Genomic DNA, 60,948 nt, shown 5'->3' with positions numbered 1-60,948 from the left:
TTTGTTTCTGATTGAAGCGCAGCAACGGCTTGCTAATTCCACTCTGCATAAGAAGTATCTTTTTCCCCTCGTTCTGATACTGCTTTAAATTGCATAATAAACGTTGTGCAGGGGAGAATACGTTAAGGAGTTATAAATTAATTAATGTATATACTAGATAAATAAATTTTGGAAAAAACTTATAAAAACATTTGTGTTCAAAAAAATTTGCATGTGTTTTATCGTATTTCGAACATGGGTCAACGCCCGCTATTTTTTTGCTTTATTATAAAGCAAAATTTTCTCTTACACGTAACATGGAAATAGCATTTAACTTCCTATATGTACCAGTCAAAGTTAAATTTAAAACTTCGGCCTCGGTCACAATTCGTTAATTCAATTAATATGAAAAATTTCGTTAAAATCGGTAGAATCGTTAATTATCACAACGTGTTTCTCTATTTGTTAATTTAAGTGGCTGCCACAAGAATGCTTGCCCGTTTCATTCTCATACGAATATGATATTCCATATAAATAACAAGATGCACTGCTTCACAATAACATATGAAGACTAATAATAAATATATCGTTATAAAGACACTGTAATGTAAATGAAACGAGAATATTAAGAATAAAAATTTCTTTGAAAACTGGCAGAATTCGCTGAAATTTTGTAGCGGTTTGAATGTTCGGATTTGAAGAAATTAAAATCCCTATGATTTATTACTACTTTATTTACGTCAAATGCGCATAATTGTGATGTTAGAAAATAAAGAAAGTAAAAACCAATTAACTGACAAGTCAGTTACAAATTTTACTAAAGTGCATCCAAATGTTTGGTATTCAACAAAGGCCAATATTTATTACAAGTCCAACAGTATGTGCCGATCATCTGCTTATCGTGATAATGAAAAATCTTCGTACGAGATCTATTAAATAGACAACTCTCAGACAACAATTCGTGCTGCTGCCATTGCACTAATGACTATTTCATATCTGTCAGTGAAAAAAACAAGCCTAAAGAAAGAGAATGGTGACTGGTAACAATTAAACAATACTAAAATATAATGACAAACGAAAATCTGAATACAGTATCGCAAAAATAGCTAATTGCACAACATACTACATAGAGAAATTCAACTACAGAGTTAAACCATTAACCAAATAAAAAATAAACTATATTTAAAAATAAAATACGGTTTCTAGTTTGAATAAATCTAAAATTCTGTTCCATTTCATGAAACCAACAGAAAAATTAATATATCAGAAAAAAATTTTCGTATTTTCAAGTATGAAAACACGTCTCAAATCTCTATACAATAAAAATTGCTTTTAATCCTAAGAAAACAAACCTAATATTATTAATACTTTAAAAAATAAGAATATATGAAATACTTTTATGCAGATAATTCTCAGATGCATTGGAATTACTAAAATAAAATGGTAAATTAAGCATTAGAAATTCGAACCGAACATTAAAACTCATGCAACCAGTTGCTTAACTTTTCTAGCAACATTAAAAACTTCATTTGGCGCCATCTTTTATGATATAAAACGTTTTATAAAAAATAACATATCTTTAATTATTATTAAATGGCAAAAAGCTTTCTATGAAGGTAGAGATATGTTTCTTAAAAAAATTTGAAATGTTAACGAATAAAACCTTCATTAAGTTCGACCATAAAGTCCATTATGCCAGATATGACAAACGACGTTCTATCTCTTCGTACACTCGACCTGTAACCACCTAAATTTAACAGCATAAATTCACCAAACACAAACCAAACCAAAATTTCAGAAATTTTTGATAAAAACACTGGAGTTATTAAGCTTCAAATCTAATGAGCAAAATTCCACCCAGACACGCACACACACTAAAGTCCGAACATACGAAAAACGAACCGAAATGTTTTTGCATTTATCGATGCTTCAATGAGCGCCGAGTCGAAAAGTGTAAAAATCTTGTAAAGTCAATTTTTGACTCCACATAGATGTTATATATAATAGAGCTGGGAAAGTAAAAGTAAATTTCCGTTATAAGCAAAAATTGTTTATAAACAAAATTCGTTTTTTTTGTTTTTTTTTTAATATTGTCGATTGTTATTCAATTAAAATTTTGTTAATTGAATTTTGTTATAAAATCTGTTTTTAAAAGAAATTTCTTCTTAAAGTAATAATTTCTTAAAAAATAATAATGAAAACTTTCAAACATTTACTTACTTCTAGACAAAAATGAAGTCTTTCGATCCGATATTAAACTCGAATCATTTTCTTGTTTTCTGTTTCTCCATTTCTTCACTAGTGTATAAATCAACACAAGACAAACAATAACTAAACATAAAAAAAATTGAAAAGTTGACAGAAACATGATTAATATACGTTGTGCCCAGCACTTTTCAAAATGGTACGTAACAATTCTCTATATATTACTATAAAAAGAATAGGCATGGACAAATGCCAATAAGACACAGAGTTTTATAGCACGTGATCTATAGACTGCCAGTCAAAGAATGGAAATATCAGACCACAGCAACCGGGAGTGACACTATTATTTTTATCGATTTTCGAAGATTTATTCGAGAATTTTAAGTACTTAGAGTACATTTTGATTCTATTAACGCTCTTAGTGCACACCACTGGCCGAGTGGATGAAATGATTAAACACGCTAAGTAAAACAGTAACGTTATTGTCTGATTATATGCCAGTACTACTACCACGTGATTGACAGAAAATAGCTCAAATTATTAATACCTCCATCATACTTAAATACATCCGAAACTTTATACGATATTATTAAGACGATATTTAATAAATATTAACCTGTTTCAAAGTCACCAAAGTTCAATAATAACCTTCACTTTATTATTTTTCCTTGTTCGTATTGATCGTTGTATGAAATAATAAAACTAAAGGAATCGCAATACGTCACGTGACATGCGACATAACCAGTTCTGTTACTGAGTGATGGTATTTTACTTTAAATTTTATTTCTTTTTTACTTTTAAAATCATTTTGTAATTTAAAAATTTTTACGTTTTAGAAATTTTCTGTTTTAAATAGTCGTTTAATAAAATTTCACAAAATAAAAAAATTTTCCTACAATTCAATTGTATCAGAACCACGAAAGTGAAAGTGATTCTCCCATTCTCATTAAGTCGGTGAGGAAAATACATCGTTAACCACGCTTATAGTTTAGTTTTTATAAAAATGTATTATTTGAAATGGCAAAATAATTTCATGCTTTTGTCTACGACCTTTACTTTTGTCAAGATGAAGTCATATAATGATTCATTGTATGACTTGATTTCATTCAAGTCATATGATGATTCATATACAGTAGAGCGTCGATAAGTGAAACGTCGGTAAGTGGAATGGCCGGAAAGTGGAACGATTTTCAGTCGGACTGTGTCGTGCTAAATCGAATGTTTTTGATACTAAATTTACTTCTAAAGTATAATTTTCATGTTTTTTATATTCTTTAATATATTTATTTTGTTTGTACAAAATGCAGAAATAATTTTTAACGATACGATAGCCTCGATGATTATTATAAAAATTTTCGTTAGGCTTAAAATCGACGAAAATTCAACACGAAGCGACACGCAACGGAAAAAAATTCAACAGGAAGCGATACGCAACGGAGAAAAATTCAACAGGAAGCGACACGCAACGGAGAAAAATTTGAACATCGGACAGGTTAATGTATTTTTTCGTACAAAGTCGGAAACTGGAACAAATCATTAACTGGAAAAACCCCAGTCCCCAATTGGTTCCACTTATCGACGCTCTACTGTAAAAGTAAATTTTACTGAAATGCGTTTATATTGCAATTCTATGCCAATGTTTAAGTATAATAAGACAAATTTCTGGTAAAATACATGTGCAATGAGGAAATTGGTAAGAATAAAAGTCATTTATTGTCGCGTATTATTTTTAAATTCATTTTCTACCCAGCAATTTAGAAAAATAGTTTTGGTGAATGGAAATTTCCTCTATTATTGATTGATTGTTCGTACTCATTCAAGTAGAATTTCAAATGACAATTGGCAATAAATAAAGACGAGGTCATTACTAAACATCAAAGAAAAATAAGAAACTGATAAGGAATCAATTGCAAGTTAATTACTTTTACTTTCCAATCTTTTCTTGATTGTTTTGACAATTTCTACTTCGCAAACAAGTATCCTATTAAATTGAAAATCCTTATTTCACCTTTACTTTCGTAAAAGTAAAATTTATTTTTTTAACTTTCCTCGTAATAAGTCTGAATTTTATTTTCAAACAATACAATAATTTCTGTAAATATTCAATCCTTCTCACACTCAAAGCAAATTCAAACAAAATATGTTTCGAAAATAATCGAAATATAATCAATTATTTAGTTTGAGTATATTTAATTTTAAAATTTATATCACTTTTAATGAGCAAGTTTTTTAATTATTACTTTAAATAAATTATTTTTTACATATTAGAATGAACTTTTTTAATATTTAAAGGAGGTTTCTTTTACTCTATGAAACTATGAGGTCGTAAGTTCTTAAAAAATGACGTTTCTGTACCTGAAATATACGAACAAACATAAACACAATCGCCTTAAAAATCATTAATTGTTCTTACAACTCAAAGTAAATATGAAAAATAGTAATTTTAAGACACTCACCTAGAACAAACGAGCGCTATAAAAGAAAGTTGTTTAATGAATATAAAAAATTGTACATTCATAAATTCCCACTGTCGACCATCTGGCTGTCGTTCCGTAATCTCGAGATCGTGATTAGAACATAAACGTCAAGAGAACATATAGAAGCCGAAGAACAATAAATGAACTTTCGAATCAAACCAGAAGTTACGTTATTTCGATTCAAACCTTTTTCCCTGAATGCAATTAATAGATGACTGGTACGACTCTACTGTCAAAGCAAAAGTATGATGTACAAGGACAAGCCACTACTGAGTTGACGTGGAGACTGTATATTTTAAATTAATATGATTAAAAATTGTAGCCCGGCGGCATTGTGACGACGTCACGATAAATAATTGCTCGTTCCTTATAAACTACTTCTAATTATTTATTTTATTCGAATATTTAATAACTTTACCGGTTGAGTTTTTATCGAGTAATCCGGAAGAATAACTGAAAATACTTCCAGTTACAATGTGAAAGTAACATTTACATTTATTTTCAGTGCATTATCTACTTGTAATTACTTTCGTTTTTTCTGGAATGTCTGAAAGTTTTCAAATACAGTCAAACCTGTTTTTATGCGGGGATAGGGACCGCATTAAAAAAACGCATAAAAAAATCGCACGAAACTTCACGAGGGGCTATAAAAAATAGTTTTCGCAACACAATTTAAAAAATATTTTTTTTATGCGGTGAATAGGGACCGCATAAAAAAAGTCTCACGTAGAAAATAACTCGAAACCGTACGAAATAGAATTTATTGAAAACAGATGTCAGAACTTGACTGCATCGTCTGATCTATTGTCTGTTTTACATATTTTTGTCCAGGTGGTGTTTTGTTGACATAAAAAGTAAATAATTTCATTTTTCGCATATTCATGCAATAATATTACTATAATAAGTGCATTTATGCTATAATAAGTTTATTTAGCTATGATAAGTCAACGTGAGACATGACGAATCGCACGAGACTAGTCGCTAACTATACCGCACAAATAAAAAATCGCACAAAAAAAACCGCACAAATTAAAAATTCGCATTAAAAAATCGCACAAATAAAAATCGCACATAAAAAGAGCGCATAAAAACAGGTTTGACTGTATCGTTGAAATTTAAGAGGGTCAATTAAACTTTTACTTTTTTTGCTGTTATGCTTACGTAACAAGGAAACGTAATGGAGTCTTGTCAAATTTATCCTTTTAAGTTTTATGCAAATCTCCACGTTTCGAGCGAATTTGCTCTGTAGGCAAAAAGGTAAAAAAAAAACCGCAAAAAATTCCGTGGATAGGTATGTGTGTTTGTTGACGTTTATTTCCTTCAATATCTCCGGAATAAAGAAACGAAATTTGGCACGGTAGCCAGTATATAAGGCGTTGATGCTGTTAAATTTTAGTTGTAAAAAGTCAAAGGGATGAAAAGTTACACAGTAATCAAGTGATATCTCACAAGGAGTTAGACTTAATAAAGATTTTACTTGTTGTTACCATGTACAATATTTTATAAAACTCATCTCGGCCCTCAAAATTAAGTCTTTTGCTATTTTATAATCAAAAATATGAAAATTTTGTTATAACAAATTCTCATAACAGATTGAACCACATATAATTTTAGTTATTTATTTTGATTAATAAAATAAATATTTTTAAAATGAACCCTTATAAAAGCCGAAATTCTATTGCATTTTACATTCGATTTGAATTTAAATTTCAAATATTTTTGCACTTACGAATTTAAATTTATCTAATTAAATTTTACAATTAATGTATTCTATTTAATTTTTATTTCAACATCCCATGAGTTAATTGAAGTTATTATAATAATCTTTTATCGGGGTAATCGTAAATAGTTTCTAAGCATACTATACATATTCCGAATCTCTTATGTTAAAACACTCTCTCTTCAAGGCTGTCTTATGTATGTCTAACAACTCTTCTTTCGTATAAACACTTTTTAATTAGTGTTGCTTGCTCCAATTTAGCTTCAATTCCTGGCTACGAAACACATATGAATAGCACTGTTGTTTGTTTTTCTTTCAGCATCATATTTGTGTTCTGTACTTCTGCTTCTAGGAGATCTATTTGTGGCTCCAATGTAAATTAAACCTTTTCAAATCTTTCATCTTTTACTGATGTGATATAAACTTCTGGTGCTCTGGTGCTATCTATGATATCTTCATCATTTAGCAGCATTTGATATATAGTACTGTCTCTTTTGTATGCCAGCTCCTTTTTTCCATTGCGTGTAATTTCTTCGTATTTTGATTTCAGCTTCTTGCCATACTCCACCACTATGTTTTTAGTCTTAATTGCGGTATGTTTTCTGCCTTGAGGTGGTATCTTGTTGTTTATATAATTCTGAGTAATGACTTTAAAATGTTCTATCGATTACCCATTGGCTATTGCTATTTTCTTTATTTGACTAAGTTCTATAATCAAATTCTTCATACTAGTGCAATGGGTAAATGCTCACCTAACTAACAATGTAAAGGCAGTACAGTTAAGCTGTCGGAAAAATTCGTCGTTCTTAAGGTATTGCTTGAAATAAAATTATGGACTAAGGTTAATGAAGTAATTTATAGCTATAATAAGGCAAGTTTTTGTATTGGATGATCGAAAAGCCGTAGAAGAAATGATGGAGAAAGAAAGAAAAGCTCTTGGCAAGACTAATGAGACACAACAGGAAAATGGTTGCTAATTGCAAGAACAAAGCGAAATATTTTTATCTGTTATAATCACATTACATAAGTGTAACATTTTTTTTTATATAAAGGCACTGTTATAGTCATCTGTATTTACTCTATTACAGTATCTATATGAGTTATTTTTCTGATGGGAATCTAAAAAGTTAAATAAAAAATACTTACTAGTTTTACTTTAAGTTACTTAAATTAAATGTTTGATCTGCAATTTGGTATTATTAAATTTCAAATTCAATTTTAAACGTAATTGAAGGAAAGGTTTGGAATTGCTATTCTGTACTTTTATTTCGAATCTACTTTTAAAGTATGTTTAAAAGCAGTTTCGAAATAGCTTAGATATAAAATCAGAAACCTTTTATTACTTAGCAAACATACTGATCTGAGGACCTGAAATTGAATCTAGGCGGTTCAAAAACCTGGAATTTCTAACGGCGATCAATCTGGATAAGTTAGGCTACATTCCTCTCCACCCAGCCAACCCATTGCGAGCCTAGCTAAACCCATAACGGGCTTGCTAAAATGACTTTTTTAGTGTCCATAGGAGAGTGTGTGTCAGGTGGATATTAAAATCAAAAGTTAAACTGATTGTTTATTTGAGAAAAGCATTCTATTCAGTAGTTCTATTCATTTTATTTTCTGTAATCTATATAGTGTCTTCTACATAATGTTCTGTATTTATCCTTTTTTAGTAAGTATTCCATATAAATTAAAATATATATAAAAATTCTATGTTGTATTTCTGCTTGTATTTTTCGTATAAAATATCAAATATGACCTTTGCAAAAGTACTTTGTTTTATACAGTTTTTATACTGGGCCTTAAAAAATTCAGCAGACCAGTAAGGGAGATCCAGGAAAAAGCTGCCGAGACTTCAATAAACACTTAAAGTAGCATTCCCAATAGCAACAAAACTATGCCATTTTAGACATGTAATTAACTAGATTAGATCATTGATAAAATAAAAATTTTAATACGTGATTAAAAAGATATAAAGATTTCTGGTTTATTGTTAACTCCGAAGATGCAAAGTGATGCATCACAATTTGTAACTGTTACAGATCGGCCTTCTCCATATTCTGATGCTGCAATTATAAAAATACTATTAAATTTTCATATAGCAAGTAAAAAGTTTTTATCAATTTTATGTACAGAATTTTTATGTATTACGCTGTTTTTACCATTATATTAAAATTTAACATAAATATTTTCACTTTATTTATGCTTTTATCTTTTAATTCTTTTTCTACCAAGTACGATCAACTATCCGAAAAGACTAAAAATTTATCTTTATCATAACATTTTCTATTACAATAAAACGAGCCGTAAATTTATGTAACTGATTAAATGAAAATTACAAAAAGTAAATTATAAATTAATAGTCGCATGCCTAGTGATTTGAAACACAGACTAAAAAGCTAATAGAAATACGGGTATTTCATACAACACGGTTTCGCTTTAACGCAATTTGAAAATTCCGGCAGCACAAGTCTCGGTTTCGCTCTAACACGGTATATTAAATTCTACATACAAAGTTTCATAATTTTTACATGTAAACATCAATATTGAATACTTATTATTAAAATAAATCCGTGTGTCGTCTAAAATTTGCCCATTTATTTTAGAATATTGAAATTTTCAAATTATTTTGTGTTTTCGTCAGCTTTATTTTAATATAAGCCTGAGGAGGGCAATAAAATAATTGCCTTAACTTTTCAATCAACCAGATGTCGTCCTCGCTTTCAGACTGTAGCCCTTAAGATTGTGACTGTGCTTTCTTTTTATAGATTAAATAAACTTTACTAAATTTTAAGAAAGATGCAGTTAAAAATATTAATAGCATGTGAGTAATCATTTGTAAAATGACCAGCGAAATACTTTTGGATCTCGATATTTAAACACAAACGGCAGAATAAAGTCTGTGGGTACGCAACTGAACAAACCTAGCACGCTAGAACAAATTTTCGGTTAATAACACACATTTATTTCCGTCGTCCATAAGAATTTTTTACGAAAAAGGTAAAAAATATGAAACTGTTGCCGATGTTTCTGATAGAGATGAACAGAAACGCTGAAAGGACGATAATTCTTTGTAATAAGAAAACGCCCTAACTTAACTAACATTAATATTATCGCATAATTCACTACCTTTAATTGTGGTTGTTTATTGAAGTTGATTGGATATAAATTATCAATCGCTCTATTGAATACATTACTCTTATTAACGAAAAGGAATTGTATGCTTTTGCTAACTTCTGGAACGTAAACTATATCTTACAGTAGTCCTTTGTTTCGTATAGCAGAATTCGCATTACACGTCACTTTTTCGGAACGTAACTACCGTAATACATTAAGGATATCTATATAGGGCTGCAAGATTTAAACTACAGACCGATAAATTGCCGCTGTCGTCTACCTGTCTGTCTATTTATTTCCTGTTCTGTTTTTCGTTAATCTCGAGAAGAGAGTTTATTAATAGATGAAAATCAAGACAACATATGAAAAGCTTAAGGGCGAAATAAATCGATTAAGTATACAGGAAATTTTCATGTGGACCAAGAGTCACGTGATTTTTCAAATATTAAAAATAATTAAAAACTGCAGGCATTGTGACGATTTTCGTTTTATAATCAACCATCGTTATCTCACCTATCACAAAATTTTTTAAAAATTTAAAGATGTTTTGGGATGTAATTGAAAATGATTGTGAATCTATAAATTCCCACAATGGTATGTTTGTTTGACTGTCTTATAAAATTACCAAACTTACCATAAACGAAAATATTATTTGACTAAAATTATGTAAAGTGAAATATTATAAGTCAAAAAAACTTAACTAACGAGCTCATTTCTAAATTCGCGAATAATTTAAACTACTAACTTTATATTTTAAAAATATATATTTTTTAGTTCTACATCGAAATATCTATCAGACACGCATAATGAAATTTAATTTTAGATCATCAAAAATTAGGACGAAGAATGTTTCAAAGTATCAGACAAAAAAGAATTAATAATTTTTAAAAATTTCCTCGATTGAAATAAGACAGCAAAGTTTCGGTGTTTTTTGTTCAAGTGCAGGTTGTTTGTTCAGAGAGCTTGACGAAAGTAGTCGATTTCCGTACACAGATACTGTTCTACGGAATATCACTGAAATACGGTTCATCAATCGAAGAGATAATGGCAAATTCAGACAAAATGAAATGAAACCGTAATGAACTTAAATGCCTAACATGGGCAACTATGAAAATGATGATTACATTCTTTTCATTTCTTCCAGAAATTATTTTTATCTCAGTTAAGACATTTCACCCCATAAAACAATATAAACAATTTGAAAATAAAACAAGTTCCCTGCTTTCAATTTCACTTCGTTACATCAAAGTTTTTATTTTTGTTTTCACTGTGGCTTATAGTTTTCAACTACAAAATATGAAATCTGTTTATACATTTGATGTTCCGAAAGGGTTTATATGAAAGGCGAGTAGGGTTTATCGAACTTTCTGCCATATAATCATAGTGTCTGTGTTAATAAGAGGTGCATGATATTCAAATATTTTAAATATCTTTATTAAATTTGGATTCGTATAATTTTTTATTCTATAGCATATCAGAAAGCATTAAAATGAAATAAAATATTTTGTATTCAAAACATCATTAAGTGAATCGTCTATTTTCGGCCCATTTCATACAATACAGGTAAATACGAACAACAGATCGTTAACAACAGTTTAATTTACGTAAAATTAAATATGAAAGACGATCAATGTGATAAATAAAACGCAACAAACAGCAAAAAATAGAATTATTGTAAAGCAGATTTAATAACAATAATCAAAATACACTTTATTCTCATCGTTTTTATCTATAAAAATGTGAATAACAATTTATAAGTAATGTTCAGTAATTGGTAGAATTATTTCGATACAGTTTATAAATGTACGAATCTAGATTATATGATATAAGCCTATGTTTATATATATTTGTAATAAAAATTATCCCAACGTTCATGTTATTTCGTATCTTACAGCATATATCTTTTTTCTACAAACATTCTTATACCTGATATTGGGGTCGAAAGAGCTTCCATAGAAGTAACAATCTTATCTTGAGAGTCCAAAGAGTAAACTTTAAAATTTCGAAGAACATTTGCCAAAACAATTTTCATTGTCATCATGGCAAATTTATATCCTATAAATAAATCATTTTAATAAAATAATTCTTTTGTGTTTGTACTTATTCACTAATGACTTACCGATGCAATTTCGTGGACCGGCAGAAAATGCCAGAAATGCATAAGGATGAAGGTTTTTATAGTTTTCAGGTAGGAAACGGTCTGGATCGAACACTTTCGGATTTTCGTAAACAGAAGGATTATGATGGATGCCACAGATACTTATGACAAGAGTCGAATGTGCAGGCAACACGTAATTACCTATTTCAATAACAACGATTTAATGCTTCAAGTCAATAATAAATATAAAATATTATTATTTGAAAACAAATTACAAGATATAAAAAATTTACCTATTTTCATTTCCGAAGGATTTTTTCTTGCAATAACAGGAAAAGGAGGATAGATTCTCATCGACTCCTGAAAATTGTAATATATAAAACTAACCTTTGTGCGTATTTAAAGAAATTGAAAAGTTACCTTAATTACGCATTCTAAGTACGTCATTTTCTTCAGGTCATCGACAGTAATATCCCTGTTCAAATCATCTTTGAAAATTTCTTGCAATTCTTGATACATCTTTTCTTGTATTTCGTGGCATCTTCCCAGGAAATAAAGAGTCCATGACATAGCGTGGGCGGTTGAGTCGTAACCCTGATATTAAATACGTTGAAAAGAAATGTAAAATTACTTTCTGTATAGTTTACATTTGCAGTAAAATAAATACTGTATAATAAACTTGTAAAATTAGCATATGGCATGCATAAATACTGCTCCTCTTTCATATTGATGTCATTCGACTTTACAATTTACAACCACATTCCTTGCAGCAAGTTATTGCGAAGCATCTACCGAGTAAATTTAAAAAACAAGTTTTAAGCTTCCAAACTGGATACAAAGTTACACAATGACAAAAAACATCCCGACTTACAAATTCTATATTTTCGTTTCAAAAAGTTGCTTATATTAAGATAAAAGTGGATTATCATCAATGTAAAAATAAATACTAGCCCCGGCTTAACGAAACTGTTTCGGTTATTCAGTCATTACGGACTTGAATTATTCTGATTACAAAATTTTTCGGTCATCATCTCAGATATTACTTGCTTCGAGTTTGGGTCAATCGTGTTTATAAAAGGAGTTCAATTAACTAATACTCTAAAAAATAATTTGATAGCAGATAATAACACACAGAACAGAGTTACAAATTTACAAAGTACTATTTTTCATAATCAACAGCAAAAACCGCATTCGATATGGACGAGATATGAAGTCGAAAAAGTGAGGTACGACTATTATTTTTCACCTCCGATTTCCTGTTAATTAAGGCAGGAAATCGGGGGTGAAAAATAATAGTCGTGCCTTACTTAATTGTACATAATAATCTGCTTCTCAATGTTTAAAAATTTATGGTAGATAAAGATTTTTAATTTTTTTAAATTATATCTTTCCCGCATGAATATAAATAGAGAAAATATACAGTAATTAATAAACCTTTTGTGTTATATACCAATTTTCTTCCTATGATATTTCACACAATAAAAATATAAAAGAATAAAATTTATATTTTAAAACTACAAATTTTTAGATATTAAAAAATTATAAATTAGTCCGAAATTACAAATACTATTTACTATAATAATTAATTATAAATGAAATGTGATAATTTCACGAACATTTTAATTTAAATATAATTTATAATTACAAGAAAGTGATTATTATTATTTTTGAAATATGTTCTACGCAATACTTTAATTATAATTTTTTCTTGCCGAGTTAACTGTTTGTGGAATTACTCATATTTTAGTACGTTGTATACAAAAATATTACTTCAGAATAATACAAATAATATCATTAAAATGCATGATTTTTCCTGATAAGACCTTCAGTAAATTATGTTTACCGCTAAAATAGTGCCTCCCATATCTTTGATGACGTCGTCTTCCGACATTAAACCTTGTTTGACATGAAGATCCAACAGTGAATCGATAAGACGCTGTTTTGTCTTTGGTTCCTGTTCATGTCGTGCATCTTTTTCTAAGGAATGTTGCTCTTGCATTTTCTTCACGTAATTTCCTTTTTTTCTCTTGAAGACCTACGCATTAAATTAATTTATTAATTACTTAAATCAAATTACCATTCACAATTGAGTTTACCTTTTCGTTGAAACGATGAATTATTTCAATGTCCCTCTTGTAATTTTTTCCCATTTTACTCATGAAAAAAATTGGGGAAAACCAGTACATTGGATTCAGTAGCCATTCGGGAAAATATTTCAAAATTCTAAATTTTAATATAAATTTTTATATCAAAAAATAATTAATGCAAATTTAGAGCTTAAATAAGAAATAAAGTACTGTCAACTATTAAATGCATATAAAATTTAACACATTATATTTCGTGTGAAAATTGAAATATTTCTTAAACGATATAAAATTTACTTTAAGTCATAAATTTTGTGTAAAAGTTCTTTTCTTATTTCTGTGTTCAAAAATGCGAGAAAACTTTGCAGTTATTTCATATTGAAATTAGTTTATTTTAGAAAAATACTATGCTTGATCGGTTAACGGACAAATCGCGATAACGAACGCGAAAGATTTTTATGTTCGATCAACGAACATCTCAACGAACAAACACAAAAAGAAGCGACGTAAAATAATGAATACCGATTGGTTTTTCGTCGTCTTTATGCAACAATTTGAAACTTTTTCGGAGCGCGGGAGACGTTGACATTGACGCTCAACTGATCGGATAATATTCCTTCCAACTTTGAAATTCTCCCTTGTAATTCCAACCTTTTATTTTTCTGACAAAAAAATTCTTTTACAGTATTCGCGAGGCTATCAGGCGGGCACTCGTTAAGTTTCGCGTGAGTTTTTTTTTCCGAAAGGTGAGAGTATAATAGCAAAGGTAGAGAGTGGGCGGATGTTTGATGTTGCTGGGCAGTATGACTCGAACGGGTTTACACTAAGGCGCAGTTCAATTTTATGAAACATAGAGTATAATTAAGAAGACTCAAGCATCTAAAAAAATAACAAAAATCACATCTGAAATAAAAAAAAAAACATTAATGAGTGATAATCGAACCTGAAATGTATCTGACGAAAGAAGAACGCCAAGGACTTTTTAATAAAGATAACCAAAAATCTCGGCAAGATATGATTTCTTCTGAAAAAGGGGATTAATGCAATTTCTACTATTAAAGATCTTTTGAAAGAGTGGAAGAATATCAGAACAGCGGTCTTAGAATGGCATCCGAACCAGGTTAATGTTAATAGGCTTAGTGATCTCTGCAACGACAATGCCATTAATCAATTGTGAAAAATCCTAAAGAAAAGAGAAAAGCAATTGACATTAGACAGATTGTTTAATCATCAGAAACGGAAAAATCATGACTGATAAAAATGCAAGATTGTGTATATATGAATTTTTATTATTACATATAAATATACGTAGTAAGAAAGTATGTAATTTCCAGAACGTCTCCCGAACGATTTAATCAAATGCTCATAATAATCTATGGTAAATCGATAATCGGATATCAAACAATTCGTATAGCGAACAAAGTCTTGGAACGTATTATGTTCGTTAACCGATCACCCACTGTATTTGAGATAGGTTGCAGGACTGTATAGTTTAGTATTTTAATTGGATATTTAAACGTTAAGTTTTCGCTTTCGTAAAGACTTCTCCTCCTTGAGAAAACGGAAGAAAAACACAAAAATGGATAAATACTAATTTTTAAAAATAAAAAGTCTAAAAAAATACTTAAAATTCTCTTTTAAACTAAAGAGTTAAAGTTACTCATTTTTGACGTGTGTAGTTTCTTCGAAGTCGATCAACAACTTCGAAGAAACTACACAGAAATGAAAAACATTAAAGTTAATAGTCACTTTTTATATAAACTTTTCAAAATACAATCAGATAAAAACTAACATTATATTATTTAATATAGATTTTTCATTGAAAAGTGTTATCTGAAAAATAAAAGAATATATCTGGATCTAAATTTTCCATACCTGTGTAATGCAGACACATATTCTTGATCGTTCTTAGTCTGAGAATGTAGAGAAACTCCTACTGCTATGTCTACATATAAATAAATTAATATTTATATATTTTATATAAATAATAAAGTCGTTTGAAAATGATATTTTGTTTCGGGAAGGCACAGCAGAACAGAGTAATTTCACTAAATGAAAACAGTACTAGATGTAATAGAAAAGTAATCAGTTTGGTCGTGCAAAATTCGCTAACAAAGTCCTAACAATTGCCACGTGACGGGGACAGAGTTAATAAACATTGCAGCTACACCAGAAAAAAAGTCGTCCAGTGTGTCAGAATTTCACTCGACTAAGCCCGTAATTTCTGTGAAACGTGTGTTTTGAAAAGACTGTTTGAATTCCTGCTCCCATCGATTCTTAGTTTCGTTCAGGAAAGTTCAGTACCTTACTTTTCTTGCAGTGACATATATATCGAAATAAATTTTAAAAAATAATATATATATATATATATATATTATTATATTAGTTCATTTATAATATAGTTCTGTGCGATTAGCAATAAGTGAAAAAAATAAATATTTTATTTAACGTTTATGTATGAACAAATTGATATTTATAATCCTTAATTAACTATTTTACATTAGAGAATAATACCTGCAATTATATCGAGTGTGCAATATTTAATCCATTCCAAGACATTGAATATTTCATTTTCCTGCAATTGTTTGAGTTTTTCAACTAAGACGTTTGAATGCTCCATAAATACATATTGATCATCTTTCAGATTCCAGACATGTCCATGTGGAGCTAAATATTTTCTTCTTCTTCTCCAATTATCGTCAGAACTTTATTTAATTAAATTCAGAAAACTGTAAACAACGATATTTTAATCAAATATCAATAATATATTACCTGAGAAAAAAACTGTTGTCTCCGAGAAGTGGCTTAAAGAAATCATAAGTAGAATCCCTATTGATTAAACTGTTGCTTTTTAACACTTCCTGCAAAACGTAATGCTGTATATTTCAACTTGTAATGTATATATTACATAATTAGGCATGTTTAATTACCTTTGCAGATTCTGGATGTAAGAAAATAAATAATTTATATCCAAGTATGTTCATACAGGCAACTTTCTTGTTTGGAAAGAGCATAAAGAGTCCAGTCATTAAATTTAAAATAACTGAAAAGATATGAAAACTATTTATGTATTTATAAACGGTCAAATTACCGAATAATGTATTAATGACTTACATATTCCGATGTGTGAATTGTGGTATTGCTTGTCCCGTTGGGAAAATACAATGTTCCACAAAACTGGTAGAAAAGACATAGATGGAAGATTCATTTCCAACTCCGGCCCATTGTCATTATTTTCTGGAAAATTGATATCTGTTATAAAAATTAAAGTTGATAACGAGCAATTTATTATTGCGACATCGTCAGAATGCCGAGCAAAAATTTTTAATCATATTTTTAATTTATTTCATTTAAAATGTATTTCCTCAACTCAAATTAGTAGTTGCTTTCCCCTGTACATCATAGTTTGTATTTTAATATTACAGTCGTGCCGGTTATCAATTTAATACATTTCAGATAAAAATATTTGAATTGAAATAACATGAGTTCCAATTTTCAACAAAGGTTTTTGTATAGTTATTCAGGGCCGACCGTATCAAAGGTTTTCATGACTTGTCTCGTTGTTCGTATCTCTTATTCTTTTCTCGTAATTAAGGAATGACAGTCAGACATCAACCGACAGTAGGAATTTATAGGCCTACAGTTATTTCGAATTTCTGCCCAATAACTATGTATCGTATATCACAAAACTATTTTGTTTTTATTTTGTTATATTTGATTTATTCATACAAGCTTTAAAAGTATTGTATAGCACTTGTACAAATAAGTTTCGTTAACCATGTTGAAATATGCAAAATGTATATTTTTGAATAATTATCGGATATTTTATAAGTTGTAAAATATATTTTAATTGCTAAATTCTGTTTGCTTCTATTGTAATACTTCAGTAAACTAGAAGCACGTTGTTTTTGATTGATTCGAAGCAACGGCTTGCGAACCCGTTTTACATCATAACGGATGAGAAAAATTTCAGCGACTTGAAGTAGTGTCATTTTACCTTTGTTCTAAAATTGCTTTAAATTACATAATAAACGATGTTCAGGAAATAATGCGTTAAGGTGTTGCAGGTTAATTGATGTATATGTTAATGACCAAGTGATTAATACGGGCGTTATTGATAATTATGAATAATCACTAACAAAATCGGGCATTGTAAAAAATTTCATGATTTAATATAATTTATCAAATTGGCCGGTTATTGTTAATCCTGCTATCACCTCGTTGGACAAAGTGGTAACAATATGTTGAGGAATGATCATTTAACATACACTAGTCAATCAGCACTCGCATCTTAGTTGCGCGTGCGTATTACCTTCAATACCAAATTTTAAATTTATGTGACCAATAGTTAATCTCGTGCGACATTTTAACTTTACTGGATTGAATATTTTGAGCGATGTCAAGTTTTATATTAGGTGATCGAGTTAAGCCTAACACATGATTCTTCTTCTTCTTCTTCTTCTCTCTGGCCCTCATAGTCCTTGCAGGACCTTAGCCTCATCCAGGATTTTCACCCATTCCCCTCTATTTTGAGCCTTCCTTCTCGAGCAGCTCACACCCATTATTCTCAAATGATCTTCTACATCCTTATTCTGTCTTTTTCGTGGTCTCCCTCTCCAACTTTTTTCCTCTGGTCTTTCTCTATACACTTGAGACACATTTCTTTCCGGATCCATTTTTTTCAGAGGCCCAATCTATCGAAATCTCCCTCTTTTGATTTTTGTCACAATATCAGAATTTTTATGTAAATCTTCAAGTTTTTTATTACTTCTCATTTTCCACTCTCCTCTCTTTTGTACTGGCCCATATATTATTCTCAAAATCTTCCTCTCAAATCGTCACAACTGCTTTTCCTGCTTGCTTGTCAGTGTCCAGGCCTCGGAGCCATACATGATTACCGGTCTTATAATAGTTTTATAAATTCTAACTTTTCTGCATCTTGATATTTCTTTAGATGTTAGAATTCGTCTTAAAGTAAAATAGCTTCTATTTCCTGCTGTCACTCTTGCCTTAATTTCTTCATCGATTTCGTTCTTTTCTGTTAGCTGAGTTCCTAAGTATTCAGATTTATTCACCTGTTTCAGTTTATGGTCCTTTATATGTAGAAATTGACCACTTGGCTCCTGACAACCTTTTTTAAGTAATTTCATATATTTTGTTTTTTCGTCATTAATTGTTAGGCCTTTATCTATTGTTACTTCCTCCATTATTTTAAATGCCTCTTCGATTACCTCTTTAGATCTCCCCAATATAACTATATCATCCGCAAATGCTAAGCACTGTAAATGTTTCTTAAATATCGTACCCCTTGCATTTACATCCATTTCCTCATATACGTTTCTCATTACCACTTCTAACACCAAGTTAAATAAAACTGTAGAAATTGCATCTCTCTGTTTGAGCCCCTTCTTAATTGCAAATGCCCTTGACAAATATCCCTGGATCTTAACTCTGTCTTCCGTCTTCTCTAAAGTTAACTTTGTTAAATTAATAAGTTTTTCAAGTATTTCCAATTCCTGGAGACTCTCCCAAATTTTTTCTTTTCTAATACTATCATATGCTTTTTAAAGTCGATATAAAGTTGGTGTATCTCAATATTATACTCGTAGCATTTCTCCAGAATTAACCTTATTGTGGAGATTTGATCTATAGTTGATCTGTTATTACGAAAACCGCACTGATAAATTCCCACTGTATTGTCCATGTATACTGCCAACCCCTTTGCTAATATTTTTGAAAAAAATTTTATAAACTACATTCAGTAAAGTAATTGTTCTGTAGTTGCCACAATCTAGTTTCTCTCTTTTTTGTGTATTGGGCATATTATTCCTCTATTCCAACCTTGTGGAAACCGTTCACTTTTCCAGATTTTCTTAACGAGCTTGCCTATCTCTAGTTCCAATTTCACACCAGTTGCTTTTACATTTCTGATACTACTCCATCTTTTTCAGGAGCCTTGTTGTGTTTTAGAGCTGTTATTGCCCATCTCAATTCGATTGGACTCGGATATTCACATCCCCCATTTTCATATTCTTCTCCTTCTTCCTCAGAATCTATCTCCGAGGCTTCTCCCTCTAATTTTGTTTCCGTTTGACCCTGTATATATTCTACTCCCTCGTTTAATACCACTTCAAAATATTCAGCCTATCTATCTATAATTTCATTTTTCTTAACAACTAATTCTCCTCTTTTTCCTTTACAGAAACCAATTTTTAGTTGAAACCCTTTCTTCTCTTCTTTAACCTACATATAGAATTTTCTTATTTCATTAGTTTTTCTATTTTCTTCCATTTCTTTTAGCTTTGCATTTAGCCATTCTTTCTTTTTTCTCCTACACAATTTAGATGCCAGCCTTCTCTTTTTTTTAAAGTCTTCAATATTATTTTCAGACTCATTTTGAATCAACTTTAACCTTGCATTTTTTTTTCTTCTAATGCATGCATCTCCACAAACTTTTCATATGATAATCTCCCACTTTATTTTCCATGTATACTGCGAACCTCTTTGCTAATATTTTTTAAAAAATTTTATAAACTACATTCAAACCATATCAAACCAACTATATCTCCTTCTTTTCCTACTACTTCCAAGAACTTCTGCTGCGGTTGCGATGACACTTGATCTTATATCTTCCCACCGTTCTTCAATGTTTCTCGGTCTCTGTCTCCTTTCCTTTGCCTTTATCAGGTTTTGTTCAAGCACCTGTTGATATTTAATTTTAAATTCTTTCTGCTTAAAAGATTCGTCTTCATATCTTATAGCACTTATTGCCCTTCCACTTCTTGGTTCGATTGATATTTTTTGCGTATAGTTGGCCCTCACCAAGTTGTGATCTGTACTACAATCTGCCCCTCTGTAAGATCTTGCTTTTGTAATATCCGTAGCATGTCTTCTATCGATAAATATATGGTATTTAGTTCACAGTATTACCATCCAGTGAAACAGTAAAATCCATGTACCCAAATGTATTCTTTTATGAGGAAACACTGTAGTTGCAACTACCATATCATGCCCTGAAGCTAAGTCCACTACTCGCTTACCATTCTTATTACTATTTTCATGAATGCTATTTCTTCCTATGACTCCATGATACACTTCTTCCCTTCCTACCTTAGCATTCCAGTTCCCCAGTATTAGTTTAACATCATGTTTCGGAACTCTTCCTAGGACTTCCTCTAACTGACTATAAAATTCATCCTTTATCTCTTCCCCCTTTTTCTCTGTTGGTGCATGCACACTAATCATTACGATCTTAAAAAATCTTCCCTTTACACGTATAGTGGAAATCCTTTCATTAATGCATTGATAATTTAGAATAGAATATTGCAGCTTTTTCTTAATCATAAATTGGCAATTTACACAGCTACTATGAATTATTAAGTATTTATCTCTTTTTAGCATACCACTGTCTTTTCAACGTATTTCTTGAATAGCTGCAATTGCTATATTATATCTTTCTAGTTCTCTCTGAAGACCCTGAAATTGGCCAGCCTTAAATAAACTTCTGACATTCCAGGTACCTATTGTTAAGTCATTTTTCATCGTTCTTTCCCTCTTATTTTCTCTTTTACCTCTGTTTCTTCTATCCATAAAAATCGTTTTGCCTTCTACATCACTATTCTTTTCGTTCCATAAGTCATCCATTTTAGAGCCGTCCGGTGAATTTTCTGTTTTTGTCATTACAAGATGTTTATACAAGGTAGGGGTGTAAACCCGACGCTCAACCCCCATTTCGAAGGACTTCTGTTGCGTTAAATCAATACTTACTATAATATTTCAAATCCGAAACGATTTTATTATAAAATCGTTCGGAATTCGAAACCGAAACTCGCGCCGCCATCATGGAATTACATCTCACTCCAGATAATCCGTCGACACTATAAAATGTAACTTCCATGGATACTTGAGAGTTATTAGCACTAAACTCCATATTTATAGGAGGTAAAGATCCGTCTTCGATTTCAGACAAATCCATCCCGAATAATAAAATGAATAATTACTCGAAGGATACAAACCTTCCAAACTTTCCGCCGTTACCACCCTAAACAACGGATGTATTCAACATAGATAGATTTTAAGTTTATGTGTTCACATTAGGCCACGAACACACATGCGTAAAATGTGTGGCAGAAAACTGAATCAGAAATCAGCTTTCAGTTCAGATTCTGTTTTACGCTTTTATGCCAGAACACACATACGTAAAAATTCTGATCGAATAGGAAACACCACTGCTACCAACAGTGCTAATTTTATTAATTTTTTCTTGTCATTTATCTATTCTTTGTACCTTCCATTTTTTTCCGCTTTCTCTGCTATAATATAGAAAACTTAAATTAATACAGTTGTATTCCGAATTCAAATAAAGAACGTGCGTGTAATCTAAATACTAAGCCTATAAATCAATTCTACTAGACCTACCTGTTGTTTGAAATTTTGCACCTATAGCCATCCATAAACGTTGTTTAAATATAGTGCCTTTATACATGACACTGATGTGGTCGAATGGATTCAATAAACTCCTCTATTTCATTTATTTTTTGTTTTTTCGAGACCGTCACAATTGTAGGGTTAACCTTCATTGCCGCCATTGTTAGAATAAAAAGCACGTGTCTACTTTGACGTCACAGAAAAGACTTCTCTTTATTGGAAGAATTTTGGCGTAAAAATTTTACGCCGTAAAAAGTAGAGACATGCTCTACACTATTTTCAGTTCTGTTTCAGCCAAAATTTCAGAAAAAGTTTTACGCTTTCTGTTTTACGCTAGATTTTACACCGAATTTTACGCATGTGTGTTCCTGGCCTTATCTCCTCCCCTTCGTCATTAGCTTCACTTTGCGTAGTTACTAACTATTAAGATTGATTAATTCTGTTCGTTTCCATCCTAATATAGAATTAATCGTACATTTTACGCCAGACTTAGTAATACGCTGTATAAAAAATAATAATAAAATGGCGCTAGTGAACACATTAACGCCATTTTATTATTATTTTTTTTTACCATTTTACATTTTTAACACACGACTATATCACATAAAAAATTAAAAATAAAATTCATGTGTAAAAATGTAAAAAAAATATCTGTTAATTCTTAAATACAACATTCTTCTGAGTGAAAAAAAATAAAAACTTTGTCAATTGGTCGATTTACAACTCAGAAAGAAGCATTAGAAATATAGGGTCATAAAACAATTAATGTTTATTGACTTTCGCGGTAGGGGGTAAAGCGGGGTCTATTGACAAATTTTCTCGCAGTAGTACGAAATTTCTACTGACTTCACTTGAAAGAGTCATATTTCTTCGGTATTTTCAAACAAACCCGATGGCAATTGGTGAAACATGAGATAAATTACAGCGAGTTGAAATTTGACATGTTTATTTTTTGCGTTTTAGGTATCAAATTACATTAAGTTCGACACAAATAAAGCATTTTTGTCAATATAAAAATATTTCACACAGTTCAAAAGTAGAAAAAATAAAGAAAAGAAAGATGTAATAACAATTTTTGAAGCAAAGCCAAAAATTTCACAATTTTAAGATAAAAAATGGCGTCTGTTAGAGACCACGTGACTAAAATTGAATCGAAAAATCACGTGACTGCAGAAGTGGTATTTAAATTAATTGTATTTACATAATTCACGATGCAGTAGTGTTCGATAATACGTCTTTTTACAATATTTTCCGTTTTATACAGTATTTTAATATTATTTCTATAAATAATACAATTTGTAATGTTACAATGTTGATGCCATGGAGATTCGATTCGTTCTAGTCTAATTTCCGCCTCATGTTCCTTTAATCTTGTTTCCGGTTTTCTTCCAGTTTTACCTGTATAATATTTTTTGGCTGTACGTGTAAACAACTCATGCAATTTCCAAAGGATTCTTCAAATATTTAGAATTTTCTTAGTTAATCAAATAAATAGTATTACTTAATCTATTTTTTGTTCACCTATTAAATCAACAAAATATTTTTTAAAAAATTTTTATATTTCTCATAAATTTTCGTAATATATGGGATGTTAATAAACAATGTATCTGTTTTATAATATTTAAAATTACATCTATCAATAATGTAAGAATTATACCATTTATATAGGCCTATAAGTCGCTGTGGGTAATCGAGTGGTGAACATCTCTATTCAATAAATATTTTTTTTAAATAATAACTGATCCCATTGTTTTTAATTTTAATTTTATAATTTAATATGTTTGAGAATAGAGAAAATAGGAACAGAGAATTTGAAACAGCAGATGGATAGATTGAAGATCGACAAATATTAGTTGAATTGGATAAATTTTACCTATGTGCACCGTTACGGTGGAGGTCGCGACTGATCGTGCTCCCGACTAACTCTTCCCGGAATGAAGCCGCTGATTGTTTAATTTCACTAGTTATTGATTCACAGTAGTTCTTCAACACAGGTAATAATAACTTGTAACGTTAAACAATCGCCGGCATGCCGGCGGCTACCCTCCGGTAGGAGTCAGTCGGGAACAGATACAGTCACCATCACCGCCATGACAGAAACAAAAAAATGCTTTCAATTCAGTTATAAATTTAAAAAAGGACTTATATCAAACTTCTAACTTATAACGTAATTTTTGTTTTTTAAATAAAACATAATACAAAATATTATTTTTAATTTTTATAATAAAATTTTAAAAAGGAAAAAAGGTCAATACTCCAATTAATCGATTTGGTTTTTACTTAACTAATAAAAATTCTTGCTACCGTGAATACCCTTTCCGATTCAATTCATGTGGGTGGTTTGGGGTTCTAGATAAAATAACCACAGAATTTAACGGGTAAAACAAATTTATTTGGAGCTCTAGTACAGAGAGTGTCAGCAGTACCATGCACGTGGTCAGAATAGCTAACCGGGAGACAAAGGGCAAAATCTAGGGGCACGGTAAGTGTTGCCAGGTTGGCCACATACTCCCTCTCCAGTGACAACGCTCAGGAACTTAGAAGGGAAACGTACAGTTCGTCCAGAACGAGTTGTCCGTGGGCAAAATGCCTTGACTTGTGTGGTCTCATCCAGCGGGTGGTCATTTCTATCCACAGGTCCATTGTCACTGTTGGAGGATGGCGGAGAAGTGGTTGTATTTTTAAGAAAGTAGGCGGGTTTGACACGGTCGATTGAAACAGTTTGTTTCCCACGAGGTGTATCTAAGTCGAAGTGTTTCTCTGAGAGTCGTAAGACATGGAAAGGGCCGTCATAGATTGTTGTAATGGTTTTCGTGATGCATCATGGCGCACGAAGACGTGCGAGGCATTCATCAACTCAGGGTGTAAAAATATATTTTTAGACGAGTGGTGGACATCTCTGACCCGGCGGATCGACCTCATATGATCCTTCAACCTGCAGATCAAGGTAGGAAAGTTGTTGGCAGAAGTACTCATGGTCAACGAGAAGGTCAGAAGGCAGTGCAATGGGTTCGCCGTACGTGATCTCTACTGCTGTAGTGTTGTAGTTGAGGTGACATAGGATCTTAGCACCAAGAAAATGGTTGGGAGTTTAGCAAGTCAGTTGAGCTCTCAGCGAGGACTTTAGCTGACGATGCTACCGTTCAATTTTCCCATTTGCAGCTGGATGGTATGCTGTCGTTTTAATGTGGCTAATTCCCAAGGCTTTGGTGAGATCAGCAAAAAGTTGGCATTCAAACTGACACCCCTGTCAGTGGTTATAATGCGTGGTATGCCAAACCGTGCAATCCATGTACAAAGGATTACATTGGCTATAGTCTCAGCTGAGATGTCTGCCACCGGTGTGGCTTCTGGCCAACGTGAAAATCTGTCTATGATTGTGACTAGATAAGTAAAGCCTTGGCAAAATGGCAAGGGACCCACTATATCCACATTGATGTGAAAAAAACGGCGATCGACTTGACTGTAGGTCCCCACTGCACTGTTAGTATGTCTTCCTACTTTGACTCACTGACAGACAAGAAATGCAGGTTTTAGCCCACAATCTGACATCTTTCTTTATTGATGGCCAAATAAAGCGTTTGCTGACCAGGTCCACTGAACCTTTCATTCCCGGATGTGCTAACCCATGTAGGGAGTCAAAAACTAGCCGGTGGTACTGTTCAGGTACATAAGGCCTGTGGTTGCCTGTTGAGATATCGCATGCCACTTCAATGCCGTTATCGAGGCAAACCTTTTGAAATTTCAGCGAACATGTTTGTGATTGTTGAAGTTAAGCAAGCTCTTTGTCCACAGCTTGTGCAGCGGCAATATCTTCCAGGGGTATTCCTGTTGGGAGAAAAATAGAGCTAATTCTTGAGCAGACATCTGCAGCAACGTTATCCTTCCCTGGTATGTACCGGATATCTGTGGTAAATTGGCCAATGTAGTCTAAATAACGGAGTTGGCAAGGGGATGCCTTATCTAAACGTTGCTGGAATGCATAGGTTAGGGGCTTATAATCAGTATATATCGTTAAATTCCTGCCTTTTAAAACGTGACGGAAGTACCGCACTTCTGAATATGCCGCTAAAAGTTCACGGTCGTATGTGCTATAGTTAGCTTGTGGTTTGGTTAGCGCTTTAAAAAATAAGCCTAGAGGTTCGACAATGGAACTATTCTTTTGTTGAATAGCTGGGCCTATTGCGAAGTCTGATGCATCCACCATCAACATCATTGGAAGATCAGTGGAGGGATGGGCCAAGAGGCAAGCACCTGCTAGTTCTTTAAGTTGTTCATAGGCTGCGAATGACTCTGGGGTCCATTGCACTTTTTGTTTATCTCTTTTCCTGGTATCTTTGCACAAATCAAAAAGAGCTTGTTGCGTAAGTGCCGTGTTGGGAAGTGAACGTCTATAAATGTTGACCAGCCCTAAAAATTTTCAGAGCTGTTCTATAGTATCCGGGCATGGAAAATTTCAGATGGTTTGAACTCGTTCGGGCAGGGGAACAATTCCTGCTTAGGAGACGTTATAGCCCAGGAAATAAACCTCTTGCACACTAAAACACACTTTTACAGGTTGGTGTTGATGTCATGCCTGTGGAGTCTAGTGAATAGTGTTCTTAAATCGAATACGTGCTCCTCCTCTGAACGAGATGCGACGAGAAGGTAATCAAGGTACGAGTAGACAAAGTCTAATTTACGTAAAATATTGTGAATATATCTTTGAAATGACTGGGCAGCGTAGTGTAGTCCAAATGGCAATTTTAAAAATACAAATAAGCCAAAGGGTGTGATCACAGCCGTTTTTAGAACGTCCTCTGGTGCCACAGGTATGTGGTGAAATGCCCGCACCAGGTCGATTTGGATTTGCCTCTGAGTTGGCAATTGAAATCTTAAAGGTGGGGTATCGGGTACCTGTCTGGTAGTGATAGCGTTCAAGGCCCGGTAGTCCCCACAAAGACGCCATGAACCGTCCTTCTTTGGAACAAGATGTAGAGGGCTGGACCAGCAACGTTTGGAGGGCCTGCATATTCCCATGTCTATCATCTGTTGGAATTTTAGCTTTGCCTCTGCGAGCTTATCAGGAGGAAGTCGTCTTGGCTTAGCGGTGACTGGAGCTCCTGTCGTGACGATTGTATGGTAGACATTATGGTCACTAACTTGCTGATATGTAGATTGTTCCTTTAAGAGTTTGGAAACTCCAAGAGAAGCTTGGAATACTTCTGTTGAGGTGATACCATTAGCACTGTCTGCTGATTTGTAATGGTGGTAGTTCCTGGGGTTGCCAGGTGAGTGAGATTATCTCTTAAGCACCTATTCTTTAAATCCACAAGAATGCCGAAATGACTTAGAAAGTCTGCTCCTATAATTGGGTGCTGTACGTCTGCTAATGTGAATGGCCAGCAAAACGTTTGTCAGAGTCAAATATCAAGTTTAAGGAAACGCTCCCCATATGTAGGTATCACGGAGCCATTAGCTGCGTAGAGTTGACAATTTCTGATATGTCGTTTTTCTAGAGTGGTGGGAGGTAAGACAGAGATGTCTGCCCCTGAGTCTACCAGGAATCTGCTACCAGTGGTAGTATCAAAAATAAATAAGCAATTGGATGTTTTCTTCCGGCCCTTTGGGTTGCAAGGAAGCCTCAGGGCTTAGTCGTTTCCCAAGGCTTCCTTGATGACACGTTTAAAAAAACAAGGTGGGGGTGCACTTCTTGGCATTAGTGATACCAAAGTGATACCAAAAAACATTATAACCCGGTACATTCGGACTGGAAGAACGTCGTCGTCTTTCTGAGCGTGAGGGGGAACGTGCTCGTAACTCGTGGATCAAAATAGCAAGTTCTGACACAGCTTTCTCTAAACGAGAGAGCCGATCTGTCTGGTGTGCGGTTGCAACACTGGTTGAACATAGGTCTGAATTGGGACTGGTTATCTCCATAATTTTGTCAGCCATAGCAGCCAAGATATGGAGACTGTCTTGTTTGGTCACTAAAACTGAATGCATGTTGTTAGGCAACCTCTGTAGAAAGAGCGTTCTAAGAAATTCGTCCGTTACTTGCTTACCGGCCAGTGCCCGCATTTCTCTTAGTAGTGCCGAGGGCTTTTTGTCTCCTAGCTCGATTTCTAAAAGTAATTTTTTGCCTTTCTACTTTTGGATTCTTCGAACTCGTCGATTAATCGCGATTTTAGGTCCGTGTAGGGCGTGCTCGTTAACAGTTGAAATATTAGATCGGCGACTAATTCGGCTATTTCACAGTCAAGCGAACCTAGTACATAATGGTATTTCGTAACCTCTGTTGTGATATTAGAAACAGCAAATAGTGATTCAATCTGTGTGAACCATACTCTAGCGTTCTTTCTCCAAAATGGTGAAATTTTCATCGATACACGTGCTACCTCAACGGAGTCTTTGCTTTTCATCATGACAGAAATATATAACTAATTAACTACTCACAGAATTGAGTAAATAAGTTTTTGTGATCATGTCCGACTCACCACTTTGGGGTTCTAGATGAAATAACCACAGAATTTAACGGGTAAAACAAATTTATTTGGAGCTCTAGTACAGAGAGTGTCAGCAGTACACTGCTCGTGGTCAGAATGGCTGACCGGGAGACAAAGGGCAAAATCTAGGGGCACGGTAAGTGTTGCAGGTTGGCCACAGTGGAATCGACTTTAATGCATTTAAGAGACATGTTATGTGTTTTTCACCTGTAGCCTGGAAGATTTCTAGTTCGTTTTTGAGATTGCAGTACTTATTCTGCTCTCTAGTATTTTTGGTTTGTCTACCTAAACTGCTTTAATAGAAACATCAAGCTTATAGCCAAATAATCCGGCAGTCCGTTGGTCTTTAATAATCAGGTTTATGAAGAAAAACTTCATACTTGCAAGCTTCGTACTCGTTTGTATCCTTGCCCAATTTGTACAATCTGGCGTTACACAGTTATTGAAGCTACTGGGCATGGTTAAAAATGAAAACAGCGTAAGCGCAAATATTCCAGATATTACAGGTTCTAAGAAGTAAAAAATTTTGAGAGTCATGCCACAAATAAGCTACGTATTCATTATTGACCACGTGTGACATTCTATAACGAGCAAAAATTTAAAGAAACTAATAAGTAAGTTTAAAAGTAATAACTACAAATGAATTCTGACTATTTATAAGTTACTTATACTATCTATTTGCAAAATTCCCCCAACTTTAACATAAAATAAGAAAAATGTGAATTTTTAAGAAATTTGCGCGATTTCCCGGAATAAGAAGGATTTTCCGGGATATTTCCTAAGTTAAAAAGACGACCGGGATGCCAGAATCCCGTTTAAGAAACCCTAATTATCATTTTACTCGACTAGTTGATAGGAGTATTCATAATGACCGGGCATTATGAATAATGCCCTATTAACTATTTGGTCAATTTTTCGAAAAAAAATGAAAAAAAAATTTGTGTTCAAAAAAATTTGCACGAGTTTCACCGTATTTCGAACATGGGTCAACGCACGCTATGTTTTGCGTTATTACAAAGCGAAATATTCTCTTTCACTTAACTGGGAAATTGCATTCAACTTCCTATACATACCGGTCAAAGTCGAATTTCAAACTTCGGCCTCGGTCAAAATTCGTGAATTCTAATAATATGAAAAATTTCGTTAAAATAAGTAGAATCGTTAATTATCACAACGTGTTTCTCTATTTGTTAATTTAAGTTGCTGCCACAAGAATGGTTGCCCGTTTCATTCTCATACGAATGTTATATCCCATATAAATAACAAGATGCACTGCCTCGCGGTAATATATTAAGACTCTAATAGTAAATATATCGTTACGAAAACACTGTAATGTAAATGAAACAAAAATATTAAGAATAAAATAATCTTTAAAAACTGACAGATTGCGCGAAAATTTTGTAGGAGTTTGAATGCCCGGATTTGTACAAATTAAAATCCCTATAATTTATTTCTACTTTATTTACGTCAAATGCGCACAATAATAATATTAGAAAATAAAGAAAGTAAAAACCAATTAACTGACAAGTGAGTTACACAATTTATTAAAGTGCCTCCACATGTTCGGTATTTAGCAGTGTTTATTACTTGTCCAGCATACACGTACAGTACATACAAATATCTGCCGATCACCTGCTTATCGTGAGAATGAAACATGTTCGTACGATGTCGATAAAATGGAGAATTCTCAAACAATAATTTGTGCTGCTGCTTTTGCACTTTAAAGCATTTCATATGTGTTAATTGAAAAAACGAGCCTAAAAGAAGAGAATAATGACTGGTAACATTTAAACAATGCTGAAAATTATCTGGAAACGAATGTCTAAATACAGTATCACAAAAATAACTAATTGCAAAAAATAGTACATAGAAAAATTTAACTACATAGTTAAACCATTAATCAAATGAAAAAAATTAACTCGATTGAAAAATCAAATACAGCTTGTAGTTTAAATAAGTCTAATATCCTGTTTCCTGTCATGAAATCAACAGAAATATCATATATCAGAAGAAACATTTCGTATTTTCAAGTATGAAAACACGTGTCAAATCTCTATACTATAACCAATAATAATTGGTTTTAATCCTAAGAAAACAAGACTAATAATATTAATACTTAATAATTTTTCGTCCGATGGTTTTTTTTATTTTTAATATTTGAAGAAAAATCTGACCAAGTAGGGATTACCTTTAATAGTTCTGCGTTCCAGAAAATACATTTTCGGCGACCGACCTTCCTTTCTAGCCTACTAGCCGCCATCTTTCCTGGGCACATTTTTTTGTGGATAAAAAGTGGAAACACCCCAGGAAGGTACACATGGAAACAAGGACGTTCGTATATTACCAGTTCCAATTTTAAAAAATCTTTGTATTTTTAATTGGATAATTTCTGTGTTTTTAAAAGGACTTTTTTAGCGTTTTGGCGGCTAGTAGCTTTAAGAAAAAGGTGGTTCGCCGAAAATGTATTGTCTGGAACGCAGAACTAATAAAGGTGATCCCTACTTGGGCAAATTTTGTCTTCAAATATTAAAAATATTAATACTTTAAAAAATAAAAATATAAAAAATACTTTTATAAAGATAAGTCTCAGATGCATTGCAATTACTAAAAGAAACTCGTGACTTAAGATTAGAAATTTAAACCGAACGATAAAATTCAAGCAACCAGTTGCTTAACTTTTCCAGCAACATTAAAAACTGCGTTTGGTGCCATCTGTTCTGATATGTTATTTTTTTTAATAAACGGTATTTCCTAAATGGCAAAAAGCTTTCTATGAAGGAAAAGATAAGTTTCTTGAAAAAAATTTTAAATGCTAACAACGAATAAAACTATTACTAAGTTCGACCATTAAGTTCATTATGCCAGATATAAGACACGACGGTTTATCTCTTCACACACGTGACCTGTAACCACCAAAATTTTACAGCATAAATTCACCATACACACAAACCATTGTGCTAAATTCCAAAAACTTTCGATTAAAACACTGGAGTTATTAATTAAGCTTTATCTTTCCCTGATTTAAATCGTTAGTAGTATAGATTCGATGCAAACTGGGGTATAAAATTAAATTAATATAGATTTTAATGTTACCATTTCTTGAATAAGAATATTTTGCTATACAAGCAAAAACAAATTTTGGTTGCCACAGCAATAATTTAGCTTTATTTAATGAACAAATGCCACACAAACACCCACACACACACTAAAGACCGTACAGTACATACGAAAAACGAACCAAAATCCGCTCTGAGTCGAAAAGTGTGAAAATCTTGTCAAGTCAATTTGTGACGCCATAGTTTCCTTCTGTTGTATATAATAGAGCCGGGAAAGTAAAAGTAAATTTTTATTATAAGCGAAAAATGTTTATTAGTGAAATTCGTTTTCGTCTTTATAATATCGTCGATTGCTATTCGAATAAAATTCTTTAAATCAAATACTTTTATAACTTTGTCTTTTTTAAGATATTCGTCTTAAAGTAATAATACTTTAAAAAAAAATAATAAAAACTTTCAAACATTTACTTACTTCCAGACACAGATGAAGTCTTTCCATGCGATATTAAACTCGAATCATTTTCTCGCTGTTTTCTGTTCCTACGTTTCTTCACTAGTGTATAAATCAACACAAGACAAATAATAACTAAACTTAAAAAAAATTGAAAAGTTGACAGAAACATGATTAATATTCGTTTTGCTCGGCACTTTTCGAAATGATACGTAATAATTCTATATCTACGTGTATATTACTATAAAAATAATAGGCATCGAAAAATGCCAATAAGAAACATAGTTTTATGCAACGTAATCTGTAGTCTGCCAATCGTAGAAGTTAAATATCACACTACAGTAACCGGAAAGTGTTGCTATTGTTTTTCTCGCCTTTCGAAGATTTATTCGCGGATTTTAAGTACTTAGAGTACATTTTAATTTAATTAACCCTTTTAGCTCCCACCGGTTGCCGAGTGGATAAAATCATTAAACACTCAAAGTGAAACAGTAACTTTATTGTGTCATTATATGACAGTACTACTGACCACGTGATTGACAGAAAATAGCTCAAATTTTTAATACTTCCATCACACCTAAATATATCAAAATGTTTATAAAATTCCGTAGACTTAAAGACAACAAAAATTCATTTGAAATCTGACTCCGCGATTATAATCGAAAAAAAGTAAATGAACGATATGAATTCTTTTTTTGTTATATTATTATTATTTATTTTTTTGGAGAATTTCACGTAAAACACCAGAAGGACACGCCTCCGATATATGCATGATATCGTTTGTGTTAAATCTATTTATTATGTAATTTGTATTTTCATTGTTTTCGAAAGAAATAAATATATATAAAAATATTTACGAATGAGAATTTGTTAATAAAGTAAGAAATTTTTTTAAATTAACGTCGTGACTATGCTCGAAACGAATATTTAAAATAGGAAATTATTAGTAGTTATAACTAGGTGGAAATTTTCATTCTTATTGATTGTTGTTTGTTTTTAGTAAAAAACAAATTTAAATGTATAAGGCATGAAATATTCGAGGAAATGGCAAGAAATCTTAGAGATATAAGAAACTGATAAGTAGTTAATTTCACAATAATTTCCTTTAATTTCCTTATTTTTCTTGATTGTACTGATAAATTTTAATTCAATTAACAAGTTCCTATTGAAATGAAAATCCTTGATTTCAGCTTTACTTCCAGAAAAAGACAAGTTACATGCGAAATTTTCCTGACAATAAGTCTGAATTTTACTTTTAAAGAATACAGAAATTTTGATAAATATTCCCCCTCAATTATATACAAAGCGAATTTCTAAAAAATCAGATGAGAAAATAATCGATATATAAACAATTATTTACTTTAAAATTGTTCGTTGTGCAATTTTGTAATAATTAATAATAGAAATATTTTTAAGATCTTATTACCGATGAAACCACAAACATTATATTATTAGTATAATTAAAAATATAAAAGTGATTTCTTAAAATAAAATCTATTCACAGTCGGTAAGGTTTCGTGAACTTTTTAAAGTGCCAAATATTATCGCCTAATTATACGATTTATTAGTTGTATTATTAATATAGTGAAAATAATAGCCAAATTGCTGGTAATAAACTTGTCGTCAATTTTTACACAATTCTTCAGTTATTTATAGCACAAGTAACACATTTATTATGTACTCTACAAATATACAGAATCTGGCACAGTTAACATAATAAACTGATTGGGGAATCACTTTTATTTTCTTGGTTCTGATACAATTGAATGGTAGGAACAATTTTTATTCGTCAAATTTTACTAAACGACTATTTAAAACAGGAAATTTGTAGAACGCAAAAATGTTTAAATTAAAAGTAAAACAAACAAAAGAAAAATTAACGTATAAAATACCACTGCTCAGTAACAGAACCGGTTACGGCGCACGTGACGTAACGTGACGTTTTGCGATTCCTTTTGTTTTATTATTTAATACAAGTTTGATGATTTAAAAACAGAATATTTATAAAATAATGTCAAATTTTACTTTAATGGTTCTGATGTACCTATACAATAAAAAATATCGGAATCCTGTCAGATTTCATCCTGCCAGCTTTTTGTAATTCTCCACGTTCTGAGAATGTTTGTCTACTACTGTATATACAGTGTTTGTTTATCTCTGTTCTTAGCTTTTTATTATATTATATTATATTTTTATCTGTGACGATTCTTATGTTTCCGATTTATAATCGTGATGACTGCTTTTTCCAAAACTTCCTGTAGTTTTGGTCTGCGTAATGTGCTCTTTATTCACGTGTAGAATCTTACTGTCAAATCTGTTTTCAACATTCTTATGCCACAACTTTCAAAACATTCCAGTATTTAGATGTTTATGTTGATCTATTCTTTTTCAACCTGGTTTCACTAGTTTTTATGGGTTATAGTTTATTCCACAATATTATTTTAAAGGTATTATTGGCGTCAGTTTCTCACAATGACTTAAAACGAATTTGTATGGTTTTGTTATGGACATTTAGTCTGTTTATAGATTTACATGCTAGAATATTTACGTGCTAGTACATTTACTCCATTTATGATAATAAAATTGTTTCGAAAACGTCAAAATCGAAAAGTGCCCGCCATATAATTTTGCCATACAATCTAGCAAAATTTTCTCCTGACACTTATTTTCTACAGCAAACAATATGTTTAATTGTCAACATTGAAATGTATTTAAAACTTGTAAATAAAAAGTGAAAATATCATTATGCTGTAGACAATAATACTCGATAAACTTATATAAAAATAAGCTTATCTTTAACTACAAATGTCGCCATCTTTAGTCTTTTTCACCGGATCCGAACTATTCTATTGTTCTCTCGGATTAGTTTGATCGCAATTTAGATTTGTAGAAGCGTAGCGTCTAATAGAAGGTCATTTCTGCAATGGAAGACTCTTGTTGCTGGTGATTCGACGTGGCAAAAATCAAAATATTTTAGTCTTTTCTTCGTATTGTTTAGGTGTAAATTCGTCAGCCATGTTTTGAAAGAAATTCTTCTGTAAAGCAGTTTCGAAATCGGTTGATTTGTTAAAGTAATTAAAGAAAGCTGTCTATTACCAAAAGACAATATTTGAAATAAAATATGTTTAAACTAAATAATTATTTATATTTCGATTATCTTCTTATCTGATTTTTTAAAAATTCGCTTTGTACATGATTGAGGTTAAATATTTATCGAAATTCCTGTATTGTTTAAAAGTAAAATTTAAACATATGAGGAAAATTTCGCATCTAACTTTTGTTATTCTACAAGTAAAGCTGAAATCAAGGTTTTTTCATTTCAATAGCAATTCATCAGTACGAACAAAGAAAAATAGGAAAGTGAAGGTCATTATCGTGCAACTATTTCTACCAATTTCTTATATTTCTGCGATTTGTTGCCATTTCCTCGAACTTATTCATGCCTTTTACATTTAAATTTCTACTTCACTGAAGACTGTTAAGAAAAGTGGAAATTTCCACCGAGTTGTAACTATTTTTCTGAATTTTTTAATTTTATATTTACAAATTTCTTTATTTTATATCATATTTAAGGATGCCTGATAAATCGTACTATCATGAGTGTACTTTTAAACAGGTTAATATTGTCGTAAATATCGTCTTAATAATATCGTATAAATTTCCTATTTTAAATATTTGTCTAGCGCATTGACACGAAGTTAATTTAAAATAATTTTTATTTTATTAAAAACTTCTCATTCGTAAATATTTTTATAAATATTTATTTGTTTCGAAAACAATTACAATACAAATTACGTATTAAATAGATTTAACACAACGATATCATGCATATATCGAAGGCGTGCCTCTTCTAGTGTTTTACGTAAAATTCTTTAAAGGAAAAAAAACAAAACTAATTCATATCGTTCATCTACTTCCCTTTGATCATAATCGGCGAATGAGATTTCAAATAAATTTTTATTGTCTTTAAGTATGCAGTCTGTTTCACTTTGAGAGTGTAATGATTTCATTCACTCGGTCACTGGTAAAACAGTAAATTAAATAAAAATGTACTCTAACTACTTAAAGTTCTCGAATAAATCTTCGAAAATCGATAAAAATAATAGTGTCACTCCCGGTTGCTGTGGTCTGATATTTCCATTCTTTGATTGGCAGTCTATAGATCACGTGCTATAGAACTCTGTTTCTTATTGGCATTTGTCCATGCCTATTCTTTTTATAGTAATATATAGAGAATTGTTACGTACCATTTTGAAAAGTGCTGAGCACAACGTATATTAATCATGTTTCTGTCAACTTTTCAATTTCTTTTATGTTTAGTTATTGTTTGTCTTGTGTTGATTTATACACTAGTGAAAAAATGGAGAAACAGAAAACAACGGACAAATGATTCGAGTTTAACATCGCATGGAAAGACTTCATTTATGTCTGGAAGTAAGTAAATGTTTGAAAGTTTTCATTATTATTTTTTTAAAATATTATTACTTTAAGACGAAATAATATATTTAAAAAAACGATTTTATAACAGAATTCTATTATGTAAATTTTAATTGAGTAACAATCGACAATATTAAAAGAACAATAACGAATTTCACTTATTAACATTTTTTGCTCATAACCAAAATTTACTTTTACTTTCCCGGTTCTATTATATATTTTATGAACAAAGTGATTAATACGGGCATTATGAATAATAACCAACAAAATCGGGCATTGTAATAAATTTCAATAATTTATCAAATTGACCGGTCATTATGAATACTGCTACCACCTAGTCGGGCAAAGTTATAATAATACGTTGATGAGTGATAATCCGACATACGCTAGCCAATCAGAACTTACGTCTTAGTTGCACATGCGTATTGCATTTAATACCGAATTTTAAATTTATGTGACCAGTAGTTAATCTTTATTCTTTGACAAAAGTAACGATCATGGAGTAATCATTACGTGACATGAACAACCGATTAAACGAGTTAATAGCAGAAAAAGGTGAAAACAATTAAATTTTTACAAAATCAGCGTATTTGTTAATGATAGAAAAAGTGAGAGTCAAAAATGGAAGTTACTTCTAACTTACCTGAAGAATATCAGTTAATAGTAGTTTGAAATAATTCAGAAGAAATTAATATTTCTAAATGAAATAAGTGGAGTTTTCTTTAATCAAATTTTAAAGGTACTAAACACGATACACACGCGACGGAGTGCCGATTGGCTAGCGTATGTCGGATGATCATTTCTCAACGTATTTTTATCACTTTGCCCGAATAGGTGGTTGCAGTATTCATAATGACCGGTCAATTTCATAAATGAATCAATATTTATCACACTGCGTGCCCTTTTTGGTCATTATTCATAATGCCCGATTAATAACTTTGTCCATAACATATATAACAGAGAGAAACTAGGTGACGTCAAAAATAGACTTCGCAAGATTTGCACTTTTCGGCTCAGAGAACATTTCTGATCGGTTTTCGTATGTAAGAAAGTTAGTGTCTGTGGTGTCTGGGTGTGAGTTTGTTCATCAGATTTGAAGCTTAATAACTCTAGTGTTATTATCGAAAGTTGCTGGAATTTTGCACGAAGGTTTGCGTGTTTAATGAATTTATGCTGTTAAATTTTGGTGGTTACAGGTCGAGTGTATGAAGAGATAAAAAGTCGTGTGTCATATCTACCATAATGAACTTAATGGTGGATCTTAATTAAGGTTTTATTCTTTGTTAACATTTTCAATTTTTACTAAGAACCCTATCTCTCTTCTCGTAAAAAGCTTTTTGCCTTTTAGTAATAATTAATGATATAAAACAGGAAAATAAAAATAAAAATAATTAATGATATAAAACGTTTTTTATAAAAAATAATATATCACAACAGATCGAGCCAAATGCAGTTTTTAATGTTGCTGGGAAAGTTAAGCAACAGGTTGCTTGAGATTTTACGTTCGGTTTGAATTTCTAATGATTAATTTACGATTTTCTTTTGGTAATTGCAATGCATCTGAGACTTATTTGCATAGAAGTATTTTTTAAAATATTAATATTATTAATCTTATTTTGTTAAAATTAAAACCACTCTATAGAGATTTGACACGTGTTACTTTACTTGTAAATACGAAAATTTTTTCTAATATATTAATTTTTCCGTTGATTTCATGAAATGAAACAAAATTTTAGACTTGTTCAAACTAGAAACCGTGCGTTATTTTTAGTTTGGTTGATTGTTTAAATATGTAGTTGAATTTCTGTATGTAGTATTTTTTGCAATTAGCTATTTTTGCGACACTGTATTCAGATTTTCGTTCATAATTGTTTTTTAGTATTGTTTAAGTGTTACCAGTCACCATTCTCTTTCTTTAGGCTTCATTTTTCACTGATAGATATGAAATGGTTATTACTGCAATTGCAGCAGCAGAAATTATTGTTTGTGAATTGTCTATTTTATCGACATCGTACGAAAATTTTTCGTTATTACGATAAGCAGATGATCTGCAGATACTGCTGGACATGTAATAAACACCGGCCTTTGTTGAATACCAAACACCTGGATGCACTGTAATAAATTGTGTAACTCAGTTGTCAATTAATTAATTTTTACTTTCTTTATTTTTTAATATTATTATTATGCGCATTTCACGTAAATAAAGTGGTAATAAATTATGGAAATTTTAATTTGTACAAATACGGGCATTCAAACTACTACAAAATTCTAGCGCTGTTGCCAGTTTTTAAACACTTTTTTATTCTTAATCTTCTTCTTTCATTTACATTACACTAATTTTATAACGATATATTTAATATTAGAGTCAATATATTACTCTGAAACTGGGCATTTTGTTATTTATATGGGAGATCATATTCGTATGAAAATAAAATGGCAACCATTCTTGTCGCAGCAACTTAATAAAGAAATGCAGAGACACGTTGTGATAAGTGACGATTCTACCGATTTTAACGAAATTTTTCATATTAACAGAATTAATAAAGTGACAGGTTACGACGAAGACGACGCTTAAAATTTAACTTTGACCGGTACATATAGGAAGTTTAATTAAAAAATTCTTATAAAATACCTGGACCATTTCGTGAAGTCGTAGAATTTTCACGAGTAGTTGGGTTCTCCAACTTTGTTTTGGAATATCCTATAGTTCTCGAGAAATTACAATAAAAGAGAGAAAATTAAAATAAATATGAAATTTTAGACGGCCATCTATCGACATAAATCGAATTTAAATTTTCCGCCGTCATCTGATTGGTTAAAAAAATTAATACTCCTAATTGGCTCGCGTCAGAAAAAAGTAGGTGTCACTTCTGTAAATGACGCAATCGGGAGAGCACCGATGCAACCGGAAAAAGTAAACAGCCTACGTCATTAGTCTAACGGTCCTTGTCTGACCTACTTTTCGTAGAATCAACATTAGAGTAAGCTGTAGTAAAACGTAGTAGTTTATAGTAAAACGGTCTTCTCTAATATTCATAGTACTTTGTAAAGCTTGGATTTAAATCTAATAAGTATTATTTAATTCAGAAACATTATAAATACATCATTAAGTAGGAGAAAAACGAAAAACTTTATTTTTTAGTATAATACAATTTACAAAATCGAAAGTTCGTATATCGTAATATTATAAAAAACTACATCGAAACATACAGTCACTTAATTTACTTAAATTCAGTTCATTATAAAACTGTCGATACTCTTGCCTTCCTCAGTTTCCTCAAACAAAATTCGAAAACTTCAATTAATCCTATAAATATTTAAGCGCCATTACTATTCGAATTAACTGTAATTACAAATATAAATGAAAAATATTTTCGACATAAACCCTAGGCAATAATTATCAAAACAAAATTATTCAAGTATAAATTTTTCTGTATAAATGTCAGCGATCCAATGTGTGACCTACTTTCTCTAACGTAGTAAAACAAAGTAAGTTGCAGTACAACAATACACATAAACACAAATAAATTAGTAGCTCAATAATACATACTTTCATTTATATCCATATGTTATATCCAAAAGTCAGTTCTTCCAAATTGTCGAAAAATAAATTATTTTCAACTTTTCTTTTTGTAAAGTAGCATATTCTGAAAAACAAGTTCTATATTCAGCGTAAAATTTCCACCTTTTATCCGTTAAAAACAACGCAAAATGTAAGGATCCACGTAATAAAAAATTATCGCAGTGAACTTCGAAAAAACCAGAAACACAGATACACCAGACTGCACTGTACAAAATTTTGCCACGAACTGATTCATATTTTAATGCACCTGTGAATAATTTCATCACATGACGAAAAGTTTTTGAATAAAAGCTAAAAGTTTTTAAAAATTCTTTCATAAAATCCGATGAATTTAATTAATACACAATAACTAGATCTGTTTAATAAAGATTAATAACTTTCCATTATAATTATGCAAATTAGATATAAAAAAGATCATCGCGCAAATTCTCCCGCGAACCATGGATGACTCTTACGTCATCTGGATTGAAGTTTCCTGCAAAATACTGAAAATTTTTATATAATTATTTTACTAATTCAGCCAAATTTAAATAATATAAAATGTCTAGATCTGTTTAATAAAAATTAGTAATGTACTGTCATTAATATGCAAATTAGATATGACAAAGATCACTGTGGAAAAATTCCCGCCAAGATAAAAATAGCTTTCGGTCACGTGATCACCAAGAAATAAGCCTTAAATTTAATGTTTGTGTACAAATTAATACATTTTAACTAATATCATCGTTTAAAATTTAATGTTTCTGTAAAAATTAGTAAATTGTAACAAATTTCATCAAAGACAACAGAATAATTTTCAGCTCATAAAAACTCTACAATAAATGATTATTTCTTCGAAAGACGTCGATATGCACGAATAAATAATAAATATACAATAATGCTTTTATCCATTTTAAGTGGATATTGTAAAAATTAAGCTATTTAATTTGTTTGGCTTTTATAATTTAGTTTCCGAATATTTTACTGTGAAATTCCATTTAGTAAACAGAAACAAAGACAAGCTATTAATTATAAACAGGACAATAGAATAATTTTTACGTAAATTGAGTGAAAATACAGAAAAAAACAAATTATATCAAAGATGGGGACAAACAAACTTACATCCCCAGAACAGAGCTTATAATTTGTTGTCAACTTCAGCCTGTTCCTACTTCGACTGTTTTATGTTGGTAAAAAGTTATTTTTTTAAAATAAAAGTACTTTGTTGTTAGTGAAGAAAGATAAAAGTATCGAAATATAATATTCAGAATTAAAAATATTGATGTATGTCCATATTAGAAACGTATATTTTTTTCCGATATTAGAAATAATATTACGAGAAAAACATTATATAAATAAAATACGGCCGTAAACAATATCTTTCTGTCAAATAAATTACGGATTAAACAGGCTTATTTAGAAAAATTCAATTCGCGAATAACTGACTTTAAATATACAGAGGATACAGTATGCTTCTTATGTGATAGTATCTGCGTTTACAAATTAACAGAATTTTCCATTTTTTTTACACATTATTATGCTATAATCTAGGAAACTATGTTTAATACTAAGACATACTACAGAAAAGGTAAGACAGGAACGTCAGTCATTGTAACTAATGTATTATTGAAAGTTTCATTCATATAGATGATTAATTTTATCAAGATAAATTTCTCCAAAAGAAAATTATCGATATTTATCGTAAATATAAGTAAATTTTATTATAATTTAGATAAAAACTCATTTTTTCCCCACGCATGGCTTCTTTCCCCTCCCTCTTACTCCTATACTTGGAACATTCCATTTCATAATTTGATGTAATAATAACGTTTAAAATGATTCTAAATAAAATATTGACACTTAAAGTAGGTTAATATATATTGTCACAAGTCTCAGTTGTATTCATAAAAATATAATAATCTATACAATAATACTTTTTCACATGCTCCATGTGTTAAAGTTTGTAGCTGTAATTGAAGTAATATATAAAAAAACAGAATGTTTATATTATCAATAGTTATAAAAGATATCTTATTTTCACGTAGAAAAACAAAATAAGACAGAAGAAACAGACAATCACACGATATCTCTATCCAGGACATTCTATAATCGATTTTAAATTTTTAATGTCGACATACATAAATATTTTTGTGTGTGTGAATATTATATTTCGATACTTTTATGTTTCTTCACTAAGAACATCTTAAAACATTAACTTTTTACCAACATAAAACAGTCGAAGTAGAAACAGGCTGAAATTGACAACAAATTATAAGCTCTGTTCTGGGGATGTAAGCTTGTTTGTCCCCATCTTTGATATAATTTGTTTTTTTCTGTATTTTCACTCAATTTACGTAAAAATTATTCTATTGTCCTGTTTATAATTAATAGCTTGTCTTTGTTTCTGTTTACTAAATGGAATTTCACAGTAAAATATTCGGAAACTAAATTATAAAAGCCAAACAAATATAGCTTAATTTTTACAATATCCACTTAAAATGGATAAAAGCATTATTGTATATTTATTATTTATTTGTGCATATCGACGTCTTTCGAAGAAATAATCATTTATTGTAGAGTTTTTATGAGCTGAAAATTATTCTGTTGTCTTTGATGAAATTTGTTACAATTTACTAATTTTTACAGAAACATTAAATTTTAAACGATGACATTAGTTAAAATGTATTAATTTGTACACAAACATTAAATTTAAGGCGTATTTCTTGGTGATCACGTGACCGAAAGCTATTTTTATCTTGGCGAGAATTTTCCCACAGTGATCTTTGTAATATCTAATTTGCATATTAATGATAGTACATTAATAATCTTTATTAAACAGATCTAGACATTTTATATTATTTAAATTTGGCTGGATTAGTAAAATAATTATATAAAAATTTTCAGTATTTTGCAGGAAACTTCAATCCACATGACGTAAAAGTCATCCATGGTTCGCGAGAGAATTTGCGCGATGATTTTTTTTATATCTAATTTGCATAATTATAATGGAAAATTATTAATCTTTATTAAACAGATCTAGTTATTGTGTATTAATTAAATTCATCGGATTTTATGAAAGAATTTTTAAAAACTTTTAGCTTTTATTCAAAAACTTTTCGTCATGTGATGAAATTATTCACAGGTGCATTAAAATATGAATCAGTTCGTGGCAAAATTTTGTACAGTGCAGTCTGGTGTATCTGTGTTTCTGGTTTTTTCGAAGTTCACTGCGATAATTTTTTATTACGTGGATCCGTACATTTTGCGTTGTTTTTAACGGATAAAAGGTAGAAATTTTACGCTGAATATAGAACTTGTTTTTCAGAATATGCTACTTTACAAAAAGAAAAGTTGAAAATAATTTATTTTTCGACAATTTGGGAGAACTGACTTTTGGATATAACATATGGATATAAATGAAAGTATGTATTATTGAGCTACTAATTTATTTGTGTTTATGTGTATTGTTGTACTGCAACTTACTTTGTTTTACTACGTTAGAGAAAGTAGGTCACACATTGGATTTCTGACATAAAACTGTCGGCTTTTTCAGAGTGAAGCGGACCTTCTCAATAAAGTGTGTTTTAGGGAAGTTATGCTTTCTTTTTCTGATGCATGCCAATTGTGAAAATTGTTTTTAAAATTAAATATCGGTCAATGACGATAACATATGTTATAAATGTGAAGATGAATATAAAAATATTTTTACATTTTTTTATTGTTTTGTTGTTTCTTAAAGATTAATTTATTTAAATTTATTATATGTCAAGTAAGTTTATTTACAAAATGCTAATATTTTAATTCGCTTTAATATTTCGGTGCAAATTTGAACAAGGAATTTTAAAATTTTAAATAAACGACATACTGAAATTTTCTTTTATTTACAATGATTACGTCACTTCTACAGAAAGTAGAACACGAGACGACTTTCACCCACATTTCAGTCTGGGGGGAAAGGCCGCCAGTTGTAGTCATAACAACCTTTACGTCTTCTATTGTTGTGGATGAAATTCGTTAACTGTCAATTACATTTTCTTGAATTTGATTCGCAGGTTGGAAAAAATCGTCATGACTTAAATGCCTAAAACTTTAAAAAATTATATAAAATTGAAAATAAATTCAAAAGTTTTGAAAAAATCGTATCGGATAGAAAATCAAAAAAGAATTTAATATAAATTTGAAAAAAAAAAATTTTAGTAAAAAATTACCGCAAAAAAAATTTACATATAAAAAAATTATGTGACAATAAAGAACGATTTCTTCTTTACTAGACGTAACTGTTTAAATTTTTTTTTTCCTAAACGGAAACGAGAAAAACGCGTGGGAAAATTTTTAAGAATTTTCTTACGGTTTACTTCCACAACTAACTGGTAGCGCGGCGTTCGACTGTTTTACTGTTAAGAGGTTAATGCTTGTTCCAAGTTAAGTGAAAGAGAAAATTTCGCTTGTAATAACGCAAAAAAAGAAAAAAAATAGCGGGAGATCACCCATCTTCGAAATACAGTATAACATGAAAATTTTTTTGAACACAAATGTTTTTATAATTTTTCTCCAAAAGTTAGTTATGTAGTATATACATTAATTAATTTATAACACTTTAACGTATTATTTTCTGCACAACGTTTATTATGTAATTTAAAGCAGTTTTATTACGATGGTAAAAAATACTTCTTATGCAGATTGGAATTCGCAAGCCGTTGCTGCGCTTCAATCAGAAACAAAGTGCACTTAGTTTACTTAAGAGCTCACAATACAAACAAACAAAATTTAGCAAGAAAAATATTATATAAAACTTAAAAAATATCCAATAATTATTTCAAAATATACTTTTTGCATATTCTAACATGGTTAACGAAGCTCATTTGTACGATTGCTATACAATACATTTATTGTTTGTATGAATAAATCGAATATAACAAAATGAAAACAAAATATTTTTATGATATACGATACATAGTTATTGGGCTGCAATTCGAAATAACTGTAGGCCTATAAATTCCTACTGTCGTCGATGTCTGTCATTTTTCAATTTCGACAAGATGGTGAGGTATCCGAATACCGAGACAAGGCCTGGAAACCATTGGTTCGGGCGGCCCTGAATAACTGAATACAGGAACCTTTGATGAAAATAGGAATTCATGTTATTTCAATACAAATATTTTTCCCTGAAAGCTATTAGATAGATGACCGGCATGACTGTAATATTAAAGGAAAACTATAATGTACTGGGAGAAGAAATCACTAATTTCAGTCGGAGGGCATATATTCTAAATTAATTAAATTAAAAATCTGATTAAAAATTGCTGCTCGGCATTCTGACGATGTCCCAATAATGAATTTTTCGTTAACAACTTATTTTTATTTTTATAACATATTAATTTTCCAGAAAATACAGACAATGGCCAGGAGTTGAAAATGAATCTTCCATCTATGTCCTTTCTACCAGTTTTGTGGAACTATGTATTTTCTCAACCGGACAAGCAATACCACAATTCACACATCGGCATATGTATGTCAGTAATATTTTATTGAGTAATTTGACCGTTTATAAATACATAAATATTATTCGTATCTTTCCAGTTACTTCAAATGTAATGAGTGGACTCTCTATGCTATTTCCAAACGAAAAAGTTGCCTGTATGAACATATTTGGATATAAATTAATTTTTTTCTTACATCCGGAATCTGCTAAAGGTAATAAAACATGCCTAGTTATGTAATATATTCTTTACAAGTGGAAATATACAGTATTTCATTTCGCAGGAAGTGTTAAGGAGCAACAGTTTAATAAATAAGGATTCCACCTATGATTTTTTTAAGCCACTTCTCGGAGACAACAGTCTTTTTCTCAGGTAATACATTATTTGATATTTGATTAAAGTATCGTTTATTACAGTTTTCTGAATTTAATTAAATAAAGTTCTGACAATAATTGGAGAAGAAGAAGAAAATATTTAGCTTTACATGGACATGTCTGGAATCTGAAAGATGAACAAAATGTATTTATGGTGCATTCAAACGTCCTAGTTGAAAAACTGAAACATTTGCAGGAAAATGAAATACTCAATGTCTTGGAATTGATGAAATATTGCACACTCGATATAATTGCAGGTATTATTCTCTAATGTAAAATATTTAATTAAGAATTATAAATATCACTTTGTTCTAAGTAAACATTTAAAAAAATACTTATTTTATCAACTTATTGCTCATCATGCAGAAAAAGTATGAAATTCATTTCAAAAAATAATACATATACATATATATGTCACTGCAAGAAAAGTAAGGTACTGAACTTTCCTCAACGAAAACGACAATTGATGGGGGCAGGAATTTAAACAGTTTTTTTGAAACGTGAAAGCGTTTTAATTACGGACTTAGTCGAGTGAAATTCTGACACACTGGACGACTTCCCTTATAGCAGGTCAGGGGTCCCCACCTTTTTGTACCTAAGAGCACATTCCAGAATACCGGCTGGACGACGGGCACCATTTACTTTTTCAAGGTGAATTCATATTTGGACATAGTTAACAGTGCCGGATTAAGCCTCTAGCGGGCCCTAGACAAAATTTAAATTGGGGCCCCATTTAAATAAGTTGCTTCTAAACAAATCTTATATAATGTGACATTAGCATGGGTGACACCCGGTGCGGATATCGCGGTGTCACCCAGGAATATTTCTAGATGGTGCGAGAGATATCGTGGCGGAGATTACTTCTGACACACGGATGGCTGTTGACCTTTTTTTTTTTATTTTTAGCTAACGACTGCTGAAATATCTAGGTCACTCCAAGTTACGGGCCGTACACGTGATTTTACGGTATTCAGAACGGATCGTTTTAATTCATTTCAGGTATGGGAAATTGAATTAGTGCACATTTGGCGGAGGAGAAAAAGAAATTGGTCGCATTTCGCTTTGTGCTTTCATCCGTGTTGGACGCTATTTCTACTTTTGAATGGTTAATCATTCAAAGTGAAAAAACTTTTACATAGCATTTTATTGAAAACCGAAATATTTTTATTTTTATCGTGATCGCACAGTGGCGGGCACACGTAAAACGATTGGCGGGCGCCATGGTGCCCGCGGGCATAGGGTTGGGGACCACTGCCTTATAGTGTTGTTGCTATTTGTATTATCTTTGTCCCCATCACGCGAAAATTGTTAGATATCTACCAGACTATAGCGAATTTTGCGCGACTAAACTGATTACTTTTTTATTTCGGCTAGTACTGTATTTTCTTAGTGAAATTACTCTGTTCTATGGCTCCTTCCCGAAACCCGAATATCATTCTCAAACGACGTAAATGTATTTATTTAAAAAATATAAATATCAACTTGTTTCTACGTAGACATAGCAGTAGGAGTTTCTCTACATTCTCAGACTAAGAACGATCAAGAATATGTGTCTGCATTACACAGGTATGTAAAATTCAGATCCAGATATATTTCTTTATTTTTCAAATAATACTTACCAAAGTAATATGTATATTAAATAATATAATGTTAGTTTTTATCTGATCGAATATTTAAAATGTTCGAATCAACTTTAGTAGAAGGAACATCAAACATCTAAATTTTAATTGTTGATCAATTAACCGAATATTAAAAGTTTGTAAATTATAAATGAAGTGTTATTGCTATACTCGCTGATCAGAATAAAGCGTAGTTAGAACAATGTAGAGGTAGAAGTGTAAAGGGAATCACGTTTATAACGAATAAAATGTGTTTAACAAGTAAGTATTAGATTTACAAATAAATTTGTCAATTGTAATGTTATAAAAGTAAACTTCACGTATTTCGTAGACATGAGAGACAATTTCTAACATGAATGACAAAAGTGTAACAAATCAACTTTTTGCAAAGGATACCGTTATTACAATAAATAACTAGTATTTATCCAGAATATAAAAAATAAATAAATAAAAGTAATGGGATCGGTTATTATAAATTTTTAAAGATAAAAAGTCTAAAAAATACTTCAAATTCTTTTTTAAATGCATCATGCAAAATATTGAAGTTAATTATCACTTCTTACTTTATTTTGAATAGTTTACATGGAAAATTTAAATAAAATTAAAAGTGATTAGTAACTTCAATATTTTGCATTTCTGTGTCTCGAGTTTCTTCGAAGTCGCAAAAAAAGTAATTTTAACACGTTAGATTAAAAGAGAATTTTAAGTACTTTTTTAAAGTTTTTATTTTTAAAAATTAGAATTTATCCATCTTTGTGTTTTTCTCCTGTTTCCTCAAGGAGAAGTCTTTGTGAAAGCGAAAACTTAACGTTTAAACATCCAATCAAAATATAAAAATATGCAGTCCAGCAACCTATCTTAAATACAGTGGGTGATCGGTTAACGAACATAATCCGTTCCAAGATTTTGTTCCCTATACGAATTGTTTGATAACCGATTATCGATTTACCAAAGATTTTTATGGGAATTTGATTAAGTCGTTGTGAAGACTCCAAAAAATAAAAATTATATACTTTTTTACTACGTTAATTATATGTAATAATAAAAATACATATATATGTTACTGTTAAAGTATGAAATCCGTTATTTCATAGAATACCTAGTTATTCCATGGAATAATTGATCGTGTCCGTTAAAGTGTAAAACTCTCTTGTATTTCATGGTTTAACTAGTTATTTCATAGAATAACGATCTGCAGCCCGTTAAAGTGTAAAATAATCTATATCATATATCTCGCACGACAAATACATTTACCTTCCACCCCTACTGCATTTATGAACTATTCCAGGCCATAGGAAGAGAACTTGTTTAGCGTGTTGGTGCCAGTTCATTCCGGTTAATTGATTGCTTGCACGTACAGTACCGGCTGCTGTTCGTCAAATACTGTTTCCACGTGTCAGGAATTGAGATACATTTATTTTTTTTAGGTTTTATAATTTAGTCATTTGTTATTACGTTAATTTAGTTTGCTTACGTTAAAGTGCAATTATTTTTAAGACCTTAAATTGCCTTGAACAATGAATTCTTTAAGTGATAACGTAAAAAAAGTTGCAATGAAAGAAAAGTTTGAATCTTTACTGAATAAGCGTGATGTGAAAGAGAACAGTGCTTTGCTCACCCGTGAAAAATTATTAAGCTTGATAGCTGATGTAAAGAAATCTAAAACATCAAGTAAGAAAGTGCAACGTGATTATAGGTTACTTCAACATTACTATGTCCTTGAAGTTCAAGGAGTAGAAAAATTAATAGTCCCAGTAACAAATGCAACACCAGATGTAATGTTTTATTGCTCAAGTGATTCTTTGTTTGACATTTTGTACGAAACTCATTTATCTATTGGTCACGGTGGTAGAGACCGAATGATAAAAGAACTTAATCGTCATTACAAAAATATTACGCAAAATGATATTAAGATTTTCCTGAATTTTTGTGAATCTTGTCAACAAAAACGCAAAGCGGGCAGAAAAGGTGTTGTTGTTAAGCCCATGATTTTTTCACATATGAATTCAAGATGTCAGGTTGACCTCATAGATTTTCAATCACAACCTGATGGAAACTATAAATTTATTTTAGTTTATCAAGATCACCTTACAAAGTTCGTGGTTTTAAGAACTTTTCAAACAAAGAGAGCAGAAGAAGTTGCAGGACAGTTGCTTGATATATTCCTATTGTTTGGAGCCCCATGTATATTGCAGTCGGACAATGGAAGAGAATTTTGTAACAAACTTATTGATGACTTAAAAGTAATTTGGCCAAAGCTTAAGATCGTGCATGGCAAACCAAAACATAGCCAAAGCCAAGGCAGTGTTGAGAGAGCCAATCAGGACATAGAAAATATGTTGACAACTTAGATGCGAGACAACCAGTCAACTTCGTGGAGTAACGAGTTAAAATTTATCCAGTTTATGAAGAACAGAGCGTCTGTGAGGACCGAATTAAGCCGGTCCAATTTTAAAATTTCTTTGTGTCAAATCCCCTCGGGACATAACAATCAAAATCAGCGATAACAATCTCAAGTCAAAGGATGTACAGTCTTCCGCCGTCAAACTCGCTTCCCTCCTCTCCGGATTCGACTTCTGCGTCACGGAGCCCGAATCATCGCCCTCCGTCGCGATTGGTGATCTTAGCAGACGCGTACAAAAGTATAAATAGGGGGGAGATATTTAAGAACGGGGGTGGCTGACGTCTGAAGAAGACGAACGGCCCGGCAAAACCCAGTCCTAGAGGAAGGCCACTTCATAGACGCCGGAGCATCTGCCTACAAGCCCGATCCTGCCGCCACCCGCCAGAGAAGACGCCAGAGCCGAATTATTGTCGATAACCGAGAGGTATGAATCCCCCAACAAATGTGAACTCTCTCTCTCCCGTGATTAGGGACAGGACGCGTTAGATTTCTGTATATTGTTTGTCTGTCTAAATAAATCGTCATGTGTTTTCATCCTGGGTCCGTTTATTCGAATATCGCCTTCACCTTATCGTCAAACGCACACACTTCTTCCACTCGACCTGACAATTAATTACTCAATCCCGACGAGTCGGGATATCATACAAATTTTAGCCATCCGTGACAGTGGGGTGGGTCTTGCCGACCTATTCGCTGAAGCAAAAGGAGGTACGACTCCGTCCTACCTCCTGGCGTTTCCCACAAATTGGTTTAAAGGAGTGGGGTTCGACTTTTTCGAACTATCGATAAGAGGAAAAAAAAGGCCATATTCGAGTAACAAGGTCGATTTGAGTCGAAGGTAGAAATAGCAATAATGGAACCTAATCCTCAACCCGCGGCGGGGCCTGCTACCCCAGCGAATCAAGGATTGAACCCCCTTACGTTTGGCGGTCTTGGCGGAATAATTCCATTGCTGCCCGTATTCTCAGAAGACCTGCAAGGCCCCCGTGTAACGGACTTTTTCGATTCTTTGGCAGATATTATGAAGGTTGCCGCATGGTCTACAGTGCAAATGCTGGCGGTAGCGAAGTTAAAACTAGCGGGGATAGCCCGGGAATTCGTACTAAAGGATCGGCGAATCAAGGAAGTTGACGACTTCAATGAATTCAAAAGACTTATGCTCCAGCGTTTCGATCGAATGCCTCTTACTTTTAGATTAAATCGATTTTATTCCTGTGTGCAAAAAAGGGATGAAGGTGTCCAAGCGTATGCTGCCCGGTTGCAAGCACTCGCGACAGAGATGGAAATCACGCTGGAACCTGGTGCAAATGCGGCGGAAACTGCTATTATTCAGCGAGTACAAAGAAAAGAATTGGACTAACGCTTAAAGGTCCAATTCTTGAACAGAATCACGCCGAGGATACAACAACGGATAATGAGTCGTGCCCCAAAAACCTTTGATGAGGCTCTAGATGCCGCAATCAATAATGAAACGATTGAAGAACTCACCGCGTGTTTACGCAGGAACCTGCGGACCATTAGCCTGCGATCAACCGAACGTCCCCTGTTAGACGATTTAACACAGTTAACGGAGACGCTTGAAGAACTTAAAGGTAGAGTGAACAGGCTCACTTGCGGTACAATACCACGCAATTATAAAACTTTCTCGGGGAGACGAAGCGATCGGGGCAGTTTCCAGAACTCCACCTATGCTAGGCCACCTACCTGGCAAAATGACTATCGGCCGACAACTTTCCGAAGTCGGTTCGATCAGTCGAATGTTCGAGCTACCCTTAACTCCAATCGGAACCGGAACTCACCCACCCCCTCAGCCAATAACGTAGGCGAGCATGCGACACCGCCCCCACCTAGAAACTATTTGCCCGCAAGACGGGAACCCGGTAACGAACAAAATAGGGTCCGATTTCGATCCCAATCCCTGGAGAACTCTTAGTCCAAATGGGGAGAGTGAGAAGCGTTGACAGGCGACGATACCGATCTCACCCCCGAAGGACCGAACCCTTAGGAACCTAGCCGTAGGATAAGGGCCGAACCCTTATCCTACGGCTAGGGTTCGGCCGCGAACACCATGACGGCGAAATCAGCAATCAGGAAATTTGAGAGCAGGGAACCGAACCCCCGTCGCCTCTTGCTTCCACGATTTCCTCCCCTAGGCAAAGCGAAGCCATATTTGAGTGTTTTATCGGAGGAAATCCGGCCACAGTTCAAATAGATACGGGAGCGAAAGTGTCTCTCTTAGCCAAATCTTTTGCTAATATGATGATAGAGAGGGTAGATATCGAGAGTGATAAGGAAACCGATTTAAGAAGCGCGACTGGGCATTCTATACAAACCTACGGCATCATGAGTCCCACTTTTGAAATCGGTCAGTTACGATTTCCCTACACTTGTTTGGTAGATATGGATGTTACTTGCCCATGCGATGGTATTATCTGTCAGGATATGATTACTGATAAGGGCTTTATCATTGATTTAAAGGGCAGAGAATTAACTATACCCCCTCAGACCGTAATACCCTTTATAACCTCCCTTAAAGCAAGCGATCGAAGAGAACAGGAACAATTTAGCGATATAGATCGGGAGAAAATCCCCGACCATAGGAGAATTCAAAAAAGACAGAGAACCGCGAGCCCGCCCAAGGAAGGGAGTATAGTAGAAAGAGACAATTCACATTCTCAGAAGAGCGAGAATGAAGGAAGGGACATCGTGTTAGTGGAAACTTGTCGGCTTCCCCCTTTAACCGACAATATAGTCACCGCAACTATTAGAGGGACCAGAGGTATAGGAAAAGTAGGAGTAATAGAGTCGATCCCCTTCTCGCAGGAAGGAATATCAGGAGCCGATTTGTTAGTCGCCCCTAATAAGAAGGGACAGGTACCCATTCGTATCTGCAACACTACTCGTAAAACAATTAAATCAGAAAAGTGTACAAAGGTCGGAAACTTTTTCGATGCAGAGGAAGAGACTGACCCTGTGAGAGTCAGAAAGGAAGGGAAAATGGCGACAATGTCGAAAGCTGAGTTCAGCCAGCTTTCCGATTGGAGTAATATCCCGGAAGAAGAAAAACAGGCCCTTCTCAACTCACTATACAAATATCGACATGTTTTTGCCATAGATGACTATGATTTAGAATATTGCGATATTGTACAACATAAAATCGATACTGGCGATGCCGTGCCTATATATTCATCGCCCTATCGAATCCCTTACGCTCAACGGCAACAATTAAATGAGATTATAGACGAACTCTTAGCTCACAATATCATCGAACATTCCACTTCTCCGTGGAGTTCAGCCGCTATATTAGTTAAGAAGAAGCTGGGCGGGGTTTGCTTAGTCATAGAATATTGTAAACTCAATAAAATTACGAAAGTAGACCTTTATCCTCTTTCTTTAGTGCACGAGTTTCTTAGTCTAATGGGACAAGCGACCTATTTTTCGACGATGGACACTATTTTCGGGATTTTGGCAACTTAGCGTTTGCGATAAGGAGAAGACTGCTTTCTCCACCATTGATGGTCATTATTAATGAAAACAGATGTCCGATGGGACTTCGTAATAGTCCTGCGGCATTTGAAAGGGCTATGGACTTTGTCCTTTATGGCCTAAAGGGAAAGACCTGCCTCGTCTACATAGACGACATTTTAACTTTTAGCTCTGACTTCGCTAGTCACCTCAAACGATTGGAACAAATCTTCCAGAGGTTAGTAGAAGCAGGAATTAAATTAAAACCGAGAAAATGCCACTTCCTGCAGCGACAGATAAAGTTTCTAGAACACGAGATTTCTGCTCAGGGTATAAAACCCAACGCCGATAAAATAAAATGCGTATTAGATTTCCTAAAACTGGAAAATGAGCGGGACATTCAATCTTTTTTAGGTCTAACAGGGTATTATCTACGACATGCAGACGCTTACGCGAAAATCGCTAAGCCTTTAACTGATTTATTAAAGAAAGATATGCCATTCGAATGGGGACCAACCCATCAGGAGAGCTTTGAAACCTTAAAGACAATTTTGACGTCAGCCCCTGTATTAAAGTCCCCTGACTTTACTAAACCCTTTATTCTGGCTATTGATGCCTCCAACACGGTCTTAGGAGCGATATTAGCCTAAGAGGAAAATGGGAAGGAGAAACCCATAGCTTACACAAGTCGACTGTTAAGAAAGCCGGAACTAAATTATAGCACTACGGAAAAAAGTGCTTAGCCACTGTGTGGGCTGTGAAATACTTTAAACTCTACTTGTACAGACGAAAATTTACGATAATTACCGATCATTGCCCCCTATGATGGTTACTCAATTGCAAAGATTCCACGACAAATTCTAGATTATCGCGATAAATTATTTTCCTCCAGGAATTCAATTTCAATGTTATTCATAAAGCAGGCAATTCTCACAAAAATGATGACACCCTTAGTTGTATACCTATCTGACAAATCACGGAGGTAGAGCCGATTTTCTTCGTGAGCCAATTAGCCGCCGAGCAGCAACGCGATAAGCTGTGGAAGTCTCTGTTACAAACTTTACAAGACGGAGTTACCACCGGCAGTTATAACAAACTACAGTTAGAGGAATTTTATATTAACGAAGTAGGCGCTCTATGCCATAAAGAAACAGACAAATGACACACATATTGGTGGGAACAAATTGTCGTACCCGTACAATTAAAAAAATATATTCTCTCTACATTTCATGATAATTCGATAGCCGAACACTTGGGAGAACAGAAAATGCGAACAAAAATCGCTAAGTCCTTCTATTGACCAAAAATGATAAAGGAAATCAATTATTGTCAGAGTTGTCAAAGCTGCGCAAAACATCGTCGACGAGGACGACGAACACAAGCTGAATTACAATTATTCTCTCCTCTTTCCTACGTGTTCGAACGAACCGCCATGGACATTATCGGACCACTTCCTCTTACCACTTGCGGGAACAAATATATATTAGTATTTGTTGATCATTTTAGTCGATATGCGGAGGCGATACCATTGCCGGATGTTAGTAGTAAAAGGATAGCGAAAGCTTTCGTCACGAATGTCGTGTTACGCCATTCAACGCCAACGCACCTACTCACTGACTGAGCACCTAATTTAATTTCTAAGATGTTTACAGAAGTATGCAAACTGTTACAAATAAAACGCCTCCTTACCACAGCATACCATCCCGCCTGTAACGGCGTAGTCGAGCAATTTAATAAAACCTTAGTTGATATTTTATCACACTAGGTAGCTAGCGATCAACGCAATTGGGACGAATGGATTCCCTACGCTTTATTTGCCTATAATACCTCTATACACGCATCGACCAACGTCCTTTCTTCCTTTTATACAAAAGGGAACCTACATACCCCTTTGAACTGGTAACCAGTCCTATTACTAGAGTCTATGATATAGAGGAAAATTTTGCATTTGAGTGAGGTCAACGAGTGAAAAATGCGCATCAGACCGCACGTCAATATTCCGAAAAAGCGGCAGAGCTAAGGCAAGAACGACACCGAAAACAAAATAGGCCTCCCCGATATAAACTAGGAGATGGAGTACTGTTAAAGGAAGTCGTCACCTGCAATGACTAAAACGGAAATTAGCTGCCCGATGGTCCGGCCCTTATCGTATAATAGAAGTTTTGGGACCCGTTAATTTTACCATAGAGAATATACAAAATAAACGGAAGTTAAATGTGCACGTTGATCGCATTAAACCCACCACCGCAAGGAAAGAATTTCACCTCCACGAGGAATTAGGAGCCGATCAGCCCGATGTCCCACGCGATGCTAGTAGTCTGGTAGCTCCTCAACCCCTTTCCATTCACCCATGGGATGAATTTATTTTAAGCGCGATATTGATTCCCCTCGGAGAAGGATCGGACGAAATACAAAGGGAGAGTGACAAAACAGCGTCAGAGTAGGAAGTCTCCGAATCAAAAACAAAAGGGGAAGCGGAAAGTACGCTGCCTTATGCACTGAGAAGTCGCGGGCCGGTGAAAGACCTACCCTGGATCATGCCTCGACCCAGCCGTAGCCATATCCCTCGGTTTATTTCTTTTGCCACGAGCCGAGCCTCCTCGCCTTAACCTTTAAACACATATAATTAAGTATACTGCTATCTTTGCAGCCCGAGAATGAGAGCGAAACGGATTGAATTTTGCAGAAATTTGAACCTTTGTATATGTACTTATACCCATATCTTAGCTCTAATTTGATGTAACTCTAGACATCAACCCCCCCCCCGAGGATTAACAATTTTATTGTTAATAATTCCATTTCCCTGTTTTAAAGAAGCCTCGGAAGACGTACTCGAGAGCCAAGATGATTTTCCTTCGTCTTACCGTCATTTTCCTAAGTATTCAATGCACCACCTTCCAACCGACATTGGCACCTTTGAAGTTTACGATAATAGTGGTTTTCATCCATCAGTGAAATTTCCTTATGACAGCCAGTCATTGGACATTGGTCAATGACCTTACCTTTGACCATTTAAAAAGACAAGTTCAGTTTATCTCGGAATCAATAGATTACCTAGAAGAGCTGAGCAAACGTAGCCCTTTAAGCAATGGTTCTGACCCAACCGCCTGGAAATTCCCCACCGGCAGATTTCAATTAGTAACAGCTTTTTTCTTTAATTACCAGAGTGAATACCACAAGCTTTTATCACTAGTTACTCTAAAAGACAACTCCAAGCAAAAAAGGGGACTTGTAGATATTAGAGGGAAGGCACTTAAATTCCTTTTTGGTACCGCTACCTCATAAGAAATTGAAGCCTTAAACGCTGCGATCGAAACCCTAAAACAACACACTGACAGAATTATTCATTTGTTAAAATCCAAAACAACTCTTCTCGCTGATACCTTAAATATCAGCAAAAATAATCGCCATCAACTTTTCCTTTTATTTAAGCGCATTGAAAATTTCGGAGAACTAATGAATGTATACCGTTATAACCTCGCGTATGAAATTATCCTACGCACTATTGAATCGGCCATCCAAGAACTGCATTTCCAATTGGTCGAATTACGAGAAGCGATCGACATTTTAGAGCAAGGACGATTAAGCCATTATTTCATTCCGCAAGAGATCATGTTACAGACCCTCCGCGATATACAAATTCAACTTCCGGTCGGTTACGCAATGATCGAAGCCATCCAACCGGATACGCTATTTAAATATTATCAATGGATTACAACAATCGCGATAGCCCTCCCCGGCAAATTACGAATTTTCACTAAAATGATATGTACGAAATCGTAAAGTTCCCCACTTACATTTCTTCATTAAACACTTTCGTACAATTTAAAACCAGCCATTTTGTCATCGCGCTCTCGATGGACCGACAGTCTTACATGCTGTTGCAACATCACGACCTGACCACCTGTAAAGCCGCTTACCTCCCATTGTGCTCCTTAGATAGCCCTATACAGCGAGAGCCATCACAAAGCTGCAAATATGCTTTATTTAGTGTCATTGAAAATAATGTCAAGGATCTCTGCACGCGACAAATTATCCCTCAATTCTCGCCGATCTTTAAAAGAATAGATCAACGAGGTACCTGGATCTATTGCACTTCTAAACCTCTCCTCCTCACGATTCGATGTTCATCACGACGTCGCAATTTCCCTCTTATCCCATCCACAAAGAAATTAAATAATACCGGCACTATTAATCTCCCGAATGCGTGTACAGGTTACCTGCCTGAAATCATTTTCACGGGACACTTCCAAAGACAATCAACCATTTAATTAGACATAGCCCAACAATTAGTTGTTCCCAAATTGAACAAATCCTAAATCAAACTGAAATACGGTAAATTCAAACCCGTCTAAAGGATTCCCAGACTCCACCCCTCAAGGTGATAACCTTCGCCGATATTGGAGAAGCCGATCGTTCCCTGACAAATGTCCGGTATGACCTCGAACATTTATTACGTATGTCAACACTTCCTCTGTCAACCACTTCAGTCCCCTTGTTAATCACCATCCTGATAAGTTGCTTACTTGTCGCTCTTTTTTCCATTGGCATTATATATGGTTATCACTATTATCCACTGCGCCGCCGATGCTGTTTATCCAACTCTCGCGAACGAAATCCTAATTTGGCAAATCACTTCCTCCAAGAAGTACACGTAGACAATCTAGCTTCAAACCTGGACCAAGAGCAAATTCTGCTTGCTGAGGGACCTAATGCCCCTAATTTTGCCCGCGGAGACCAACACCTGTTGCTTTCTCCTATTAACTCTTCGTATAGTCCGGTGAGCGTAGACCTACGAGACCGGTTAGGGTATCCCCAAAATTTTCCCATATATCCATTATTTTCCATTAGTTCTAAACTCTACCTACTACCCCTCACTCCACAGTCCGATATCTCACGTATCCTCTTTCCCTTTCAGACCGATGGCCGCTATCGGACAGGAGGACATGACGTCACTGGTAACATGCCCGAATTGTTTCGACCTGGCCCAACCACCGGTATACCAATGCACGAATGGGCACATAGTCTGTTCCAGCTGTCGGCCTCGGATCGACCGTTGTCACACCTGTCGGGAGCCGTTAGGGCACATCAGGAGCCTTGTTGTAGAGCAACTGGCTTCCACGTTGCTATTTGCATGTCTCTATCAAGCTTACGGTTGTCCCTTTCGCACCCTTTTCCATCAGAGGGAGGAGCACAAGAAGGCCTGTCATTTCAAACCTGTGACATGTCCCTTCCCAGAATCTCGCTGCTCTTAGGAAGGGGATCGTACCATTCTTTTGACACACCTGCAACAACGCCACCCCCTTGCTCATCTTTACTTGCGATCAACACTCCTTTTTATGGGGGTCGCCTCTGACCAACCCGAATCTACTATGTGGGCCTACATTCTCGCCTGTTATAATCACCATTGTCTAATTCGCGTCATTCGACGTCGGTCGGAGATCCCTCTTTACCGAATCGAGGTTTTTCACCTCCCTACCCATCCTCCCGACTCTGCCTCCACTACTTCCTTTTCTTACTTTCTTGCATTCAGGCAAAGACGGTATTCGTTACAATGGTCTGTCCCTTTTGTTCCCACCTTAGGCGAGATTCTCTTTTTTACCTCTCCTCCCCCTCTTGAACTCCCCACTGGGATTGTCCATTCCTTCTGCAATCGCGACAATTTTAAGTTCTTTTTCCAAATTAACGCTGACTAACCCCTTTCAGATGGCTTCCATCGACTGGAACGAGCCAGAAGACACGCCTTTTCCTCCTGCAGCGACTGAAAGGCCCGAGGTTGATTCGGCAGCCCTTCGGGCTGCCCTAAACTTCGCAAAATCACAACGAAAAAAAAATGCGACCCTGGTCACCATGGTCCTGCCGCTGGGACACCAATGTCCCGCGGATCTCCAACTAGCGCTAACAGATGAGGACACCTTTACGGACCTCTATTATCAAACAAGTTAAATTTCGGCGCCAAACCTCCCAACGCATGCGGCGCGAGTCCCCCTTTTCTGGGCCTTTGGCCCCACATCCGGAGCCCAAATCCACGCTCGCCGGACCTGACAAAATCGCTGGACGCAATCCTAGCCAAATGTAGCCATTTCTATATATATTGTTTTAACCATTTATATGTAGCCGTATATATATATATATATATATATATATGTATATTTTGTATTAAACATTCAAATGTAGCCATTATATATATATATCTGTATTAGTCTTGCATATCCACTGATGTTACCTTTTTGTGTGTTACCTTTAGTTTTAATAAATTCCCTTTTGGTATTTTATTCAAACCTTAATTATTTTTTATACTCGTGATACAATTACTCGGTCTTTATTACCTAGATATCGACACACTTTTCAAGCCGCGCATTTCTTCCCTTTTTGGATTTTCCCAAGAGAGAGAGTAGTAAACCCCACTTTACCTATCTGTTATCATACCTCTACCTATAACAATGAACTGATTGCCATTACGTGTATTTTAATCTTTATTTTTGGATATCAAGACAGTATTAGCTATCAGCCACGCCAAACGGATGTCAGCCTATTAGCATTAACCTGGTTCGGATGCCATTCTAAGACTGTTGTTCTGACATCCTTCCACTTATTCAAACGAACTTTAATAGTAGAAATTGGCATTAATTCTTTTTTCCAAAAGAAATCATATTTCGCTGAGATTTTTGGTTATCTTTATTAAAGAGTCCTTGGCGTTTTTCTGTCGTCAGATCCGTTTCAGGTTCGATTATGACTCATCAATGTTTTTTATTTCTCAGATGTGATTTTTGTTACTTTTTTAACTGCTTGAGTATTCTTAATTATACTGTATGTTTCGTAGATAAAATTGAACTGCGCCTTACTGTAGACTCGTTAGAGTCATACTGCCCAGCAACATCAGACATCTGCCCACTCTCTACATTTGCTATTATACTCTCACCGTTTGAATAGAAAAACCCACGAAAAACTTAACGAGTGCCCGCCCGACAGTCTCGCGAATACGATAAAAAATAAATTCTGTCAGAAAAATAAAAAGCTGGAATTACAAGGGAGAGATTCAAAGTTGGGAGGAATACTATCCGATCAGTATATACCGTGTTGAGCGTCAATGTCGACGTCTCCCGCGTTCCGAAAAGTTTCAAATTGTTGCCTGAAGACAAGGAAAAAACCAATCGACATTCATTATTATACATCGCTTCATCTTGTGTTTGTTCCGTAAAATGTTCGTTGTTCGAACATAAAAATCTGTCGCGAAAGTGTTCGTTATCCAATTTGTCCGTTAACCGTTTACCAGTTTGTAAAATAAATTAATTTCAATATGAAATAATTGCAAAGTTTCCTTGCACTTTTGAACACAAAAACAAAAAAAAAGTTTTAGATAAATTTATGACTTATGAGTAAATTTTATATCGTTTAAGAATTATTTCAGTTTTCACACGAAATATAATGTGTTAAATTTTATATACATTTAATAGTTGACAGTACTTTACTTCTTATCCAAGCTTTAAATTTGCATTAATTATTTTTTG

The 60,948-nt window shown here is 33.2% G+C and overlaps 2 protein-coding genes across 2 annotated transcripts in view; one reads left to right on the top strand and one right to left on the bottom strand.

The window, feature by feature from the left end:
* Positions 1 to 11,159: 11,159 nt before the first annotated feature.
* On the bottom strand, positions 11,160 to 32,275 carry LOC136984822 (cytochrome P450 4C1-like). The gene is made up of 12 exons (XM_067281965.1): positions 32,118 to 32,275; positions 16,792 to 16,914; positions 16,608 to 16,720; positions 16,450 to 16,538; positions 16,192 to 16,382; positions 15,553 to 15,622; positions 13,690 to 13,816; positions 13,437 to 13,628; positions 12,014 to 12,187; positions 11,887 to 11,953; positions 11,615 to 11,794; positions 11,160 to 11,550 (listed from the first exon to the last, which is right to left on the bottom strand). The coding sequence occupies exons 1-12, from the start codon at positions 32,266 to 32,268 to the stop codon at positions 11,384 to 11,386; spliced, it is 1,644 nt and encodes a 547-aa protein (XP_067138066.1). The 5' UTR covers positions 32,269 to 32,275; the 3' UTR covers positions 11,160 to 11,383.
* A 13,609-nt stretch (positions 32,276 to 45,884) lies between these two features.
* Positions 45,885 to 60,948, top strand: part of LOC136984825 (cytochrome P450 4C1-like) — a 17,576-nt gene continuing 2,512 nt past the window's right edge. The window contains exons 1-3 of the mRNA XM_067281967.1: positions 45,885 to 45,947; positions 46,016 to 46,206; positions 47,446 to 47,515. Coding sequence (XP_067138068.1) covers positions 46,101 to 46,206; positions 47,446 to 47,515 — 176 coding nt within the window. The 5' untranslated portion in view covers positions 45,885 to 45,947; positions 46,016 to 46,100. The remainder of the gene's footprint in view (positions 45,948 to 46,015; positions 46,207 to 47,445; positions 47,516 to 60,948) is intronic.

This window comes from Centruroides vittatus, unplaced genomic scaffold (assembly GCF_030686945.1).
Source record: "Centruroides vittatus isolate TY-2023 unplaced genomic scaffold, ASM3068694v2 contig_93, whole genome shotgun sequence".
Lineage (NCBI taxonomy): Eukaryota > Metazoa > Arthropoda > Arachnida > Scorpiones > Buthidae > Centruroides > Centruroides vittatus.
The sequence above is the reverse complement of the archived record's forward strand: the minus strand, read 5'-3'. Positions and strand labels throughout refer to the sequence as shown.

Excerpts from the sequence above, each read along its gene's own strand:
- LOC136984822 (XM_067281965.1), bottom strand. The coding sequence starts at position 32,268 with ATGTTTCTGTCAACTTTTCAATTTTTTTTAAGTTTAGTTATTATTTGT. Across the intron at positions 16,721-16,791 it reads CAATTCACACATCGGAATAT|TTATTTTAAATTTAATGACT; the intron begins GTAAGTCATTAA and ends ATATCTTTTCAG. Across the intron at positions 12,188-13,436 it reads TGGGAGGCACTATTTTAGCG|GGTTACGACTCAACCGCCCA; the intron begins GTAAACATAATT and ends ATTTAATATCAG.